The 72,089-nt window shown below is 42.2% G+C and overlaps 1 protein-coding gene and 1 pseudogene across 1 annotated transcript; both read left to right on the forward strand.

The window, feature by feature from the left end:
* Positions 1-25,524: 25,524 nt before the first annotated feature.
* Positions 25,525-42,512, forward strand: LOC127411101 (uncharacterized). The gene is made up of 4 exons (XM_051646466.1): positions 25,525-25,871; positions 26,108-26,167; positions 41,520-41,559; positions 41,658-42,512. The coding sequence occupies exons 1-4, from the start codon at positions 25,525-25,527 to the stop codon at positions 42,510-42,512; spliced, it is 1,302 nt and encodes a 433-aa protein (XP_051502426.1).
* A 2,755-nt stretch (positions 42,513-45,267) lies between these two features.
* Positions 45,268-53,116, forward strand: LOC127411102 (putative nuclease HARBI1; annotated as a pseudogene).
* The last annotated feature ends 18,973 nt before the right edge of the window (positions 53,117-72,089 follow it).

Genomic DNA, 72,089 nt, shown 5'->3' on the forward strand with positions numbered 1-72,089 from the left:
CGCATCATTTGAAAACACATTTTAGTGCTTGTATTACAGACCCACCTACATTTACACACTTATTCTAATGTGATTAGCTTCCACGGTATAGGTCATCTGATTGAGTGTTTGACCAGTCAAACACGCAAGCTGATACATGAGACAAAAGTGTCATAGAAGCGGCACGAAATGCCATGGTTGCTTCAGAAAATGTTTTTGGACAATATCGGTTAGGTTAGGTTAGGTTAGGTTAGGTTTAGGTGCTGGTTTAGGGTAAGGATGTCTGTTTTATGTCTACCTCTCATTTTCTCAATTAGATCACTATTGCTTAGGTTTAAGTTTTAGATTAGGGATGTACGTTTTACTCATTAAAACCTCCATATAATATTCACCTTAAAAAACATCCACACCACATTACCACACCACATTTCACTCGCTTTTGACACCCCCTGCTGGACCTTTCACTGGGTAGCTGCAGCAAACTATGTTGAAGCACGTAATTTCGTTTTGCAAAAATGTTTCCATGGTCACGTAAAATTCATGAGATGAGGCTGTGATATTTTTATCTTAATGATCTATTTCTACTTGATCTAACCCTTAAATGTACTTTTGCTGGTGTAACCTAATGTATTCAGGTTGATGTAATCATGTTATATAATATTTTGGACTTGAGTGAAACCAGTTAAAGTAGATGTTACCACATGAAGCTCATTTATGTGTATGTTGGCGAAGCTACTTGCACAAAATGTACAGATTCCACCAGAAAACAAGGTTTACATTTGACACATTTATTTCTAAATAAAAATTTTTCATTTTTTCATTTAAAAAAACGTCATGGTTACTGGTGTAACCTCCGTTCCCTGATGGAGGGAACGAGACGTTGGTGTCGATGTAGTGACACTAGGGGTCACTCTTGGGAGCCCGAGACACCTCTGGTCTTTGATAAAAGGTCAATGAAAATTGGCGAGTGGTATTTGCATGCCACTCCCCCGAACATACGGGTATAAAAGGAGCTGGTATGCAACCACTCATTCAGGTTTTACGCTGAGGAGCCGATATAAGGTCCGGCCATTTCAGCGGGTAGTTCAGCGTTGTGGCAGGAGGGACCAACGTCTCGTTCCCTCCATCAGGGAACGGAGGTTACACCAGTAACCATGACGTTCCCTATCTGTCACTCACTCGACGTTGGTGTCGATGTAGTGACACTAGGGGTCCCTATACAAAACGCCACAAGGCTGAACTGTGTTACGTGAACTGGCAGTGTGTGGTGGGCAGACTTGCTGTGTGCCTCATAGCCAGCACACCAGGTCGACACGTAACCTCCCCCAACACAGTTATGAGTGTCGAACGGCCCTTTTTGGGGACAAGTCGACTACCCAGAGATAGAGACAGGCTTAACCCAGTCATGGCCTCTTTCCCCTTCTCTTTTTCCACTCCCTAAAAAGAAGGGGGATTATCCGACTGGGCCGCCAGGTCTAGTCGGGGGGTGTCCCTCCCAAGGGGAGGACACCGCGGAGACCACACCTCGCCCCAAGAGAGGGGGGATATTTAAGTGGAAGAATACATCACATGGTCTTTCCAACCATGTGGAGAGCCTTCATGGTAGATCCTACCCAATGGGGGAGGAGTTACTACAACATGGAGACTGAGGGGCTCTGCCCAAGGAAGACGCAGTTTGCCAGTAGGGAAACGAACTAGCGGAAGATATAGATCGCATGGGGTTAGCCTTACAGGGAACCGCCACATGCGGAGCACCTACCCCAGAACCGGGCTCTTAGTTAGCGCGTGTACTGGGCCGGCAGCGAGTCTCTCCGAAAACTCGACTGCCACAGGGCTCGGAGGAAGTCAACCAGGGAACAACCTTTGTGAACACTACTGGGAATTAACAGCGCACGTCTTCAGCTCAAAAGGAGGTGGAAGGCGCTATGTGCAAGCGATACACCCGGCCGGCTATCCCGGGCTTATCCGCTTGTGTTGCGTGCCACTACCTGGGACGAAACCGGTTCCACCCGGAGGTTGTAGAACCTTGCAAAGGTGTTGGGTGTTGCCCAGCCCGCTGCTCTGCAATGTCTGTTAGAGAGGCACCTCTGGCCAGGGCCCAAGAAGCCGCTACACCACGAGTAGAATGGGCTCGTAGCCCTACCGGGGGCGGCATGTTTTGGGCGAGACATGCCATAGTTATGGCGTCAATGAGCCAGTGGGCGATCCTCTGCTTGGAGACAGCGCTTCCTTTCCGCTGTGCACCGAAGCAGACAAAGAGCTGCTCAGAGAGTCTAAAGCTCTGCGTGCGATCCAAATAGATGCGCAAAGCGCGCACCGGACACAGCAACGCCAGGGCTGGGTCTGCCTCCTCCTGGGGCAGCGCTTGCAGGTTCACCACCTGGTCTCTAAAAGGAGTGGTGGGAACCTTGGGCACATAGCCCGGTCGGGGGTCTCAGGATCACGTGAGAATAGCCCGGACCGAACTCCAGGCACGTTTCGCTGACAGAGAACGCTTGCAGGTCACCTACCCTCTTGATGGAAGTGAGCGCAGTCAGGAGGGCAGTCTTCAAGGAGAGTGCCTTAAGCCCGGCTGACTGCAAAACTCAAAGGGGGCTCTCTGTAGACCCTGAAAAACTACAGAGGTCCGATGAGGGAACAAGGCGTGGCCTGGAGGGATTCAGCCTCCTGGCGCCTCTTAGGAACCTGATGATCAGATCATGCTTCCCTAAGGACTCACCGTCGACTGCGTCATGGTGTGCTGCTATGGCAGCAACGTACACCTTCAAGGTGGAAGGGGACAGCCTCCCTTCCAACCTCTCTTGCAGGAAGGAAAGCACTGATCTGACTGCGCACCTCTGGGGGTCTTCCTGATGGGAAGAACACCACTTAGCGAACAGACACCACTTAAAGGCATACAGGCGCCTCGTAGAGGGAGCCCTAGCCTGAGTGAATGTGTCTACCAACGCAGGTGGGAGACAGCTTAGGTCTTCCGCGTCCCGTCCAGGGGCCAGACATGGAGATTCCAGAGGTCTGGGCGCGGGTGCCGGATGGTGCCCCTTCCCTGAGAAAGAAGGGCCTTTCTCAGGGGAATTTGCCCGGGGGGAGCTGTCACGAGGAGCGTGAGGTCCGAGCACCACGTCTGGGCGGGCCAGTAGGGTGCTTCTCCAGGATGACCTTCTCCTCGTCCTCCCTGACCTTGCACAGGGTCTGTGCGAGCAGGCTCACTGGGGAAAACGCATATTTGCGAATGCCAGGGGACCAGCTGTGTGCCAGCGCGTCTATGCCGAGGAAGGCCTCGGTGAGGGCGTACCAGAGCGGGCAGTGGGAGGATTCTTGGGAGGCGAACAGGTGCACCTGTGCCTGACTGAATCGACTCCAAATCAGCTGGACCACCTGAAGGTGGAGTCTCCACTCTCCCTTGAGGGTAACCTGTTGTTACGGCGCGTCCGCCGAAGTGTTGAGGTTGCCCGGGATGTGAGTGGCTTGCAGCGACTTGGTGCTGCTAACTCCGTTGGAGGAGACGGCGGGCGAGTTATGACATACAGCGGGAGCGCAGACCGCCTTGGCGGTTGACATATGCTACCGCTGCCGTGCTGTCTGTCCGAACTAGCACGTGCTTGCCCTGGATCAACGGCCGGAACCTCCGCAGGGCGAGCAGAATTGCCAGTAACTCGAGGCAGTTGATGTGCCAACGCAGCTGCGGACCCGTCTAGAGGCCGGCAGCTGCGTGCCCGTTGCCAACAGCGCCCCAGCCCATTTTGGAGGCGTCTGTCGTGACCACGACGCACCTGGAGACCAGTTCTAGCGGAACACCTGCTCGTGGAAACGAGAGGTCGGTCCAAGGGCTGAAAAGACGGTGACAGACCGACGTAATGGCCACGCGGTGTGTCCCGTGGCGCCATGCCCGTCTCGGGACTCGAGTCTGGAGCCAGTGCTGAAGCGGCCTCATATGCATCAACCCGAGCGGGGTGGCCACCGCCGAGGACGCCATATGCCCCAGGAGCCTCTGAAAATGTTTCAGTGGAACCGCTGTTTTCTGTTTGAACGCCTTCAAACAGGCCAGCACCGACTGGGCGCGCTCGTTCGTAAGGTGCGCCATCAAGGAGACTGAGTCCAACTCCAAACCGAGAAAAGAGATGCTCTGAACCGGGAGGAGCTTGCTCTTTTCCCAGCTGACCCGAAGCCCTAGTCGGCTGAGGTGTGAGAGCACCAGGTCCCTGTGTGCGCATAACCCGTCTCGAGAGTGAGCTAGGATTAGCCAGTCATCGAGATAGTTGAGAATGCGAATGCCCACCTCCCTTAACGGGGCAAGGGCAGCCTCTACGATCTTCGTAAAGACGCGAGGAGACAGGGACAGGCCGAAAGGGAGGACTTGTACCGATACGCCTGACCCTCGAACGCAAACCGCAGGAAGGGTCTGTGTCGAGGAAGGATCGAGACGTGAAAGTACGCATCCTTCGGGTCTACCGCCGCGAACCAATCTTGATGCCGGACGCTCGCTAGAATGCGTCTTTGCGTCAGCATCTTGAACGGGAGTCTGTGTAAGGCCCGGTTCAGTACTCGCAGGTCCAAGATTGGCCGCAACCCACCGCCTTTTTCCGGTACAATGAAGTAGGGGCTGTAAAACCCCCTCTTCATCTCGGCTGGAGGGACAGGTTCTATCGCGTCCTTCCATAGGAGGGTAGCGATCTCCGCGCAAGATAGCAGCGTTTCCATCTTTCACCAAGGTGAAGTGGACACCGCTGGACCTGGGCGGATGCCCAGCGAAGTGAATCGTGCAGCCGAGTCGGACGGTCCGGACCAGCCCTCGCGACGGACTGGAAAGCACAAGCCATGCACCCGAGTTCCGCGCAAGGGGGACCAAAGGGACAACGTCATCGGATGTACCGGCGGGTGGGGCCTCGCGGCGGGGCGGAGCTTGAGGTGCCACACCACATCGTGGCCGTGCTGAGTCCGAGGACATCGAAGCACTTACCTGGCTCCTTGTGACCACCCCCGGAACAGCCTGGGACGGGGGAGGAAGAGGCCTGTCCTCATGACCCGTGGAGACTGTCACATCGGGGGCGGATTTGTTCCACAGCTGGGCGCTCAGGGCGGGAGACCGCCGCTGGAGCGCCAACCTGCCAAATGGAGTGGTGGACGGTGGTCGTGATGCCAGCCGTACACACCGAATATGTGACCCAGGGAACAAGGAAACCACTCTTGCAGAGCTCTTGAGTACTGCAGCCACTTGGGCATGCAGCGCAATTAAATGCAAAAGGTAACAAAAAGATCTGCTTACCAGCTCCAGAGCAGCGGGTTTCGTTGTCCCTGGGTCGCCCGTCTCAGGGGCGCTTCGAAGACCTCCGTGGGTTCATCGGTGCCGGCTGTGAGACGGGTGGCGTCGGCTTCCTGCGGTGGGCTCCACTCCGGGGCCGGGCCGGAGGGGCGGGCTGCGGCGGAGCCGGTGCAGTCACCGCAGGGGGACGCCCTCGGCGATGAGTAGATGGGGGGATCTTGAGCCACGCCGGGGCAGGACAAGCCGGCTAGCATCCATCTACTGCTCTACCATCGAGAACTGCTGGGCAAAGTCCTCGACAGTGTCGCCGAATAGGCCCGCCTGGAAAATGGGGGCAGCAAGGAATCGTGTCCTGTCGGCCTCACCCATCTCGACCAGGTTGAGCCAAAGGTGGCGCTCCTGGACCACTAGTGTGGCCATCGTCCGCCCGGGAGACCGCGCCGTGACCTCCGTCGCTCGGAGAGCGAGGTCGGTCGCCGAGCGCAGTTCCTGCATCAATCCCGGGGCGGAACTACCCTCGTGCAGTTCCTTTAGCGCCTTGGCAGACTTGCAGGAGAGCCATGGCGTGCAGGGCGGAGGCGGCTTGTCCAGCAGCGCCGTAGGCTTTGACCGTCAGAGACGACGTAAACCTACAGGACTTGGACGGGGGCTTTGGGCACCCACGCCAGGTGGCGGCGCTCTGCGGCATAGGTGCACCGCGAGCGCCTTTATCCACCGGGAGCGCCTTTATCCACCGGGGGATTGCCGAATAACCCTTGGCCGCCCCACCATCGAGGGTAGTGAGAGCGGGGAAGCTGAAAAGATCGGGACCGGGCAGTAAAAGGTGCCTCCCGCGATCTTGTCAGCTCTTCATGCACTTCCGGGAAGAAAGGAACGGGGCGGGGCGTGGCTTTAAGCGGCGCCGCGAGCCCAGGAACCAATCACAGAGCCGCGAGGGTTCAGGGAAGAGCGGTGAAATCCACTCTAACCGACGCTCGCGGCTGTCTGGGAAAGCATGTCGTCACCTCCGCGTCAGCCTGTGACTGGGCGATCGACCCCGAAGGGAGGAGCCCAGCCGAGGCTTCCGACTGGACGAGCCCGCTCTCCGATGCTGCGCTCGAGAGCTCATCACTTTCGCGGGCTCCGAATAAGAGGTCGAACTCGCCGTGAGACGAGCCGGCGGACTCACCCGGAAGCCCGATCGGGGCAGACGAGCGTGCTGGGGAATGGGAGTTCCGCGGGGGGATACCCGGCGGAGGCGGTCCCATTGGGGTCCCCAAATCGCCCCCAGTGCTAGCCGCGCTGGCCTCAAACCCGTGGGTAAAAGGACCGAGGCGGGAGCCTCTGGGGTGGCTCGCTTCCTTACGAAGGCGAGCCGCGACCGCAACGTTGCCATGGACACATTCTCGCAATGAGAATGTGACCATCCACGAACGCTGTCTCCGCGTGAGCAGTGCCCAGACACGAAAGACAGTGATCGTGACCGTTAGAAGGCGAGAGATAACGAGCACAACCAGGAATAACACACAATCGGAAAAGCATCTTTAAAAAGACGCGTCTTTAAAAAGACGTTCCGTGTGTGCGCTCTTTTAGAGAAATATATACTCTTTTAGAGGGGAAAAATGCTCTTTCAGAAAATATACTCTCTAGTTTTTCTGCCGAAGCGCCCAGGGGCATTCTCTGCAGTGCACCAGTGCAGAGGAGGGAGAAGCCGCTGAAATGCGCCGTCAGATCCAGCAGGTGAATGAACAGTAGTATTCAGCTCAATGAGCATGACCGTTCGGCTCCGAAGAGAAAATCTGAATGAGTGGTTGCATACCAGCTCCTTTTATACCCGTATGTTCGGGGGAGTGGCATGCAAATACCACTCGCCAATTTTCATTGGCCTTTTATCAAAGACCAGAGGTGTCTCGGGCTCCCAAGAGTGACCCCTAGTGTCACTACATCGACACCAACGTCGAGTGAGTGACAGATAGGGAACACAAGTTGACCAACGTGCTGTACAATAAAAGTAATAATAAATACAATAGGATTTTTAAAAATACACACGCATGCAGAAAAGTGGGAGAAAAAGTGATGGACAAAGTTACAGCAACTTCAATGTAGCTGTACTTACAGTATAACATATGCAAGGGAGAAAAGGACAGATTTGAGCTTAGATTTGAATACATTAATAGTGGATGATGTTCTAATATATGTTCTAATATGTGGCAGTGAATTCCAGAGTCTTGGACCAGCGACCGAGAAGGCACAATCACCCTCACATTTTAAACAAGTCAGAGGAATGGCCAGACGCATATCATTTGATGACCTAAGAGGCCTGGAGGGTTGACACAGTTAAGAGATCAGAAATACAGTATAAGGAGGAGACAGTCCATGGAGCTCCTTAAAAGCAAATAACAAAGTCTTGAACTGGATTCTGTATTTGATATGAAGCCAGTGAAGAGAACCCATTACAGGTGATATTCTGTCTCTTTTCTTGGTTCCAGTCAAGAGCTTGCATTTTGGACTGACTGAAGGCACGATACAGATGATTGAGAAACTCCCATTTACAATTAATTTCAATAGTCAAGTCTAGAAGAGATGAGGATATGCACAACAGTCTCCAGATCTTCAAAAGACAGAAATGATTTCAATTTAGCAATGGCCCTGATTTGGAAGAAACTAGCTTTTTTTATGTAAAGCTTGCACAAGTGACTTCCAATGAAGTGCTGGTTGCTGGACTTTCTAAAGTTTGCAAAGTTTTTGGCATTGAATCCTTTTTGGGGGGGTCCTCGCTCTAGGTCCTCATGGTGGCGCAATGCGCTCTAGGTCCTCCTGGTGGTGTTGTAACTCGCCTCAATCCGGGTGGCGGAGGACGAATCTCAGTTGCCTCCGTGTATGAGACAGTCAATCCGTGCATCTCATCACATGGCTTGTTGTGCACGTAACCATGGAGACCTAGCGCGTGTGGAGTCTTCACACTGTTCTCTGCGGCTTCCATGCAGAACTCACCACGTGCCCCACCTAGAGCGAGAACCACATTATAGTGACCACGAGGAGGTTAACCCAACGTGACTCTACCCACCCCAGCAACCGGGCCAATTGGTTGCTTAGGAAGCCTGACTGGAGTCACTCAGCAAGCCCTGGGTTCGAACTTGCGACTCCAGGTGTGGTACAAAACTCGCTGAGCTACCCAGGCCCCTGGCACTGAATCTTTGAAAGATATTAAAGTTTCTCTTGAGGCAGTTAGTAGCAAGTAGCTAAATGAGATATCCATGACTGCAAATCTATATTCATCTTTGTTTGCAGAATTGAGTTATTGGTATAATGACTTTAAGTGATTGAAATAACTGGTACTTATTACTTTTCGATGGACCACAATTCTCACCACAAAGTCAACGCACATTTTCCACTAATTCTTTCTGTGTTGTCTGTGACTGCTAAATTGTTATTTGACTGAGCTATTACTTTGTTTTTCACCGGTCTTCTATTCACATATGCAATTTCAAATTTACCTGCCACTAAACTCATGTGTTTATCGGTTGGCAAGTTTAATATATCGAAATGCCTATTTGCTCTAGGTGTAAATAGCTCCTACCACACAGCGCCGCAATTTTCACTCCAATAGTCTGGTGGAAACAAAGAAATTTATGACAAACTGTGCCCTCAAGTGTCGCTGCAATAGTGCAGTGTGTAAATATGGTGTGGATGTGTTGTTGTTTTTTCATGCGGATGGACCCGAGTTCAATCTCCCCCTTTGTCCCACTTTTCCCCATCCTGTTTCCTGTCTCCACTCTGAATATTTCCTTTAATACTACTTATAATAATAATAAATAAACATTAATATAAAAGTTGAATGTCTCGCAGTGATTTGGTCATGGTGATGGTCTGGGACTTGAGAGAAAAATTTGAGCTGGGTAAATTTAGCCATGGTTTTACTACAGTAATATTCAAAAGTGTTATGTTTTTTGGCGGAAGCCATAGTTTTAATGCAGTTAAACATGGGCTGTGTCTCATTTGGAAGGATGCATCCTCCGGAGGTCGCATTTGTCGGCCGCATACCTCATCGAGGCTGTCTCGTTTCAGAAAAGTGAGTAGGACACTTCGAATGCGACATTCTTTCACAGGAATTCGGAGGATGCATGAGGTGTATCCTTCGTGGGCACTCATAACCCACAATTCTTTGCTTCAATGGAAATGTCTAAAAAACTGACACCGATTTGCCCATAAATATGATGTTCAAATGCAAGGAATGTTAATTCCCAAGTTGAAGTACCTCAGTAGATGGGTGCAGAGTATATAATATGTATAATTATATTAATATATAATTAAAATAAATTATTAGACTAAAAGTACACCTGTAAAATCTATTTTCTTTTCTCTTTACATCATTATTACTCTCCTAAAATTTACCTCATACATTCCCTTCTAAAGGGACTTTGTTCCCTTCTCACTCAAAGCGCTCGTGCTTGTTAAAGAGTGGCGTGCTCTCATAGCAACTATGTTACATTCCGTTTCCATTTGTCCTACCAAGGCCGTCTCATTTAAACAAGGCTTGTTTAAAGGAGGATGCTCGGTATACATATTTGTAATACTATACTCCATCTCTGCAACAAATCACATTAAAGTCAGAGAGAAAGAAACAATAATCTTGTTTTTGCTGCTGGTGTTTTCATGTAATTGCACACATCTGTAACATTTCCATTAGTCACATCTTACAACTGATTTCACATAAGCAAGTATGAAGATGTCAGACTGTTATGCATCCAGATTGATGTGTGTAACTGTCATTGATATGCATCTTTATAAAGACTTGCTAGACTATTGTAAGGTTTTCTGCTTGTTTTGTAAGCTCATTCAGCTCTGTTCATGGAAGTGGTACTGATAATCAGTGGCCTCAAAAGCTTTTTGGACAATTTTTGACACTGAATAATGTATAACTGTCATTGCATTAGATAACAAAATATCAAACCAAGTGGTACCAAGGTCATTTTTCATAAATGTATGAAATTCCGCTTAGTAGTTCACATACTGAAGATGTCTTAGTAGAGTAACCACATGTGTATTTAATTTAATTCACATGGACATGTACCACTAAGTTTGACAAAGAGAAAGTGTCAAAATACTTTTTGTCTTACACATACTTTTTGAACAATATGGGTCAGTCTATTGTTTTGTAGTTTGAAACCTCACAAACTTCTTTGATGAAATGTTTTGCTTGAAAATTGTGCTTGTGTTAAAATAAATGCTACTTGGATTGATATTTTGTTATCAAATGCAAAGACATTAACACAGTTTTACTATGAAAAATACTGTGAAATGTATTTTGAAGTGTCCAAATACTTTTTGGGGCCACTGGAAAGAGCAACAAGGTGTTGACTTTCATAAGATCTCTTAATATGCTGGTGTACAATTTTCCAACCTTGGCACACAAGGCCAACAGAATTGAATTGTAATTGTAATTCTCTCCATTACAGATGGACTTAAAGCCATTATTAAACTGAAATAGCTCAGAGCTGCCAGAGCAAGACCATGATAAATGAATAGTGGTATTCGTAAATTCCCCGGCAGGCAATGAACTGTTTCAAATACATTTGAGGCATTTCATTGAGATTATATGCACCTTACATCCCCTCTCCTCTGTGAGCCAATGTAACTGTTTTCCAATGCAACTCAGATGCCAGGCGGCTCAATTCTCACATAGTTCTTCCTGCTTTTCAAGACGCTCTCCTTGGAGCATGGCGGGAACACATCTGATGTTGATATAATCCATTACATTTGATCCCCCACACTGTGCGGTACTTCCCGACTGTATGTTAAGCCCAAAGAACATCAAAAGGAACAACCGACCAGCGAGCATATGAGTCACTGTCAGAAAACCATTTCTCGTCTCCGTGGGTACCATTTTTTGCCAACACTGCAGACATGGCAATCTCACAGTGTTTTATATTCAAATCAGGGTAGCTCTGGTTTTAACAGTATTATGTTGTGTGCGAATGCATGTTTCCAACATTAATTTGGTGCCTACATTAATCTCATCACATCTGGCACACCATAAGGCGGTGCACACCCCGACAATCTGTTTGCTTTGCTCAAGTGGCTATGGGCCCTGATTAATTGAACCTCAGTGAGTGCATCAAGACTCCACTAATGTAGTCCTCATCACCTCGGCTGTAGGGCTAGGCCCCTAATCTGAATGTCAACACACAACCATCCATCCACCCACAGCCTGATGTGCTCCCTGCCCATTAAAAAAAACATTCATTCTACCAACAGGTTGATGTGTATTAATCTAGGGGTAAAAAAGGGGTAATAAAGGATGGAAGTGATGTCCTTACTGTTGAACATACTGTATATATGTATTTATATTTATTCATATTCATATTCATATTTTCACCAAATATTTACATATTGTATTTAAAACTGCCTCCCAACAATATGATACAAAATATGGCTGGAATCATAAGGTGATACATTATGACTTCATATTACATTGTCAATTTTATGAATATTACAGGTTAATGTAACTAGTTATAATAATAATAGTGGCATCAGATAATTACTACCAACCTGGTCTCATGAGAAGTTGTAATAATATTATGAGATGGCAAAATTGTTATGAATGTTATGATTTTTCCTAAGTTTCCAATATTGTCTCTCTGGAATCCTTCATTTTGATTGGTTGTGGCATTCTACGGTCAATTGTTTTTTGACAATTGACTGGTGTCCCAGGCAACCGATTTCCTGCATAGCTGTGCTTTACAGACTTCATCTGTGTCAACCCTCCAGGCCTTCATTTCATCTCAAGTATATATTTTATGTCCATTTATTTATTGTTTTGATAATTAACCATGTAATAAGTGGAATAATGTACATTCTGCCAGTCATTATCGCAAAATACAGTAGACACCACTCTGATTTACATATTTTGTGATAATGACTGGCTGACTGTACATTGTCTAATTTGGGAGAGTGCACAGTTCCCTTTCGTAAGAACGTCTAAGATGCGTGATGATGCAATTGGGACACATCAGTGGTCACATGGTCTGAAGCCCTTATACAGTCACGCCAATTCATTGGCTGATGGCGCTTAAGCAACTCCCATAAGGAGCTATGTCATGGGCTCCTTACAGGCGCTTGCTCCGGCGCCATTTCCTCAGATTTTCTGTTCTTCATTGCATGAATTGTCAAAGCCTGTTTTGTTGTTGTGACTCACATCAAATCGAAGATTATAAATAGTATATTCTCCCTTTTGAGTGGCAATGCAGGATGTCATTTGGGAAGTGCTTACCTTCGTGTACCCGGTTCATCGTCGGCGAAGATTCTCATGACGTGTGTGAACTGTCTGGGATTTTGCTACACGGAGGCCACATTGGAGGGTTCAGACTGCCTGCAGTGTGATCCGGTGCGGACGCGGAAGAAATGGGAGGTGAAAAGCAGGCCGACCTTTTTTCTTTTTTTTTACTTTATTTACAAAAGCACATTCAAAACCACAAGAGTAGACTAAAGTGCTGAACAGAGATATACATTTACAACATTAGGTTCTAGGAAAAAAGACATAGATTAAATCAACAATACAATCATTACCATTAACAATCTTAAAGTACTTATTCAAAAGCCAGTGTGAATAAATAAGTCTTAAGGCCACTCTTAAAAGCATCAATTCAGCAGTGGCGGTTCTAGATCCCTTGTGTATGGACTATTTGACTATACTACCTCGTTTGGGCTATTTGCCTAAGGTTATCTCTACGTCCTTCCGCTTGCAGACTATTAATTTGCAGTCCTTCTCTCCCCCCCCTTTTGAGTCGGAAGAACATGAGAGGTTGCATATGCTTTTCCCAGTACGGGCTCTGCAGGTTTATATTGATTAGATTTTATAATCTAGATGAGGGTTTGACTCCTGCTTCGCAGGTTCTCTCTGTTGGAACAGGAGTACAGAAAATTCATAATGTTTATATACTTTAACTCACTTGTGCGCCACTGTAGGCTTACCACACAGGCTTAGATAGTTGGAAGCTATTGTTTGCATGGTGTTAGGGTATTCTTTCCCAATTGTGTCATTACACAGCGTAGAAGTTTCTACGAAAGGGAACGTCTTGGTTATGTCCATAAATTTGGTTCTCCGAGTGGGAACGAGATGCTGCGTAGCTGGCCATACTCACTAGTTGCTGCATAGGCTCGTGCTTCTTGCAGAAAATCTGAGGAAATGGCGCTGGAGTGAGCGCCTGTAAGCAGCCCATGACATAGCTCCTTATGGGCATCGCTTAAGCACCATCAGCCAATGAATTGTCGTAATTGTAAATTTATAAGGCCTTCAGACCACGTGACCACTGACGTGTCCCAATTGCATCATCACGCAGCGTCTCGTTCCCACTCAGGGAACCAAGATTACGAACTTAACTGAGATGTTCTCTCTGCCTCGATGTTTGTTCAGATGGCTTCATGCAAAAGGAACCAAACGCTTGAGAAAATCACCTCTCATCTCTTGCAGGCAGGTCAAGTGGAAGTCACTCTGATAATGTGTGATAAAAGATGCTTCCAGCAGTTATGGCATGTGACTGGCACTTTTGATTGACTGACCTGCACATTGACCAAGCATGCTGGGAGAGTGAGTCAGCCCTGTCTGATCTCTGAACAAGTCAGTGCACTTACACTAACATTCCAGTTCTCACATACTACCCATACTTATACTTAAGTGTACATAGATAATAATACTTAGAGTTAGGGATTTGAACAAAATAAGGGCTGGAGGGGGGTGGGGTGGATTATATCTCTTTATATTACATTTCTTTAAATTATATCTCTAATTTCACTAAACATTTTAATACATGAAAAATGCCATCCTTCAATGAACAATTCTGAATGAAGATGCCAACAAATTGGTCACATTTTTGTTTCAAGTTTTGAGTAGATTGAAATTGACAGTTTGAACTGATTCAGAGAAATGAATTGAACTAACCAAGTAACACCATTTTTGCTAATGAAGTTTATATCAGACACCCTATTAGCACAGAGGCACGTCCACACTAATCCGTTTTTATTTTCCTAATGTCATCATTTTTCAAAGCATGCGTTAATGGAGAACTTTTTCTAAATGCTCTGTTTTCAGTGTAGAAAACAGCATTCTAGTGTGGATGAGAGGTGTAAACGTACCAAAATTACTTGGCTTTAATTACTAAATTTGCATAGTTAATAGTTAATTTTATTTCGCTAGCAAAGTCATCACAAATAAATTGTGAATATTCTATATTATGCCCAGCCCTACTAGCAAGTAGCCAGAACACCCAAGCAACTTCATAGCAACATGCTTAAAACCACACAAAACACCTTTGCAACACCAGGGCAACTATCCTGTATGGAAGGAGCACCGCATTTTTTAATTATTATTATTATTTATTTATTTTTGTAAATGTAAAATATGATTTATTCATACAAGACTGTGGAAACGGATATAATGTTATGCAATGTATAATGTAATGTGATATAATGTGGTGAAAAAGTCACTCTTTTAACCAAAACAGCAATATGTAGAGTAAGCCGGCCTAATGTCCATTATGTTGTTTATACTTTGCATGGACTCTTCTTTGATGTATTCATAATGTCCATAATAAAGGCTGCATCCTTTGATTTTCATAAATGTGTGTATGTTCAGTACAGCTCTTGTGGGCAGGCAGCCTGCTTTATGAGGTGGGAAATAAAGCAGAGAGTCGTTGCAGCAGACAGTAAAAAGGGCCAGTGGCAGAGTCATAAGAGCAGAACATGTAGGCGGTGATTACGACCTCATTTGGCTGTTAGCAGGAATGGGCCTGCCATATTTAGAGAGCCATAAAACACAGGCAGCCTGACAGCTTTACAGCATGTGGTAATGCTTAATGGAAGCTCTCCTCCGCAGGCTTATTATGGTAAAAAACATACACCTCACAGGTGATGAAGCCAAATAAACACTCTTTCAACTTCTTGTTCTGTTTCTAGAAAGCTGGAAAAAAGAAATAATGCATCCACATAGCAAGTGGATCTGATACCTGGTTCAATATGTCAGAATGCTCTTGATGACATCTGAAGATTCCTTTTGTTGTTATCAAGAAAATTGGATATTTTCCAGTAACAAGAAAACAAGAAAAGTGAATATTTGATAAATTGATGAGGTTGATATAGAGCATTATTATTATTTTTGTTTAAAGGGGTGAATCTCACAAAATGTATGATGCTATGTAAATGTTGTACAAGGTAAAATATGCTAGATTGTGGTAGTCTTCTGCATCCTCCAGAACCTAGCACTCAGAAACGGTTTGCAAGATGGGGAATTGAGCCGTGCAAATTGCATTTAGCACAATATTTTTGGCTGTGTTTGTGCCATTACCGAATTTGCATAATTATTTTAGTTTCTTGGGTACTAAAACAATGCAGACAGTGCATGCAAAAAAATTACTCTTTCTGGGGCACAATGAGTTCAGTGAGTTTTATTTCTACTTTACACAGAATAAGAGTGAATCAGAGAGAATTAGAAAGGGAAAGACAATGCAGCCAAGGCTGTTGAAAGGATCATTTTTACTAAATAAAAAGACATCTAAATGTTCATGTCATTAAGCTTATATAATTTGAGTAAGCAATGAGAGAAAGGGTAAACATGTTTGGCATTCTGTCCATAAGGAATGGGATAACCCAACTCTATCTTAACCTTCCTCCCCTGGGAAAAATTAAACAATTAAATGGGAGTTGAAGTGGAGAAGGGATGTCATATGAATTGTGGAACTGAGTGTCTAGCAGTAAGATTCTGTTTGTATTGTGATTGGTGGGGTTACATGAACATACTGTATGTTCCTCCTGAACTTTTTACTGGGAACTCAATTGTAGCATTTATACAGCTCTCTCTCTATTTCTCTTTTTTTCTCTACACCCCTGACTGGGTGTCTCATTCCCTGCAGGAGCAGTCAGGGGTGAGAGTAGCTCAACTGGGTCATTACCCTTTGGCCCACAACAACACACACCAGACACAGATAAGTCTAGGGCAGTTGGAGCATGAAGTGCTGCTCAGATATCATACAAGCTACAATTCAATCGCACACTTACTATCTCCGAATGCTAGAATCAATTCAATGAAAAAGAAAAGAGATTTGAGTTTGGACAGGAAATATTTAAAAGCAAGAGTGATCAGCCTATTACAGAAGATTTTCTTCATGAATACTTTAAGTGTTTCTAACTTACTGAAACTTACTAGCAGTTCTGCTGGACACCTGAGGAATAAAACAGAGAATGTGTGGGTAGTCATACCCACACATTTAGCCAGACATTCTTTCTTTCTGAGAAAAACTAAAATGAATCTTGCAGAATATCTGAGCTGTTTTCCAAACTATGAAAGCAGTCAATGATTTTTGCTGCCAAACTCCAAAAAAAAAAAAAAAAAAAAAAAAAAAAAATATATATATATATATATATATATATATATATATATATATATATATATATATATATATATATATATATATATATATATATATATATATTTATGAAGTAGTTCATATGATTTGTGTGCTATATTCCAAGTCTTTTGAAGCCTGAATATGATAGCTTTGTGTGAGGAACAAACCATACAAACCAAACCATAAGTCTTAATTGACTGAATATCTCCTTTGCCGCAACTCTTAAATCTCATTTGACGTCATGTACATTCAAATATCCTGAATGAAGATGCGCTGCACTAGGTTTGACCTCAATGATGCTGACTAGCATTGATTCTCATGAGTCATTCGACCGATAAGGCTGGGTGATTTATATATATATATATATATATATATATATATATATATATATAATTTAATATAATACGTATATATGATTTTAGTGGCCCATTATTTGGTCACTAAGTTTAGTAACGAGCACTTAATTAGACTGATTTTGCAATCCTTCCTTCTAGGGTTGCACAATTACACAATGCAGTATGGCTTTGCGCGATTATTAAACCACATTAGGCTGCAATTTCATTAAATAAACACATGGTCTGTGCGCTTCAGAATGAACAGCTGACGCGCTTAGTGGACTCGCGGTTTGGCGGTTCATGTGCGTTGTGAAAACAAAGCACTCCAAGTTCACTTTTTCACATTCACGCTATTGCAAACATTTGTAATGACTACAAGTTGTTATGCAAATATAAAAAGCAACAACAGTATCACAGAAAATGAGATGACAGCATTTCAGCAGATTTGTAATGAGGAAAATAAATGTCAAATCACACCCAGCAACTCAAAGGCCTTCTCTCAGTTTTAAGCCAAAATAAAGCCTCCATGTGAAAGCAAAGTAAATATGTCAATGTACTACAATTGCATACAATAATTCAAATCCTCAAAATAATAACAATTCAGCAATATAATAATATTATAATAATATTCTTATATAATATTCAACTTGACTGGGTCCAAAAAAAATATGTGAGTGAGTAAAGTTGAAGTTTTTTCACATCCAGTTCATTCACAAAAAGAATCAAAAAAGGTTAATATTGTTGAATTGATATCATTACTTTAACTAAATTTTTAACTTCTTGCATTAAACCTTTTGAATCTACTGACTGTTAAAATTATGGTTCCTCAGCCCTTGTGACCCATCATGTCATGTAAAATTTTAATATGAGGAAGTGCTAATAATATTTGAGTGCTGCAGTAGAAGGGAAGATTCTTAGTGAATAATGACTTGAATTTTCCATTTGGTCCATTTCCAGGTGACAAAGTAACCAGGACTAATTTATTTTCAATGAGAGTTTCATGATTTGAGGCGACATATGTGATAGTGACCAATGGCGATGCAACAAAGTTGATCATAGTTTAGCTTTAAGCAAATAAGCACCAATGTTGCATGCTGATAACTAAAGGTAATTCAGACAGTATCACTGCAGAAGGATTAAGCAGTCGAGTAGGAACTCCAACTAGCAACCAACAGTACAGCGACTTGGTGACCTTCAGCGTTTTAATCTTTTTCATAGCGAACACCCCTTTAGCCATGACATCCACATGGTTCTCTAAAATGTGTGCTCAAAATAATTTACGCCACTCCAGCATGACCTGTTCTTCTCTGATTATCGGACTCTATAAATACCGACTGCTAATGTGCTGCATTAATATGAAACGCAGCAGTAATTGTTGACGACATACTTCAATAACTAGCATTTACAGCTTCAGCTAAAAACCCTCCATATCGTTTTTACTGATGTAGTATTGGTTAATCGGTATCAAGCTGCTGCCAGATGCTGTGACACAAATTACAGTCATTATTTATCCATGTGTTACCAGAAGAACGGCTTAAGCCCTCATCCTGAATGAGCCTGAATGAGTGGAGACGTCGGGTCACTGTGATTCTGCTGAGTATAGGACTTGCTCCTGAATCACAATATTTTGTGTTTTTCATTCTTGTGTCTTTTGTAATACTTGCCCAGAGGACTAAATTAGCTGTGGTGGCTAAACGCACATTTACAGAAATGTTTATTAATGTGTTTCATATCCCTTTAAATTATTTTTTCAATAAAGTAAAGTTAAGGCCCTGAAACAGATTTCCTGTCCAACAAACAACTGTGTGTGGTCATGCTCGCTGAGGTTGAGACTAGAGCAAGGATTCATATATTTCTTGTTTAAGTTAGATATGGACAACCGGAAGAGGTGAAACAGAACCAGCTCAGTCTGAGTCTCATAGAGCTCTCTTAGTTTATTTATCTCACTCCTTCCTTTAGTCCCACCTTGTTACTTCTGTGGGCTGATGGCTACCTCAGGGATTCAACACTCTTTTGCAGTGTGGACTCAGAAAGTCTCCTCTCTCTCTTTGTCTGTCTGATCACACACATTAACCTGAGAGATAGTGCCAGTGAGGTCAGTGCCAGCCACAGAGCTGATGGGACAGAAAGAGCCAAGCACAGACCTAAACTCTGTTTGCCAGAATCCACCCATCTGAGCTGCTGACATGTTCAGAGGACTTGATTTTGTATCTTACATATGTGGCGGTGATCCAACAGTAATTACAATAGCAGCAGTAAATCTACATATCCTCCAAACAAACAGGGATATAACATATAACACGTATTACACTTATTCACTAAACTGGAAAACACTCTGGGCTATAAATCATTAAATAAGATATGATTAATTCTAAATTAACATACCCAGTCCTGCATGTGCAAAAACGTGGTCAAACTCCACACATGCAATCCATATACATATACCTACAAAAATGATCCATAACAAACACTCAATTTTAACATACGACCCTTCTGAACACATATTTAATGCAATTTATGAGCATTCTGTGTAACATTTGATATTTTACCCAAAGAATTCTCAACCGATGAACAAAACTGGGAGCTCTCTTGTACAATGTTTGTTTTCACGTTTCTCACACAAGAGAGTGCCAGATGTCATAAAACTCTTAAAGGAGCCATGTACAATTTATGAGTTAAATTATGTGAAATTTCACCACTTAGCTACACAACTATAAACAATGAACAGTGAAGTTGAAACTAGATATTTGCATTATCTGAACAGTACATGCTGTAGAATATAATTTGTAATAAATCCCATTAGATTACCAAAGGTCAGTAACATAATCTAAATACTTTGGATTACTTATTCAGCATTGGCAGAATTGTTCATTTGTTTAGACTATAAAGTTCATAAGCTAAAAAAAATTTTTTTTTTTTAAATCTGCCAGTACAATAAGCCAAAATACACTTATGTTAGACATACTTTCTTTGAAAAAACATCCTGGTTACTTTTGTAACCTCCGTTCCCTGATGAAGGGAACGAGACGTTGTGTCGATGTAGTGACACTAGGGGTCACTCTTGGGAGCCCCAAACACCTCTGCTTTTTTGAAAAAAGGCCAATGAGAATTGGAGAGTGGAATTTGCATGCCACTCCCCGGACATACGGGTATAAAAGGAGCTGGTATGCAACCACTAATTCAGGTTTTCTGCTGAGGAGCCGAGACCAGGTCCCGCCATTTCAGCGGGTAGTTCAGCGTTATGCAAGAGGGACACAATGTCTCGTTCCCTCCATCAAGGAACGGAGGTTACGAAAGTAACCAGGATGTGCCCTATCTGTCACTCACTCGATGTTGTGTTGATGTAGTGAAACTAGGGGTCCCTATACAAAACGCCACAACTAGCTGAACTGTGTTACGTGAACTGGCGGTGTGTGATGGGCAGACTGCTGCGTGCCTTGTAATCAGCACACAAGGCCATCACGTAACCTCCCCCAATGCTCTTATGGGCATCGAACGGTCCATCAGGAACAAGTCGACTGCCCAACTACAGGGACAGGCTAGCCCAGCCGAGGCCTCTTTTCCCTCTCTTTTCTCCCCAAAATAGTGGAATTTGTTAACTGACTGGAAGCCATAAGTGTCTGCGTCGGGAGGTGTCCCTCCCAAGGGGAAGACACCGCGGAGACCACACCCCGCCCAAAAAGAGTGAGGGGTATTTTGAGTGGAATATGTCACATGGTCTTACCAGGTCTTGTCGGAAGTATGTCATGTGGAGAGGTCCCATGGTAGGTCCTACCCGAAGGGGGAGGGGTTTTTACAGAGCATGGCGACCGGGGGCAGAGGGGCCTCTGCCCAAGGAAGACGCAGTTTGCCGTCAGGGAAACAATTTTGCGGAAGATATCACATGGGGTCACCTTCGGGGAACCAGCAGATGTGGAGCACCTACCTCAGTACAGGGACTCATTAGCACATGTACTGGGCCGGTCAGCGAGTTTCTCCGCAAACTCAACTGCCAGAGGGCTAAGGAGGAAATTCATCCAGGGATCACAGTCTGTGAACACGACTGGGAGTCAAGAGCACATGTCTTCACCTCAAGGGAGGAGAAAGGTGATATGCGCAAATGGTACACCCAGCCAGTTGTTCTGGAACTTATCTGCTCATACCTGCCAATACACGGGACGAGACCGGCTCAACCCGGAGATTGTAGAACCTCGCAAAGGTGTTTGGTGTTGCCCAGCACGCTGCTCTGCAGATGTCTGCCAAAGAGGTGCCACTGGCCAAGGCCGTCACGCTCCTGGTGGAGTGGGCTCGTAATCCCGAAGGGGATGACACGTCCTGAGCCTGATATGCCATCGTGATCCAGTGGGCGTTCCTCTGTTTGGAGACAGCGCTTCCTTTCTGCTGTCCACCAAAGCAAACAAAGAGCTGCTCGGAGCTTCTAAGGCTTCTAAGGCTTTGGATAAGAATCCAAATAGATGTGTAAAGCTCGCACTGGACACAGCAACGCCAAGGCTGGGTCTGCCTCCTCCTAGGGCAGTGCTTACAGGTTCACCACCTGATCCCTAAAAGGAGTCGTGGGAACCTTGGGCACATAGCCCGGTCGTGGTCTTAGGATCACGTGAGAATAACCCGGACCGAACTCCAGGCATGATTCACTGACAGAAAACACCTGCAGGTCTCCTACCCTTTTGATGGAAGTGAGCGCAGTCAGGAGGGCAGTCTTCAAAGAGAGTGCCTTAAGCTCAGCTGACTCCAAGGGTTCAAAGGGAGCTCCCTGTAGACCCCAAAGGACTACGGAGAGGTCCCATGAGGGGACGAGGCACGGTCTGGAGGGATTCAACCTCCTAGCACCTCTCAGGAACCTGATGATCAAGTCATGCTTTCCCAAATACTTACCATCTACTGCATCATGATGAGCTGAAATAGCGGCTACATACACCTTCAGGGTAGAGGGGGACAGCTGCCCCTCCAGCCTCTCCAGCAGGAAGGAAAGCACTGATCCGACTGCACATCTCTGGAGGTGTTCGCATCAGGAAGAACACCACTTAGCGAACAGACGCCACTTCAAGGCATACAGGCACCTTGTAGAGGGAGCCCTAGCCTGAGTGATCGTGTCTACCACCGCAGGTGATAGGACACTTAGGTCTTCTGCGTCCCGTCCAGGGGCCAGAGATGGAGATTGGCCAGATGGTGCCCCGTCCCTGAGAAAGAAGGTCCTTCCTCAGGGGAATTCGCCGGGGGGGGGGGGGGCTGTCGTGAGGAGTGTGAGATCCGAGAACCTCGTCTGTGTGGGCCAGTAGGGTGCTACTAGGATGTTCTGCTCCTCGTCCTCCCTGACCTTGCACAGGGTCTGTGCAAGTAGGCTCACTAGGGGAAATGCATATTTGTGTAGTCCAGGGGGCCAGCTGTGTGCCAGCACATCTATACTAAGGGGTGCCTCAGTCAGGGCGTACCAAAGCGGGCAGTTGGAGGATTCCCGGGAAGCAGACAGGTCTACCTGTGCTCAACCGAATCGACTCCAAATCAGCTGGACCACCTGAGGATGGAGTCTCCACTCTCCCCTGAGGGTAACCTGACGTGACAGCGCATCCTCTGTGGTGTTGAAGTCGCCCGGAATGTGAGTGGCTAGTAGCGACTTGAGGCGCTGCTGACTCCAGAGGAGGAGACGGCGGGTTAGTTGTGACATGCAATGGGAGTGTAGACCGCCTTGCGGTTGATGTACGCTACCGATGCTGTGTTGTCCATCCGGACCAACACGTGCTTGCCCTGGATCAACAACCGAAACCTCCGCAGGGCGAGCAGTACTGCCAACAACTCTTGCATACGGCGTCCCAGCCTGTCTTGGAGGCGTCTGTTGTAATCATGACGCACCTGGTGACCTACTCTAGGGGAACCCCTGCCTGTAGAAATGCAAGGTCGGTCCAAGGGCTGAAGAGGTGGCGACAGATCAGCATGATGGCCATGTGATGTGTCCAGTGGCGCCATGCCCATCTCGGGACTCGAGTATGAAGCCAGTGCTGAAGCGGTCTCATATGCATCTACCCGAGCGGTGTGGCCGCCACTGAGGATGCCATATGCCCCAGGAGCTTCTGAAAATGTTTCAGTGGAACCGCTGTGCTCCGTCTGAACGCCTTCAGACAGTTCAGCCCGACTCTGCATGCTCGTTCATGAGGTGTGCTGTCATCGAGACTGAGTCCAACTCCAAACCGAGAAAAGAGATGCCCTGAACCGGAGAGAGCTTGCTCTTTTCCCAGTTGACCCGAAGCCCTAGTTGGCTGAGATGCCGGAGCACGAGGTCCCTGTGTGCGCACAGCAACTCCCGAGATTGAGCTAGGATTAACCAGTCGTCGAGATAGTTGAGGATGCGGATGCCCACTTAGCGGGGCAAGGGCAGCCTCTGCAACCTTCGTGAAGACGCAAGGGACAGGGACAGGCCGAAGGGGAGGACCTTGTACTGGTACGCCATGCCTTTGAAGGCAAGCCGCAGGAAGGGTCTGTGTCGAGGTAAGACCGAGGCGTGAAAGTACGCGTCCTTCAGGTCTACCGCCATGAACCAATCTTGATGCCGGATGCTCGCTTGAACAGGAGTCTGTGCAAAGCCCGGTTCAGTACTCGCAGGTCCAGGATTGGTCGCAACCCACCGCCTTTCTTCGGTACGATGAAGTAAGGGCTGTAGAACCCTTTCTTCATCTCGGCTAGAGGGACAGGCTCTATCGTGCCCCTGCGCAGAAAAGTAGTGGTATCCGCATGCAAGGTAGCGCAGTTCTTGCCCTTCACCGAGATGAAGCGGACACCGCTGAACCTGGGTGGGTGCCTGGCGAACTGAATCATGTAGCCGAGTCGGACGGTCCTGGTCAGCCATCGCGACGGGTTGGAAAGTGCGAGCCATGCGCCCAAACTTAGGGCGAGGGGGACCAAGGGAATGATCACGTCGGATGTACCAGCGGGTGGGGCCTCGCGGTGGGGCGGAGCTCGAGGTGCCACGTTGAGGGGACTCAAGCCCCGTAGCCGTGCTGAGCTCCTGCCGCCCACCATAAGATTGGCCGAGGAGGGGGGAGGAGGAATCTCGTCCCCGTAGTCCACTGGAACCAATCCCGTGTGGGCGTGTTTGTGCCACAGCTGGGCGCACAGGGGTGGGGGGGTCCACCGCTGGAGCGCCATACATGCCAAAATGGGACGGTGGACAGTGGTCGTGATGATGGCCGTGCACACCGGATATGTGACCCAGGAGATGAGGGAGCCATTCTTTTGTCAGGCTTTTGGGTACCGCAGCCGCCTGGGCATGCGGCGACAAAAGATTCTCCTCCCGGCCCTCCACTGGGGGATGGAGTGGTCTGTCGACCAGCCCCAGAGAAGTGGGTCTCCTCGCCCCTGGGTCGCCCGTCTCAGGGGTGCTTTGAAGCCTTCCTCGGGTTCTTAGCGGCCAGCCGCGAGACGGGTGGTGTCTGTTTCCTGCGGAGGGCTCCACGCCAGAGCCAGGCCAGAGGGGCAGGCTGCGGCGGAGCCGGTGTTGTTGCTGCAGGAGGATGCCCTTGGCGATGAGCAGACAAGGTGTGGGGTCTTAAGCCGCGCCGGGGCAGGATATGTTGTAAAACCTCCGTCTGCTTCTTCACCACCGAAAACTGCTGGGCAGTCCTCGACGGCGTTGCCAAACAGGCCAACCTGGGAAATGGGGGTATCAAGGAACCATGCCTTGTCCGCCTCTCCCATCTCGACCAAGTTGAGCCAAAGGTGGCACTCCTGGACCACCAGACCTGCCCGAGAGACCGCACCATGACCTTCATCACCCGGAGAGTGAGGGCGGTCCCGAACGCAGTTCCTGCATCAATCCCGGGTCAGAACTACCCTCGTGCAGTTCTTTTAGCACCTTGGCTTGGTGTACTTGCAGGAGAGCCATGGCGTGCAGGGCAGAGGTGGCTTCTCCAGCAGCACCGTAGGCTCTAGCCGTCAGGGACGATGTAAACCTACAGGCCCTGGACGGGAGCTTCAGGCGCCCACGCCAGGTGGCAGCGCTCTGTGGACACAAGTGCGCTGCGAGCACCTTATCCACCTGGGGGATCACCGAATACCCCATGGCCGCTCCGCCATCGAGGGTATCGAGAGTGGGGCCACCCACGATCTTTTCAGCTCCTCATGCACTTCCAGGAAGAAAGGAACGGGGGCGGGGTGTGGCCATGGGCGGCGCACCGTGCCCAGGAACCGATCGTTGAGCTGCGAGGGTTCAGGGGAGAGTGGAGGGTTCCACTCTAGCCCGACACTCGCGGCCGCCCAGGAAAGCATGTCTGTCATTTCCGCGTCGGCGTGAGACTAGGCGACCATTCCTGAAGGAGGAAGCCCAGCTGAAGCCTCTGCGTCAGACTGGACGAGCCTGCTCTCCGATGCTGTGCTAGATAATTCATCGTCTTCCAGAGCTCCGAACAAGAAGTCGAACTCGCACTGAGACGAGCCGCCGGTCTTGTGCGAGAGCCTGATCGGGGCAAGTGAGCGTGCTGGGGAATGGGAGGTCCGTGGGGGGATACGATCGAACACTTGGTGGAGCTCCGCGGAGAATGCTTGGAATGAAGCGCAACAGGGATGTCCATTGTCCCACATGACGGTTCCCCATTCACCAGCATTTCCGGTGAGGAGCCTGATGACGCATGCCACCTTCATTGTCTCCAATGGGAAAACAGAGGGCTGCAATGAGGAGTACAAGGAACATTGTGAAAGGAAGGTGCGGCAAGAACACGCCTCACCTGAGAACAGGGCTGGAGGATTGAGACGAGGCCCGGAGCGTCCAGAAATGTGGGGAACCACCGGAGCCGGCGAGGGTGCTTCCTGGGTGGGACTTGTATCGGGAGGCTGGCGGAGCTGTTGGAAGACAGAGGTGAGCTCAGCAAGCTGCGATGATCTCCAGAGCCTGGTTAGGAGTGGAGATCTGATCCTGCTGATGTCCCAGTAAAGCTCCCTGCTGAGAAAGGGTGGAGTGAAGGGTGGATTCCTCCACTGGGTCCATCCTGGCTAGATTGTTCTCTCAGAAAGCAAGAGACCCAAGAGCAGAGGAACAATTCACAGGATTTACTGACAATAAATTAGAACACAGCAGGGCTGGCGAAGCGTGGGGAACCCAGCACCAACTGCAGCAGGAAGGCAGTGAGTGTGTTTGTAGATGTGTGTGCGTCGTGGTTGTGTAGAGAGCAGATCCGTGAGGAATCCTCCATGAAGAGTGTGATCATAGGCGTGTATGCGTCATGGTAGTAGGGAGCAAATCTGTGAGAAATCCTCCGTTGAAGAATGTGTGGGCAGAAGGACAAGCGCAGCAGCAAACTGGAAGGTAACCACACTCCAGACACATGGGCAGAGATGGGCAATCAATTCAGATACACGAGACAGGACCAACTGAGGCAGAGAGAACGAGATGAGTTACTTGAACACAAAACAACAATCTAGCAAAGTTAATGACACAACGAAGGGATAAAATAGGCAGAGAATCAACGCTGAACAGGTGCTGTCAGCATGCTAATTAGTGGCATGATCAGTGTTCACATGGAAACAATCAGTGTTGCCATGGAAACACTGATCACGCATGCCGGCAGCACCTGAGACACATGAGGGAGAGAAAAACAAAACAAACAGAACAAACCGGCTAATTCACCGGGACCGTGACAGGCGCATATATAAAATATAATTGCGCCTTGTAAGTCGCTTTTGATAAAAGCGTCTGCTAAATAACTAAATTTAAATGTAACAGATATAACAATTTAGCATTATATCCACCTTTTCACACATAACAATGTAAAAGTGCCCTCTGTCTGCTCGTATAAATGTAACACATCATAAGAAAGTGTTTATTCACTGTTCAAATGCTCCTCAGATCACATCATTTAAATGAATGCATCTTTTCCAATTAAATTAACAACATATTAAATGAAACAAATGACAATAAAATGAATGACAAATAAATTAAACAAATGACAAAATACTTTTTTAATGTAACTTTGTTCTCATTACCACCTGTTTCAATTGTAACTGTAATGGAATACAGTTGCATATATTTTGTATTATAAATATGTAACACTGTCACGTGTATTCTGGTACTCCCCAACCCTGGTGGTTGCTTACCGGCCCAAGTCAAAAGAGCCCAGATGCCTTAGCAAGCATTACTAATAATGGATGCAAGGAAATAAAAATTTGTCAAATTTACTGCATGGTCTGTAGCCTTGAATTGATGCTTGACCTTGTTGCAAAGGGCAAAAGGTAGAAACTGAAAGATACAATAGACATCATAAAATGATGTGGCGATACAGTTATTAGGTTTGGCTGGGCTTTTGACGTGGACAGGGTGGTCTAAGAAAGCGTGAAATATTACATATATTCAAAGATCAAAGCTTTGTTCATACTTCATAAGCAGCCAGTCATAAATCAATCTTTAAGAACTTTCACACCAGATGGCCAGCTCTGTTTTGATGTTGTTTCCTTTGAGGTGGAAAAAGCAGAATTAAAGCGCTGACTGACTTTTGGGAAACCATTGGGAAATGAAAATGAAAAATGCTTGAATCAGAAGATTATGGAGCAGTTATTAAAGGGTCCGTCAGGATAATTACATTTGCAAATTAATTGTGAATCCTCCATTCTCAGACAATGTGATTAAGGCTGTTACTGCACCACTGATTGAACAGGTTCAAAAGCTGATTTAATGAATCACTTATCTGGTAAATCTGAATCCACTAAGACCAATTACTTGAGCTGCTGGTTCACATGGAGTTTAGGTCATCTGACTTCATCCAGTGAGATTCCTTATACCTGTTACATGTCCTGAGGTGTTTGAACTCCATGGGTGCACTTCTATCATCAGGACGAACAGTTCTGAGCACCGAGAGTAATGGTCTAAGAAGCATTTCTATTAGATTATGGTTTGGTATAGTGTGATTAGAAACCGTTCCCCACACTGACCATGTTAACCGGCCAAAACCTGACACCTTAGTTTTACCGAATACTCACTCTGTCTTCAATTAGTCAGGCAAACAGATAGTTCCACCCAAAACTCATGGCATTGTTTCAGGCAATGTTGCTACATAGGGCTGGTTGGGATGCTCAAACAAATAGAGCAATGTTTTGGAAGCACCACAAAACTACACAGTGTTCAAACTTTTTAGGGGAAACAACATACTATATGAATGGCTTGCTTTTAGTTATATAACTATATAACTAAGAATAGTACAAAAATTTTAACATAAAAAAAAAAACATACATTTAACACCTTTTACAATTTCCCACCAGTCATTTTTAAAGTAAAACTTGTTCAAGGGCTCATTTTGTCATATCCAATCATTCCTTTATGGTTTGATCATCAGCCAAAACACTCTAAATCACACATATATTTCTGTTATATCGTACTGATTCAGTTTATCACTGAACAGTTCAGACAAAAGCATACATATTTATGAGTGTGTAGACTAAATATCTGCATGCACACTGGGTTTAATTTTGTTTGCTATTGCGGTGGTCACAGCATTGTCCATTGAGAAGTGCTCTGGGCACTGTGAGCTCCATCTCTCATGAGACCAGCCCACTGTAATGAGCTCATTTAAGTCATGAAATCTGGTTATGAGGCATGACCAAGTCGAAATTGAAGAACATCTCTCTCAGTTTCTTGGCAAGCTCTCAAAAAAGCAAGCAGATTCAAATTCCGTTTTTTAGCGAGTGACCCAGTCAAAAGTTTCGAAAAGATGTTTGCCCCAGAGCTGTTATGATGTGAAGCTTGAGAAAACTTGTGCATAAACAGCTCTGATTGGCCCTTGCTTTTTCTAGGCATCTGTGCTGGTAATCCTCTGTTAGCAGAAAATGAGGAAGACACATTAGAGTGAGTGACTGGAAATGTGGAAGGATACGCTATGCTTTAAAGCAGGAAAAACAACCAATTTTAGCTTTAAAGAGGACATATCATAGAAAACAGGAAACCTTGGTCTTTTACATATTTTGATCATTTAGCAGATGCTTCTATCCAAAGCAACTTACAAACGAGGAAGACTAACACAATTCAACCTTAGGAGACGGTAACATGAGAAGTTCTGCAAAACAAAGATTACAAAATGAAAAATACCTACATTAATCAAAAAAGTTCAAGATAGGACAGAGATGTACATTAGCGACACCATAATAAATAGCAAAAATAAAGTGCCAAACCTGCTCTCAAACCCCCATCTGCTATTGGATAGACATACAGATGTTTCACCCAACTCACAGCGTTGATTTAGCCTATGTTGTTGTGTCGGGTTGGTAAGGATTCTCCAGAGGTTGCAGTAGAATTTTATTTTTTTACATCACTCTGATGGCCTGAGTTGTAAACTTTCCGACATGGTCTATTTTAATCCGTCATACTTGTATTAATTTTGAAAATACTACATTCAGGGGTGTAGTATCCATTATAATGGCATAAACATGACAATGGAGAGGTGTAAATAATATATTTATTGACTCCCCAAGTGCAAGTCTGGTGAAACCAAGAAGTTCTTGGGTGAATGTTCTACCTGTCAAACAACCGCTGTGCTAAAACAAGATTTTTAAACTTTTCCGGTTATGTGCCGCTTTTAAAGGAAATAAACGTATACAATTGCACATACATAACATGCACAATTTCACAATTCAGCATGCCTGATATAACAATAAAGATCACAGGTGTGAAGCACACACATCTCTGAAGCTCTAAACCATCTTTACACTGCAAAAGTGGCATATAAGTGCATTTACAGAGACCGTTTAATGCTGCTCAGAGCAGGCACAGCAATAACAACTGCATAAATGTGTAGCACCCACAAAATTCAAATGCTTAATTTGTATCACAATATTTTCATGTCTTAATCTTTATAATTCTATTACTCATTTACTATAATTTGTTTCTTTTATTTTATAAGATAATTTGTGTCAGATCACTTGAGCTCTTATTCCATGTTCATTTACCTTTAAAGGGGTCATGACATACTCTTTTTTTATTATTCTATTATCTTCCCTGAGGTCCACTTATAATGTCAGTAAAATTGTTTTGCACCAAAAGAGTCAGAATTAAATGATATATGATCTTTTTCCACCCTGTCTCTTGCTTTCTGTCTGAAAAGCTTGGTTTAAAGCTATCTGGCTCTTTAAGACTTCAAAGACGCCCACTGTTCTGATTGGCTAACTTCGTGCAGTCCCTCAAATACAGCCATATTTCAAATTCAATCGAAAGAAAATGAACAAACTTTACATTATAATTTATAAAACTACATTTCAGGGTTAACACAATGTATACCCAACATATTTAATCTGAATGTACAACCCCAATTCCGAAAAAGATGGGACAGTATGAAAAATGCTAATAAAAACAAAAAGGAGTGATTTGTAAATTATATTCACTCTTTGCTATATTGAAAACACCACAACTACACATAATATGATGTTTTACCTTGTGAATAGTATTGTTGTTTTTTTTTTTTTTTTAATGTACAGTAATTTCAAATCAGATGATTGCAACATGCTCCAAAAAAGTTGAGACGGGGCAATTTAAGACTAATAACAATTTGACAAGTAGAAATAACAAGGCGATGTGAAACAAGAGATGTTAAACTGGTGAGGCAATCGTGTTATAGTATATAAGGAGTCTCCAAAAACAGCCTAGTCCTTCAAGAGCAAGGATCGTTCGAGACTTGACAATTTGCCAACAGATGCTTTAGCAAATAATCCAGCACTTTGAGAACAATGTTCCCCAAAGACAAATTGGAAGGATTTTGGGCATTTCACCCTCTACAGTGCACAATATAGTTTCCAGATTCAAGGAAACTGGTCAAATCTCGTTGCGTAAAGGGCAAGACGAAAACCACTTCTGATTGCGTGTGATCTCTGATCCCTCAGACATCACTGTTTTAAAAAATGTCATTCATCTGTAATGGATATCATGAACATGGGCTTGGGATAACTTTATTAAACCTTTGTTAGTCAACACCACTCGCTGCTGCATCCACAGATACAAGTTAAGATTTTACTATGCAAAGCAGAAGCCATACATCAACACTGTTAGAAGCGCTGCTGACTTCTCTGGGCTCGGTCTCATCTTAGATGGAAAGTAGAACAGTGGAACTGTGTTTTTTGGTACGAAGAGTCCACATTTAAAAAAGTTTTTGAAAAACACAGTAATCATGTTATCTGGGCCAAAGAGGAAAAGGACCATCCAAGCTGTTATTAGCATCAGGTCCAGAAGCCAGTGTCTGTATCTTCATCCAGCATAACGATGAGTCTGCATACAGAAGGGAGGTTGAACAGCTGGCCGTCTGGTGCAGTCAAAACAACCTAGAGCTGAACACGCTCAAAACAGTGGAGATGACTGTGGACTTTAGGAGAAACACCCCAACATTGACCCCGCTCACCATTCTGAACAGCACTGTGTCAGCAGTGGAGTCATTCAGGTTCCTGGGCACTACCATCTCACAGGACCTGAAGTGGGAGACCCACATAGACTCAATTTTAAAAAAGGCCCAGCAGAGGTTGTATGTACTTCACCAGCTGAGGAAGTTCAGTCTGCCACAGGCGCTGCTGATACAGTTCTACTCAGCTGTCATTGAGTCTGTCCTCTGCACTTCTGTAACTGTCTGGTTTGGTTCAGCTACCAAGTCAGACATCAGAAGACTTCAAAAGATAGTTCGGACTGCTGAGAGGATTATTGGCGCTCCCCTACCCACCCTGCTAGAACTGTGCACATCCAGAGTGACAAAAAGGGCTGGTAAAATCACTCTTCACCCCATTCACCCAGCACACTTACTTTTCGAACTGTTGCTCTCTGGCCGGCGCTACAGAGCACTGAGCACCAGAACAGCCAGGCACAGGAACAGTTTTTTCCCTCAGGCCATCACCTCATGAACAGTTAAACTGCCCCCAAATACTTTCCTTTTATCAATACAACCATATGCAATATTCAATCCATCCGTTCCTACTTATATGTATATTTCATTTATATTCTTTAATATATCCTACCTCTTCTTCAATACATTACATCACCTGCACAAAATTTGTATATAAATTATTCTAACAACATTATTGCACTATTGTATATTTCTCTTTTTTCATCTGTTATATCTCATTTTTTTATTTTTATGTTTAAATGTATATGTTTGTATGTATGTATGTATGTATATACGGTTACATTTGCACTGGAAGCTTCTGTGTCCATGGCAAATTCCTTGTGTGTGTAAGCATACTTGGCAATAAAGCCCATTCTGATTCTGTATGGGCCAGGGGTGTGTCAGTGCCCATGGCATGGGTAACTCGCACATCTGTGAGAACACTATGAATGGAGACAGATATGTAAAAATTTTGGAGCAACATATACTGCCATCCAGTGTTGTCTTTTCCAGGGACGTCCTTGCATTTTCCAGCAGGACAACTTCAAACCACATACTGCCCAGATTACAAGTGCATGGCTGTGTAAGCAGTAGGGATGTGCGAGACTAGTCGACTAGTCGACTAAATGGTTCTGATGCTGCTAGTCGACATTGGAAATACTAGTCGGTTAATATTTCCCCCATTAAACTGATAATAATTTTTACACATTTACGTTTGGCTTTATATTTTTACAGAGGCTGCACTTAAATTACTGTCATATTAATGTTACATATTTTAAATAGAATTAATAATACAAATATTATTTAAAAAAGAGGATATCTAGAGCAGATACATAGTTTAATTTCCCCTCAGGCTGCGCGTGCTTCTTCGCTCTCTCACTCACGGCGCGCGCAGGAAAATGTCCTCTCACTAGACAAGCAAACTCAGCAATGTAGTAATGAAATCACTTCGGTGGTGCGGGAATCGGCTTTCCAAATTTTTGAAAGTCCCTATGGATGTTTTCACATTTGAGTCTTCTTTAAATCTGTGTGTGCTTGTATGTAATTTTTCCGCTATGCAGGCTTTTTCAAGCGCAGGATAGCCACCTCAGGTGAGTTAAGTCCCGTCTTTCACCGGACCATGTCGACGGGTTAATTTTATTCATCAAAAAATGTATGCTTTTGAGTAAGTAGCCTAGAACATAACTGTTTTAGACTAGGTATGCAATTTTTTAATCTGCTGATTAAGAAGGCTATTTTCAACGAGGTGCCGACTGCTTAACATGTTAAACTATCTTTTATTCTGTGTGCACGTCATGTTTAGAATACATTAGGTTTATTGTAGGCTACATCACAGGCCTATTTTTTCTATCCTATAGCTACTTTTTTTTTTTTTTTTTACATCATAACTGTTATTGGTTGACTGTCATATTAGATCAGTGGTTAATGCACGACTGCACGTCGTGAAATACGCACAACTTTTCAGCGCTTTTTTTTCTCTCTCATAGATTTGGCTTAGCCTACCTGTTAATTATTTTTAACAAAGTCCTGACTGTTTTAATATGTTAAGTAACTTTTACTTGGTGATTTCCATTTAGAACAGGCTTTTAGGGTTGTTCCATTGATCCTGCACAATTCATTCAATTGTTTTCAATAAATATGTCAGTTAAATATTCGCTAACGTTGATTCAGTGAATGCGTGTCATGTTCTATATTTAATGTACAATGATCATAATTCAAGGTGAGCACGTTGCAGATAAATGCCCCTTTTCAGTAGAATTTAGCATCGGATTTGGAATAGATTAAGTATTTTAAATAGGTCGCTTAAAAAAATGTTTTTTTTACTGTTTTCTGAATGTTGGTTTCTCTTTAGACTAGTCGATTACAAAACTTCAGTTTAAACAACAGTCAAATTAGTCGTAGCGCACATCCCTAGTAAGCAGAGAGTGTGGGTGCTAGATTGGCCTGCCTGCAGTCTTGACCATCTCCAACTGAGAATGTGTGGCACATTATAAAGCACACCATCCGGCAACTAATACCCTGTACAATTGTGCAGCTAAAGACCTACATAATGGATGAATGGGGGGAAATTCCACTTTCTAAACTTAACAAACTTGTGTCTTCAGTGCCCAAATGCTTAAAGGTGCAATATGTAATATATTTACTGTACTAAAGCATAAAATTATCATAATATGTTATCAGAAATTTAGGAAACATGCTAAGCTGAAATACTGGCTTTTCCAAAAACAATGCTACAACCAGTATATTCTACTTTGAAATATCCGTTCTAGGCCGGAATTTCTTTTTGTGTTTTGGCCTGTGTGATCCCACCCACTGCCCATTTCCAAATAGTATTTCGACACCCCAGGTTGCCAGATTTGAAACAAGTTAGTGGGCAAACACAGGGCGCTGCAGCCATGGAAGCCAGCAATACAACTAGCTAACATTGACAGAGTTATAAAAAATCCACATGAGCTGGTTTATAATTTGCAAACAATAAAAACATTGCAAACGTATACATTAGTTGATCAACTTACAGTGAAAGTCTCGTCGCTTGCCATTGTCAGTTTGCTCGTTCCTGTTGCGTGTCCTTAACCTGGCAACCCGCGTATGCTTCGAGTCAGGGGAGGAAGGGGTGGGGGAGACAACTCTCTCCAATATTTTGAATTTGGACTGCAGTACCCATTTTAAACGCTTGATGTCAATGATACATATTGCTCCTTAAACAAGTGTTATTAGAAGAATTGGTGAAGTTTCACAATGGTAAACACTCGACTGTCACGTTTTTGGAGCGTGTTGCAATCATCTGATTTGAAATTACTATCATTTAAAAAAAAATTGAAATTCACAGGGTAAAACATCATATAATGTGTAGTTGTAGAGCTTTCAAAGGGTGATTATAATTTACAAATCACTCTTTTGTTTTTATTAGCATTTTTCATACTGTCCCAACTTTTTCAGAATTGGAGTTGTATCAAAATGTTCACTCAAGCACAGCAACTATCAAACAGTCATGACATTTGAAACATTTGTAAATTAAACTGTGTACTCACGGGTCCGGTAGTGTTTAACTGCTGCATCTTTCAGTTCCTTTGCAAAGCTTGAATCATATTGTGACTGGTTCACAAGCAATCCACGCTGATATGAGCCAAAAAAAATACAGTCCACGCTGAAATGTTCTGAATACGCAAATGTTATACAGTCCTGGTAATGTTAAGTGCTTCAACCGGATTCAACAGGCCAAAGCAGAGATGCTGGTCTTCACAGGAGCGACAACTCTTGTCTTCTGTGTTTGTTTGCACACAGAACAGCATGTGTGTCTCCCAGAAAGCGGCGGCAGCTCAATGAGATTCGTTTTTACAAGTTGCGCTTGTACCGCTATCGAAACGATTAAAGATGTCAATCTAGTCCATGTTTGCAAAAGACCAACAATTAAATATAGCACATATGGGTGCAAATATGGTCCAGGATGCCTTTAAAACAACCGGAAACAGCTTAGCTGAATGAAACACAATGGAGGTCTCATTTCTGGAGTAATAACTTTATATCACAGCCGCAAGATGCATGATAAAAGTCAAAGCCAATCATCTAGTGTAGAAAAACATTTAAATCCAGATAGGTACATGAAGGTGTCCTGTGTAAGTCCACTTTGTTGTAGAGGGATCTCCCATGACAGTCCCATCTCTCTCCTCTTCACCTGTGTGACTGACTGTGAGCAGCAGTGGGCGGGGCCAAAGGTGCAATGACTGAAAAATAGGCATTGATGTATTGCTGGAGGCAGTCATTATGCAGATGTATTTGGTTTGTGACGTCACAAGCTCCATAAATTCCAAACAGCCTGTTTCTAGAGGCTGGTTTAAATAAATGCTATTTTTTCTATTAAGGAGGAAGTTTTCAGTTCTGATACAGTATATTTTTATAGTGCAATGACCTCTTATATGTCAAAAGATCAAGGAAAATGTGATTCCTCATGTCATGACCCCTTTAAGAAGCCCAAGTCCAGAGAGAAAAAAAAGGGCACTGTTTTACAACAGAGCAGAAGTAGAGTGTGTGTTGAAGAACACATGCATGTTGTATCGATATGGGGTTAGAATTTTTTGTAATTAACATACAAATTGAAAAAGATTCATAAATAAATGGAATAAAATCCACAAATAAATGTAAGGAGTTTTGCAAAAATGAAATGAATTCACAAATAAAAAAATGAGATTTACAAATATATGTTAGGAGTGTCACATAAATAAAGTTAATTCACAAATAAATAAAATGAGATTTGCAAATAAAAAAAGATTTACAAATATATGTTTTAACTCACAAACACAACTCTGTCCAGAATTCATTTGTGGATAGCTTGCTGTGCATTTGTGACTTTTGAAACATTTCTTGCAGGAGAGCTGCAGGCAATCCACAAATAGGTGGACTCCACCCATCGTCTACTCATGCCAGTCAGATAATGGCCACATTATTCAGACCACTCGTAGCATATTCTATCTTCAACCAATCACACTTAGTTTTACTATCAGGCAGGACCAGAGTCACAGCGTTCTCATGAGCATGGAATCAAGCACATACAGATAAGCTCCAAGGCTGCAAACTCTAAGAAACGGACGTCATCAGAGGAATAATGTGACATAAGGGTCATATAATTTTCTCTCAGTTATAAACATGTGGTGTCTTGTTAAATGTCGACAGCCGAAAATTGCCCATTTGTAGAGTGTCCTGATCATTAGCTTTATAGCTAACCTGGTATGAGTCTGCTGTTTTAATTCTAGCCAAGTTTCTTGCCTGAAACTCCTAGCTTCTTAATGGATATGTATGTATGTGTCGTCAAAACCTTTACTCTTAGTGTTACATAGCAGATCCAAACAGACACACTACTAGACACTACAAAAGATCAGTAGTACAGATAGTGCCTTTATAAAACATCGAATCATATTATAAAAAATATTAATCATATTAGATGATCTTAGGAGCACAAACCATAAATTAATATCCTATATTACACAGTGTACAAGATCTGCTATGGCAGTAATTTGGTTTCACATTATGTTAATGTATTTAATAAAAGCAGTTGTAAGGTAATATTTATTAGAATTGTGCATTTGAGCACTTGATAATGATACCAAAAAAATGGCATTATTTTATCTTACAGAAAATAAAGGCTTAATACTTTTCCTCACAATTAAATCACTTTATTTCAGTAGTGACCCAGTGTCAGAAATTAACTTTTACATTTATGGTCAGTATTTGCCCCCTCTATTTGATTTTCAGGGGCATTTTTTACCTTTATGAGGGATACATTTTTTCTAACAATTTAAAACATAAACTGTGTCTAATCCGTTTATGTCAAAATTTTAATGTAATCAACTCATTAATACAAATTCATAAGTCTGAGAATGTATTACATCTTACCCAAAGAAAATTACATCAGCATCAACTCTATCAGAGGTTACAAATAAAAAACAGAAGAATTCATTACGAGGGCATTTTTTTGCTTCCACATTTTACATTTTGGGAGCATTTTATGATTTTTAATGCCATTTTTGCCACAAGCTCCCCTTAATTTGAGACCATGTAGTGGCCACGCAGCAAGTTTGCAGCTGTATCAAAAGGTTTGAGCGTGTTTGACTCGTGACAAGAGCGCTATTGCAAGCTGATCTATTCAGACATAATGTGCTTGAAAGACTCTGAAAGCTGCTCAGAAAGTTTCAGTGAGAGTTATGGATGGAACGGAGAGCAGGCACGATCATGTGAAAGGTGATGGAAGAGTGCAGAGTGCATCTGATAGGGGAGAGCTGTGAGGGCGCGCACTCCGGGACGCAGTGGTTCCCAAACTTTTTACAGTGGCGTACCTCTCCAAACATTCAACATCCTTTCATGTACCCCCTCTCTAACGCATAGATAACATTCACAAAAGGTATTTTGAAAATATTTATATTCAACACAATTATCTTGTTGTAAAACAACTCCCTTATATTAAACACGTTATATTTGTACATGTTTTGTACATGTTATATTAATCATATACATATAGAATAAATGGCTTAGCCATAGGTGTATTACAGACCGGGCCAGTGGGGCCAGTGCCCAGGGGCCCTGGGCTGTAAGGTCTGCCAGTTTGTATATGCTTGAATTTGTGGCCCCCACAGCTGTCAGCTTATACAAGACCCCCTCAGTAGGGCCATGTGACTATGAGGGCCCCCATCCTGCTTATAGGACCCTTTTGCCTTCCTGTTTCTAATTTTTAAAAAAATCTGAGCCACTCTTTAACATTTATACATTTGCTTTGGATTTACATTTCTGACTATTATTTCATACTTTAGGCTTTATAGGGTTAAGTTTTATGCTTTGTATGAAAAGTGCTGTCGAAAAAAAAAATTATACTATTCATTGCTATAACTGCATTTCTCCCCAATATTACAAAAAATAACTGGGCTTAGGTGGTTGGGAAAAAGAAGATATTGATATTTTATTTAGTGTAGTACAAAAGCACTGACCTAGAAATGTAAATTTTGTTGAGACAAACTATTATGTTGGTTTGACAAAACCTTGTCTGAAAGTTTAAAGTAATTATAATGCTTGAAGTTAGACATTTTAACAGGTCTTACCATAAGAGAGGAGAAAGAAAGAAAGAAAGCATCTTAAAGCAGATTAAAGGTGTTGTGTGTAAGTTTTGACCACTGAAGTTTGAAATCATGAACATTCAAAAATAGACTCTTAGATCATTTAAAATTCAGTTAAAATAATCTACTCTAAGGGATTTTAGCTTACATGATGCCTTCACAGGGATTTTCGATGGGAGAATAATAATGGTAGCCAAACTGTAGGGTCACTGCAAACAGAATTGACAATAAAATGACCAAATGACCACTATTTTTGAGCCCCACACCTTTCAGCCCATCGAAGCTCTCACAAGGGAGGGTAAAGTCTTTAAAGGGAATAGGGATGATCACTTCTGAATGGAACGCACCCCATCATTCAGATGAGTTACAAAATATATAGCAGCGCGAGCCAGAACTGCCTGAAGTCTTTGCCAAGTTTCACCAAACCCATATGTACTTGATGTAGGAGTCTTTGATGAAGTTAAAATATGTCATAATGTATTATAGTCCCTTTAAATATATGCATGTTTACACATTTATTGCACATTTTGATACATTCTTGTTTTTTGTATGCATAATTTGTAGTATTTACAAGTATTTACATTGAGTTTTCATCACTAATACGTACATAACAAACACTAAAATGGCACTGTCTCTTTAAGAACAGTGGCTGTTCGTGTTTTGGTTAAGTGGTTTCTTTATCACGACCATGCTGTATGTTTGAGTTAATCTGACTGTAAATAACAGAACGGGTAATAAAAGAGACTTAAATCAATGAAAATTGACTGCGTGGATCTCAACTTTGAAAGATAATTGGACCGTGGCGGCCTAAAAGAAAATTGGCCCGGGGCCCTTGCTAGTCATAATCTGCCCCTGGGCTTACCAGTTGAGATGGAAATGCTAGATATGATGTAACTACATACAGGGATGGGAAGGTTACTTTTGAAATGTATTCCACTACAGATTACAGAATACATGCTGTAAAATGTAATTTGTAACGTATTCCATTAGATTACTCAAGGTCAGTTTTTTCACTTGTTTTGAGTATAAAAACTCTGCCAGTACAGTAAGACAAAATACACATGTTAAAAATACAGTCTCTGTAAAACCTAAATATCTTATGCAGTGTTGTTTCTAAAACAAGATATATCAAATTGATCTTTTTTTAAGGATTTTTCTATATTTTTACAGGAAAACGATACAAAACTTATTATCAAGAATATGATTTTTGCCCTAATATCAAAGGTCTTACTAGAAAAAAAGAAATTATGATCCAACATGTATTTTCTTGATAAAAACATATGATCATGCCTGGTAACGTGCATGTAAAATGGCTAGAAATAGCATTTTAGCTTAGCATAAAGCTGACAATTTACACAAGGCTTATTTCTATTTCTACTGCTCCAAACTTATTAACTTACTTCTCTGTCTGCTCGTATGAATGTAACACATCATAAGTGTTTCACTGCTGTTCAAATGCACTTTGGATTGCATCATTTATATGTATAAATGTTTTCTATCTGAAAGAACTAAATTAATTTCCTAAACGTAAGTTCGGGAGGAGAGAGTCCATCTAATCTTTCAATTAACAGCCAGAGTATATAAGCAGCTGTTTACCTCTCTTCAGTCTCAGCTGTTTCCAGCATTCGGCTGCGACAGATCCACAACTGCGGCATCTTTCGGGTCATGCAACAACTACCACAACACCACAAAGCAGCGCAAAGGTGCTGTACAGGTGCCACAACTGCGGCGTCTTTCAGACCCGTGCGTCAAACTCCCACGACACTGCAAAGCAGCACAAATGTGCTGTTCAGGCCGTGCCACTAAATCTCCCAAAACACCACAACGATGTTTCCTGTTTCCTCTTATGCTTCCTCTTATAAAAGTCAAGGGGCATAGTTCATAAATATACACCCATCGCAAACCGCAATTCGGCAAGGTTCTTTACTCAGCACCACCCGCTATTCGAATTCAGTGTGGGCTCTTGCGTTGGGATACAGTGTGAGCCTTTGCATTTTGGCCACAGGTTCTCCTGTTTGAATCACTGTGTGGGCCTTCCCATTCGAATGCAGTGTGAGCCTCAGCACATTGGTCGCAGGCTCTGAAGTTCGAATCGCAGTGTGGGCCCTCCCATTTGAATGCAGTGTGAGGATTCACGTCATTCACTACATGGGCTCTCCCATCCGAAACGCAGTATAAGCTCTCCCTTTCAAGTGCAGTGATGGTGCAGTAATCTTAGGAGCCTTTAGCATTCCCCGTTAGCCTGCGTATTGGCATTTATTTTGCTCATGGTTAAAATGAGCCCAACATATAATAAAAAGAGCCTGATATAACCTCCAAAATAACCTTGTGCTTTCCTTACATGCGTGTGTAAACATAATAAAGCCATGTGTGCCTCACTTGATTGTGCCACAGCAGCGCCCCACTTGGTACCGCCACAGTAGTGCCCCATTCGATACTGTGCCACAGCACCCGACCACGCTCGATACTGCCGCAGCAGCTCCTGCCTATGTTCGATACCGCCACAGCAGTACTCCTTTTGCTTTTGATACTGCTGCAGTAGTGCCCCGACATGTTTTCCTAACTAATCTTTTGGTTCCCTTGCAGGTGTGTATAAATGAAATGGTTATATTTTCTTAACTAACCTTTTGCTTCCCTTACAGGTACATACACTGAGTTACTTCTATCCTCTCCACAGGCACTTTCAATGTCTAAGTTCCATTCTTTTATAGCAGTGCATCTACAGCAATGGAAACACAGCAGCACTCCCACAGGAGCACCTTCACTATGCCCCCAAATACTCAATCCACTGCTGCAGCAGTTGTTTAAACTCCGCTCCCGCAGGAGCGCCCCCCCCCCTTTTTTTACTATTCCATCTCCTCTACTTCACTGCCACAGCACTGCCTTAACTCTGCTCCCGCAGAAGGCCCACTTTACTCTACTGCCGCAGCAGTATTTTACCATGCTTCCGCTAAAGACCTTTGTCTTCACTTCACAGCAGCTGTAACGAGCATTACGGCTGTGGTCACCATCTCCTCTGTTCATTTCAAACACCATATTTCCCTGTCTCTAGGTAGACCATTGAATGAGCTACTGCTGCAAGCGAGTTGATCTGACAGTATACCTATGGTACAACCCCCTATTGTTGTACACAGGTCCTTTAATCTAAACCTTCCACCCGGATTGGGCCCTTACGTGAGGCTGCCTCCGTAAACTGGCTGATTAGATGCAATCTATCAATGGTACAGCCCCTATAGCTGCATAAATATCCTTCGTCTAAACCTTCCACCCAGAGCAGGCCCTTCCGTGAGGCTGCCTCCGAAACCGGCTGCTTCAATGCAGTTTACCAAAATCTAGCTCCTGCAGACCACCCTGTTAGACAACTCCACACCCTATCTATGGGTTCAATACTACAAGCCGTCTCTCCCAGAACAGTCCAAACTTACTGGACAGCTTGGAGTTCCTTCAAAAACTTCCACAGAGCATACAACTTCGTTTTTCCAGATTTTACCCTCCTCTCCATATCCCCTTTCATATCTCACCTCCATAATACCAAATCAATTCAGCCAGGAACAATCAAAGTCTACCTCAGCGGTGTACATTTCTTCTTTAAACTCATCCATGGCCAACAATGCCCTTCCATTACAAACCCCCAGATAGCTCTCTTTATCAAGGGTTTACACAAAATGAATCCCACCCGTCCAGACACCAGACAACCACTAACCATCGACATCCTAACCAAATGCCTCGTTACTCTTCGCTCCGGTATATTTTCCCCCAACAATACAAGAACCCTAGACGCCATGTTCAATTTAGCTTTCTTCGGCTTCCTCAGAATCTCAGAACTCACCATCAACTCCACCTTCAACCCAGCCATCCACCCCACCTTCCCTGACCTTCAATTCTCAACCCATGACACAATCCGTTTCAATATCAAACAGAGTAAAACCGATCAATTGAAACACGGACATTCAGTTTTCATTTTCAGTCTGGCAACCCCCATTCAGCCATACCAGTCCCTGGCTTTTTTTCTTTTTTTTCTACTCCAGAGAAACTCTGAAATCACCTCTCCGCTCGACCCTCTATTTGCTAATGACAAAAACCTCCCCGTATCTAGACATTGGTTTCAAAAGAATCTAAAAATTTGACTGACACAAAAGCAGTGATTTACAAACAGTTACATGAAGAGATGAGTCACTTAGGTGCAGACAGAATGGTATTGTTTGCCAGAGAGTGCTTCGTTTGGCCAAAAATGAGAGAGGAAATTGAACATTATGTCATTATGTGACAAAAGTGTACAGATGCTTGAAACAAAGAAAACCAAACAGAATGACAAAGACACCAATTCAGAGCATAGAAACATCTGCACCATTTGAAATTACCTCAACTGATTACTTGCACCTTGAGAGAAGCAAGAGGGGAGTGGAGCATATATTAGTAATTGTGGACCACATCACAAAATTTGCACATGCATATGCAACATCAAATAAATCTGGCAAAACAGCAGCTAGTAAGATCTTTGAAGAATTCATACCCCGCTTTGGATATCCAGCCAAAATTCACCATGACCAAGGAAGGGAATTTGAAAATGAACTGTTCAAAAAGCTGCAGAGTTACAGTGGAATCCAGCACTCTAGAACTACTCCCTACCACCCCCATGCAAATCCAGCTAAACGTTTCAATAGAACCTTGTTGAGCATGCTGAGAACTCTGGAGGAAACACAAGCCAAACTGGAGAGACTACTAAAACAAAGTTGTCCATGCTTACAACTCAACAGTACATGAAGCCACTGGGTGAAAACCAATCCTGCCCATTGATCTGGTGTTCCCAAAAGAAAGAATTGATGACACCCCAGTATCTCATCGAGGATATGCTGAAAAGTGGAAAGCATCAATGCAAGAAGCACACAATATTGTGATCAAAAACCACAAGAGAACAGAAATATTACAATCAAAAAGCATGAAGTTCAGTCCTTAAGCCTGGTGATCAAGTATTAGTGAGGAACTTATCAGAAAGAGGAGAAACTGGTAAAATACGGGCCTACTGGAAAAATAAAATCCATGTTGTCAAAGAGACAGCCTCTTGATGAAGATGGATGAGAAAGAGTTCTACACAGGAATCTTTTCTTACCCTGTCCTTACCTTGTCGAATGAGAACACTCAAAAAATGTGAATGAGAAAGACAAAAGAGCAGACAAACAGCCAAAAGCAACAGTTAAAAAGAAACAACCTGAAACGTATTCATATCATGTAAGATCTGACGATTAAAGTGATGGAGAATACATTCTGTGGATTGCTAGACAGAAAGTCCAAAGCAATCTAAATCCTCAAGCACCCACCTTCATACACACAGTGAAGCATCCAGAGGAAGTAGAGATATCAGCTGAAAAGGATGTAGATGAGGACTGTGCTCAGGATGATAATTCAGCTGAGGAGTACAGATCTGAGGATGAACATTCTGTGAGAGTATGTCAACCTAAAGCCATCTACACATATGATGAACTGGTAAAGACTAGTTACAGTGCATTGAAATAATGCTGTTGCAAATGAATAGTTTTAGTGAAGGAGCATCATCCAAAGAAAAAGAACTGTTTTAGTTCGAGTTCAAAAGAGTATTCAAAAACTTACCAGAGATTTTAATGTGTAAAATGACTTTGAGTAGTTTCTGATTCAAACAAAAGAAAAGAAAACACAAGAGTACACATCTAAAGAAGGAAATTAGTGTAGTGGCAGAAGTGAATTATAGTCGACAAAAGACTTCTGTAATAGATATATTACTACAACAAAGCATTGATAGTGTAGAAGTACAGTTAGTATGGTGGAATGGTAGTTGTCCATTTTTGACTGGACTTGGGGCGTCACCAGTGTAGAGTACCATTTTACAAGTGTATACACCTCTACAGGAAAAGTATAACTGAAATTGTATATCCTGTAAATGCAGTTGTAGTCAGAAAGTGATGTGTCAGTGCTTGTAGTGATGTAACCCAGTCGAGAAACCGATCGTTACATATTGGTGGCCCATACGGGTTTGTGTTGTTTATACTGGGTGAAGTCACAGCCTGATCTCACAGTTAAATCGGAAAGAGTAGACCGACCTTTCTTTCGTCAAAACCGGTATACTTTGACCAAAATCTCGAAACACTGCCCCCAGTGGCCAAAGCAGTAAGTGTTGTAGGGCATATGGGCACGTGTGAGCTCTATTTATGTCCAGGAGAGGTCGCCGAAAGCTAGTAGTGAAGCAAGTTGTTTTTAGCTTTACAGGACATTATACAATGAAGAGAAAACATATATTTATAGATTCTATCCCCAAACCCAAACCTTACCTTAACCATTTATGGAGTAAAAAAGTAATGTTAGAGGGAAAAGTGAAACCTCCGAATGCTCATCATTGATTATTCAAACGTGGTTACTGCCTGGCTTAAAACCCTAGTCTCTCACGCAGCTGATGCAATGCACTACCAGTCGCGCCAAGTGGAAAAGTAAATACATTGAAACCACTGCAAACATGTCTGATAAGAATGCTGCATGTCAGCGCGTCAGCATACAGTCACCGATCCTAGGGTACCGAAACTATCGGAAACATCATGCCGACTTCACATGTGATCATGTTGGAAGTGAGTGTGAAAAGAGAAGAAAATGGAGACAAAAAGCTTTGCTGGTTACAATGAAGAAAAGAAAGTTAATAATTATGTGAGACAGTCAACTTCTTTATTGCAACAATTATATCCAGATCATGTTGAATCGGACTTTGTTAATAACACCAAACAATGTCAATGTTAACTTTTAAGATCTGAGGTAAAGGCCTTGAAATAATATGTTTTAAAATTAGAAAATGATTTTAAAGATTCTGTCAATAGTTCTGTGAATCTGGAGATTAGTTTTTGAGAGGCTGTGGATTTAAAAATGGCCCAAATGGAGGATTTTATACACCAGGAGAGAGAGGTGATGGACTGTTTCCTCCACAGAGATCAGCAGTGGAGAAAAAATCTGGGGATAAAAGTTCAAGCTCCTGCCCTAAATGAACACCAACCCATCTCATCCACTACTTCCACCAGTTCTAATCCTCTGAGTAACATCCACAGTGCTGCTAATCCTACTACTCCAGACTCTTTACCACCTCTTCCGATCCCATCAAAGATTCACAGATGCCCTCAGTTATGGAGTAGAGAGCAAAGGGAAAGGGAGAGAAGAACATCTCACACCACCATAACATTAACAGGGCTCTTGGAGAACGACGGAGGAAAGATGACGTATTTGCCAGTTTTCCCTTCTCCAGGTAAGAAATTCTTTCTGCCCAAGAAGAGGACTTCACCATTATCCAGCTCAAGAGAACCCACTCTACCACCACGACTCAGACCACCGGGATCTGATTTGAGGTCCAACAAGGCATCCTGTGTAGGAGGGCACCTCGATGGGATAAAATACAGGTTGTTATTCCCAAAGGGATGGAGGCTGATCATTACATATTCCACCAATATGTAAAAATCGGCCTCTCGACCGGGTTACACAGACTTAAATAAGGATCCTGACTGAACTGAGTGAGTGTGCTTATGTGAAAATAAAAGAGAGACAAAAAAGAAATACCAGTTCAAGGTGTATTTACAAAAGTATTAACAACAGACAACGAACATTTCACAATATTAAAACATATCCACAGACTGTTAAAATGAACAGAGCATATATACAGGTTTTAAGTATATACGAAGAACAGTCTTTTGTGTTGTTTTAGTGTCTGAAGTCCCAAAGTTAGCTCACCAGTGTATTTACAATCCGATAGTGTTTGTGAAGGAGGTGAGCATAATCCACAGTGCGAATAGTCTTGGCAAAGGTTACCGATCGTTACAGTGTAAGTACACGTGTCAGATACTATGTGTTTAAATGTTTAATCTTCAGTTAGATAGTTCTCAGAGATGCTGAAGCTTTAAAAAAAAAAATTATGTTAACATATTTATTTTTTTTGTGGGGGAGGGTGTAGCACCCACAAAATTCAAATGCTTGATTTGTATCACAATATTTTCATGTCTTCATCATTATAATTCTATTACTCATTTACTATTGTCCATTTATTTTATTGTCTAAGGTAATTTGTGTCAGATCACTTGAGCTCTTATTCCATGTTAATTTACCTTTAAGAAGACCTATTTCAGAGAGAAAAAAAGGGCACTGTTTTAAGACAGAGCGAAAGTAGAGTGTGTTGAAGAAAGAGCACGCAACATGCATGTTGTATCGAACTGGACTTTATTAAAGTTGCACAAAAAGAAGATTTGCTGTCGTTGAGTGTGTAATTTCAAGGGTGCAACAAATGTTATGAGATTAATGTTTTAAACATAAAATTATGAAAACAGAAACACGAAACGACTGAAAATATTAAGTTATAATTTCAAATATGAAACTAAATTATGAAATAGGCTATATGCTCTATCATTAACAACAAAGTTTAAGGCTGCTCTGATGTTGCATTTCATTTACATAGAAATTAAGCAGTCTCAGTACTGACTTTGATTCTAGGGGCTGAGGTGGGTCAGAGCAGGCTTAATTTAGTCTGGCTTGTGTGTCTTTACACAGAATTTTGAGCAGGCTCAGAGCAGGCTTAACTCTGCTCGTTAAAGACACCTTAATACAGATACTCCTCTAAAATAACTGACAATTCCCCTCTAAATGTTTGTGCTTAGATTAAATGCAAGCAGTGATAGATAAGGCATTAGGGACCCCCCATAAGAAATAAAAAAGTTATTTGGGTCCCCAAATATTTTTATTTTAATAAAGATAATAATGACAAGTAAAAATGTAAATGCCCCAACTGAATGCAAGTAATTGGCAGAAATGATGCACTGCTTTTTTCACACTTTCATTTTTTCGCTTTATTATAATAAAGTAACATATTAATCATGCAGTAACACACTAATGTAATGACTGATGTACTGTAAGCTGTCATTAATTCAGAGACTCTCTGTCCTGGCAATCCAAACACAACTGGTCAAAAGAGACACATATTACCAGGTGTTTATTGTGATGCTGCCTGTTAATACACATTTTAATACTATCAGGCAATAAACAGGGCACACACACACAGCGGGACTGTGTGTAAGAGAGACAGTGGAGTCAAAAGTGATGCACTTGGTCTTTCTTATTTTTTTATATTTCACAATGAAGGACAGCATTTAAATGTTTTGTCAATGATTAATAAAATTGGTAAATGACGGAGAATTTTCAGTTATCGCAACTCCTGGGATGCTCAGACAAAAAGACCAATGTTTTAATAGTGCCACAGGGCCACGGTGTTTACACTTTTCAGGGAAAACAACCAACAAACGGCTTACTTAAAGAGTTCTTTCTGCTTCATTGTGGGGGAGTAACTGACTAAAAGTAGCGACACAACATGATCACACGGGAGGTCGGCATGCTGTTTCCGATAGTTCCGATACACTAGGATCGGCAACATTACGGGCGAATTCCAAACGCCGTTTTTGCGCCCTTTAAGGGCATTGCAGGGGTGTTCCAAACGAAAGTGAGCAACTCAAGCCCTCCACGAAGGGCCCTTCCTCAAGGCCATTAGCAAAGGGTACATGTGATGGTCACTTAGAGGAAGTAATTTTACCATTTACGATCATGTGACCCTGGGTGGCGTGTCCTCGGGATGTATTTTAAAGCAAGGTTGTCGATCAGAACATATTAGATGTTCAAACGCTCGGGCAAGCACTATAGCCCTTTTATAACAGATACTTCTCCTCCTCCAGTGTTTACATTCGTCCTCATACATAAGATAGTAGACAGCCATAAGCAGAGAGATACTCCAAAAACATGTCAAATTTTTTTCCTGTAGGCTAGCCTAAACCCAGTGGTTTATTATTATTTATTTATTATTAAGACCTCTCATGCACCAAATAACTTTTGGCGGGAAACGTTCATTCGTGTATTTTATATACATTTATGTATAGATATATTACTATTATTATTATTAAAACAGCAATAGTAAGCAATTTTAAATGACACAAAAGGCAATGTTTGAAAAAAAAAAATACTATTACAAAAAGTATATTTATTTGCAACAACAAATTAACAGCAATAAATTAGAGATTCCTGTTGTTTGAACAGCTGCGCTGCGTCATCATGGTAACGTTTCGGGTGATAATAAAGTGGAAGTGACGTATGTCACTTGACACAAACCTTTGTTGGTGCAAAAAGCCTCAAATAACATTATAAATGGTAAAAATGGGGAAAAGATGCTAAACAGGACTATACTATTCCACTCCTGGAAGGCTTTCATCCTGCAGAGTTTAATTCCAACCCTGATTTTGCACTCCTTTTCTAATTTTCAAGTAATGACATGAGAGACACGAGAGGTGTGTTCGACTCCATGCAGTGTCGCACAGACCGATCAGCACCTGGCTTGATGCAGTGCATGCCAGTTAGAGATTTTGTCTGCTTTAGTTGCCCCAAAGCAGCTGCAAAAGCTCTGATGATGACCCAGCTCATTGGTAATTGGCTAGACTCTCCAATGACAATGATGACATGTGTTTCATGTTTATTCTGACACCTTCAGTTCCGCTAGGTCCCACAAATCTGTGTTTTTATAGCAGTAGAAATCTCTTTTCATGTAATCTTAATCTTGTATTTCCTAGTTATTAAAGGAATATTCAGTACAATTTAAGATCAGTGGAGGGCATTTGTGACATAATGTTGGTTACCACAAAAACAATTTTGACTGGTCCCCCCCCCCTTTTTTTTTTTTACCCAATTTGAAATGCCCAATTCCCAGTGCGCTTTTAAGTCCTCGTGATCGTGGTTCGCCTCAATCTGGGTGGCAGAGGATGAATCCCATCAACCTATGCATCTTATCACGTGGCTTGTTGAGCACGTTGCCACGGAGACATAGCGCGTGTGGAAGTTTCACGCCATCCACCGCGGCATTCGCGCTCAACTCACCATGCGCCCCACTGGAACGAACCACATTACAGCGACCACGAGGAGGTTACCCCATGTGACTCTACCCTCCCTAGCAACCGGGCCAATTTGGTTGCTTAGGAGACCTGGCTGGAGTCACTCAGCACGCCCTGGGATTCGAACTAGCGGACTAGCGTACTAGCGATCTCCAGGGGTGGTAGCTAGCGTATTTTACCACTGAGCTACCCAGGCCCCCTGGTCCCTCCTTTTCTTAAAAAAAAAAGAAGAAAAAAAAAAGATGGGGCCCTGGGTAGCTCAGCGAGTAAAGACGCTGACTACCACCCCTGGAGTCGCGAGTTTGAATCCAGGGGTGCTGAGTGACAGCTAGGTCTCTTAAGCAACCAAATTGGCCCTGTTGCTAGGGAAGGTAGAGTCACATGGGGTAACCTCCTCGTGGTCGCTATAATGTGGTTCGCTCTCGGTGGGGAGCGTGGTGAGTTGTGCGTGGATGCCGCAGAGAATAGCGTGAAGCCTCCACACGTGCTTTGTCTCCGTGGTAACACACTCAACAAGCCACGTGACAAGATGCACGGATTGATGATCTTAGACGCGGAGGCAACTGAGATTCGTCCTCCGCCACCTGGATTGAGGCGAGTCACTACGCCACCACGAGGACTTAGAGCACATTGGGAATTGGGCATTCCAAATTGGGGAATGTCCAAAAAAAAAGAAGCAAAAATCGAGGTTACAGTGAGGCACTTACAATGGAAGTAAATGGGGTCCATTTTTGCAGGGTTTAAAGGAAGATATGTGAAGTTATAATTTTATAAAAGCACTTAAATAAAATCTTCTGTAACAGCTTACTTGTATATTATTTGAGATGTAAAGTTGTTTAAATCGCAATTTTTACAGTCATTTAGGGTTTACAGCGTTATGTCATTGCAACAAAGTTCTAAAATTGGATATAACTTTACACAGAAAAGGTTAGTAAGTAATTGTATCACACTTGTATCAGACTTTTTTGACAAGGCTGGTCCATGTGAGCCACAGACTCATTCAGTGTGGCATGAAGCCTAACTCAATGTCCCTGATAATAATAATAATAATAGTAATAATAGTAATAATAATAATAATAATTCCTTTTCAGGAATTTCAGTTGTCGAATGTTATTTAGTTAAATAATTGATTAAATGTTTTTCAATGTTAATACTCCAAAACACAGAGGACTCAAAATAGTATGTATTTTTATTTTTGTATTTTTTTCAGTATACTTTTTATGTATGTACTGTAGTGTCTTAAAATGGCATAAATGTTATGGATACTGCTTTATGGTGACTATATTGTAACTGTCTATTTAAGAACAGATCATCACGTAACATTAAACACACTGTAGTTCTGTGCAGTTTTGAGAGATGAAGCTATGGAGGTAATATCAAGTAGGCAATCATTATTTGAGACAATAAAGGAGATATTAGATATTCCTAATCTTATCATAAGCCTACGCATAAGGAATGTGCATGGATTTCAGTTTTGTGTACACAATATAGCCATATATTGGGACTGCAAAGGGAAATTTGATTATTTAATTAAACATTGCTTTAAAAAAATGAAAATTATTTAAACTTAATTTGATATTAAAACTGTTCTCCTGATCTCCAAAAAATAATGATAATAGTAATTTTACTTATTTTCTTAAGGGATATACTAGACCAGATCATTTAAGACTGAATGCTTTACATTATGAAAGGAAATAAATATAGGCAATATAAAGAAGCAAATTTCTGCATATGAAATTTTTTTTATAGGCCTATTAACTGTGTTTACTCCAAAACATGATTATGAACCTACCAAAGTTTACAAGTGTAATGATGGGTCATCAGAGTTGAGATCCATGTGCAGCTTTAATAATGATAAACGTCATAATACAGACAGGCAGGGTCAATTAACAGCAACAGTAATAACAAAGGCAATCCAGAGTGGTAGAAAATAAACAGGTAAGAGGTCAGGGCAGGCGGCAGACATTCACAGGTTATTTCCAGGTAAACAAGGCAGTAGTAGTAAGCAGGCAGCAATGGGTCAAAACAGGGTAAACAATCCAGGATCATACACAGATAATGCAAAACCTAAGAGAATGCTTAGAAATGTCAGCCAGGGCAAAACAAGACTTTGTAATGATAGAGAGTGAGAGTGAGATTTAAATAGCCGAGTAAATGTGAAACAGCTGAGCAGATAATCAATGACAGGTACAGGGATTATGGGAAATGGAGTCCAGAGAGTTAAAGTCAATCCCCAGGTGATGAAGCCCTCTGGTGGTGAGCGGGAGGAACAACAAAGGCGGGATTCATGACGGAGGCAGGTTATGTTCTGGATTCGAGATCTCAGACTGAAATTTTACCAATCAGCTGTGAGCAAAGTCACATCTAGGTGATGTAACTAATTCCCAGTGTCTGTTGCAGTGGCTTCAGCTTTTCTTCCAAATCCTGTGGACATCCCCACGCAAATTGTTAGACGAGCACTTCGCAGAGAAAGAGTTTTTAGGGACAGACAAAATCCCCTTACCTTTCCTGATACTTACTTGTGTGAAAGATACCGATTTTCCGTGGAAGGAATCTCGTATCTTTGCAAACTTCTTGAGCTGCACATAAAAAATGTGACACGTCGAAGCCATTCCCTTACTGTACCGCAAATGGTATGTATTGTGTTAGCGTTTTTTTGCAAGTGGCACATACATGTATGCGGTCTGTGATGCAGAGAACCTAGGGAAAAACACATTTTGTCGAACCATTCGCAAGGTGGTCCTCGCACTGCAGGGGTACATAAATAGATTCATTGTGTTCCCCGGACATTTATCGACCATGTCCATAAAAGAGTGCTTTTATCAAATTGCCGTAAGATATATTGATAGGGTGACATCACATGAGCTAATTTAACCTTTTACATTCACTTTTTTTTTCTTTTTCAAAAAGCAGATTTCACTTAGAGCACTTAAATGTATTATACAATACATGTTAAGAATTATTTGTTAAAATCTAAAAAAATAAAAATAAAAAAAAACATTTAAATCTTATGATAGGATTCCCTCATAGGAGCAACAGACTGCACACATGTTGCAATCTCCAAAGCTCTAGGAGAACATGAGGCAGATTATGTGAATAGAAAGTCCTTTCACAGCCTTACTGTTCAGGTAGGCCTACTATACATGTGAGCTGATTTTTAGTTTCAGTGAGATGAATCTTTCAATGAATAGTAATATTAACAGATATGACAATGATCTACTGTGCATTTCATCTGCAGATTACTTGTGATCATGAATGTATGATCACAAGCTTGGATGCCAAATGGCCTGGATCAGTACATGACTCATGAATTTTCCATGAGTCAGCACTTTGAGGAAGGTAAGTTAAATTTGGTACAGTACAAAACACTTTAAAATGTTAATTTTAATTGTGACACAGCAAAACGTACACAATTTTCCCTTTTCTGTTCTATGACAGAGCTTTTTGATGGCCTGTTGGTAGGAGACAGGGGTTATGCATGCCAGAGGTTTTTGCTAACCCCCTATCCTGACCCTCAGACAGGGCCACAAAACCGCTTCAATGTGGCCCTCAGTAAAACCAGGGTCGAGATCGAGATGACCTTTGGCATCCTAAAGGCATGCTTCAACTGCCTTCGGCGCTTAAGAGTGTCACTAGAGCGGGCATCACAGATAGTGGCTGCATTTGCCATTCTGCACAATATAGCCACTATCAGAAAGGAGCAAGTACCACCACAAAACCAGCTTTTCCACGATTAAATTGACCCCATCACACTTGACCACCCAGCTGGTGCAGCTGTCAGAGATGCAATCACCATGCAATATTTTACTTAATAAAAGCACACTGAAACTGCAAATAGGTCTCAAAATGTGGCTAGAGAGGGAGAAAGAGCAAGAGAATGTTGCATTAATAAATATTCATAGTGTTCATACTAAAGCGTTACTTGGTTAAATAAGTTCACGTACTGAGATCTGTTTTTCCAGCTGTTTGATCTCCAATTTATTTTTTTTTAATTTGGAGCCTCCTCAGCTCACAGTCCAGCTCCTTTATTGTGCAGTCTAGTCGTAGGCTCCTTTTATAAAGGGCCCTGACTGAGTCTGTTTCCACCTGAACAAACATAATCATTACAAGTTTTCTGGAGGTTAATCAAATCACAAAAAGTGGCATGACTTTCTACATACACAGGACAGACTGTCATTAATGTCAAGGGTTTAAAGCATTACCTTGTTCACATTCCTTCTGAAGCCCATTGAGGTAGAGGCCTCAGTTTCTGGGGCAGGTTGTGAAAAATCCTACAATAAAAGAGATAAGTGTAAGAGTCAGTCACTTTTTTTTATGCCACACATTCAAATGTGTGCCATAATAAAAAGCCCAGTGCATTCACCTCAGCAACTGTCTCAGAACACACAGAGTGTCTTCATCATTTGCTTCACCCTAATAAATAAAAGTAGGCCAATGTAAAGCATAACTGTTGTAAAGCAAGTTATGTTCACAGTGTTCTGTCTGCTGCATACTGACCTCTGTTTGGGAGACTGTGTGTATGTGTGCTGGCTTCAACAGGGACACTGTATTTCCCTCTACTGCAGAACATACAGTCAGCCATATTTAAAACTTTTAAAAAAGTAGTAATGCATTGCACACATACACAGTGTCACTTGCTTAGAGGAGCCAGCACCAGGGTCAGATTGTACAGCACCTGTAATCCCATCCATAATCGGCCGCCCCTTATTGCTACTCAGAGCCAACTCCTCCGTCACAGTGTATTCTGGAGGAGGTGGCCCTCCCCCAGTTTTCTGAATTTCACACTTTTTTCTGTTAGCTGCAAACAAGTGTTTGTGATAAAATGTTCACACAAAACTAATAAAAGGTTGTGGTAAATACTCACCACTTTGAATTATATTTTTATATTTTGTCTTGATCTGCTGCCAAGAACGTTTGGAGTTGGGGTTGCATCTAAAAATCAGTGAATATTAATCTTTCTTAGGATGTAATATAATTTCACATTTTTTATATATAAATATATTTTTATATATTTACACACACACACACACACACACACACACACACACACACACACACACTATATATATATATATATATATATATATATATATATATATATATATATATATATATATTAATCTTCATGTTAATTTCAGCATTTAATAATACATTTTTAAAATCAAAAATTGTAAATGTTAAGCTAGACAAGTCTGGCAACGCTCCAGCTCATTGCCCATGGCGGGTGTGGCCGTTGGCTCGTTGGCCGTGGCGGGCGTGGGCATTGGCTCATTGGCCGTGGCATGTGTGGCTGTTGGCTCGTTGGCCGTGGTGGGCATGGGCGTTGGCTCGTTGGCGTGGCGGGCGTGGGCGTCGGCTCGTGGCCGTCGGCTCATTGGCCGTTGGCTCGTTGGCCGTGGCAGGCATGGGCGTCGGCTCGTTGACCATGGCAGGCATGGGCGTCGGCTCGCTGGCCGTGGCAGGCGTGGGAGTCGGCTTGGTGGCCATGGCAGACAAGGTCACTGACAATTTGTGGGAAAGGGTCTTCGTGGCCCTACGCACCGATATCAGTGGTGGATAAGTCAACCTGGAGACAAGGGCCATGAAGGCCTTTGAGCAATGAGTCATGGAAGGCTGGACTGTGGCATGGCATGGAACCGACTCAAATTTGACTGTGACAGGGCGTGGAACAGACTCAGACGTGGCTGTGACATGACGTGGAGCAGACTCAGAAGTGGCTGTGACATGGCATGGAGCAGACTGGGGCATGGCTGTGACATGGCATGGAGCAGGCTGAGGCATGGCTGTGACATGGCATGGAACAGGCTCAGACATGGCTGTGACATGCATGGAGCAGGCTCAGACATGGCTGTGACATGGCATGGAGCAGGCTGAGGTGTGGCTGTGACACGGCATGGAGCAGGCTTTGGCGTGGATGTGACATGGCATGGAGCAGGCTGAGGCGTGGCTGTGACATGGCATGGAGCAGACTCAGACGTGGCTGTGACATGGCATGGAGCAGGCTGAGGTTTGACTGTGACATGGTATGGAGCAGGTGTAGGCGCTGCTGTGACATGACTTGGAGCAGGCTGAGGTTTGACTGTGACATGGTATGGAGCAGGCTGAGGTGTGGCTGTGACATGTTGTGGAGCATACTCAGTCGTGGCTGACTTGGAAGTTGGAACCGGGATTGTGAGAGGAGGATCCTCTGTGGCGAGTGTGTCGAGTACTAGACTCACATACGTATACCTCCCACGTGTAGTCTCCAGAGTCCGGCAATTCCCTCCACTGCTGTGCTGCGAGTCAGATCCGATATATGGATTTCAGAGCAGCAGCATCAAAACCAGTGTGGGCGGCAACGGTGGAAAAGAAATGGGAGTACTCCCTTATTGATAAGTTCACCTGGCTTAGCTGAACAAAGAATACTGCTAGATCCATGGTGCGGTGAATTGTTCTAGATGAGGCCAGGTGTGCCACTGGGTTCGATGAAGGAGTTAAGACCTTGGTGGTTAGTTGCAAAAAGCCGCTGGATCGGTTTGTGGCGAAGTCTTCTGTAATGATGAGTCATCAGAGTTGAGATCCATGTGCAGCTTTAATAATGATAAACGTTGTAATACAGACAGGCAGGTCAATCACCAGCAACAGTAATAACAAAAGCAATCCAGAGTGATAGAAATTAAACAGGCAAAAGGTCATGGCAGGCGGCAGACAATCTGGTTATTTAAAAGGTTATTTCCAGGTAAACAAGGAAGTAGTAGTAGGCAGGCAGCCAGAGAGTTAAAGTCAATCCCCAGGTGATGGAGCCCTCTGGTGGTGAGCGGGAGGAACGACAAAGGCGGGATTCATGACAACAAGGTTCATGGCATCATATCTTTTAAATATATTTAAAAACTTTGTTTGAGGCAAATAGTTGCAAGTAAATAAGAAATTACAGCAAGTTTGACACTACTTATGATGCACACCGTTGTAATGCACACCCGATGTTATGAGCACGTTCAAGCCATACTTCATTTCAGATGACTGTACGCAGTGTTCCCCATGAGTCCACACGATTATTTGTAATTTCTTGACACTGCTTCCCGCTCCAATTTAAACCAATATAGTTCTAGCTGGTTTTATTGAAGACCCATCTTCGACTTGGGAAATTAACAATCATAATTTAGAATTTGAGGTGGCACACCAGGCCACCCATCTGGACATGACCATGATTTTAAAGTTTACAGATTTATTTAAATTGTAAGTGCCTCACTGTAACCCTTTTTTTAAAGAAAAGGAGGGAGAAGTAATTTTAGCTGCAATCAATTTTATGCCACAAATGCTGTCAATTGAGCTTAACTTGTATTGAACCTGCAATATTCCTTTGAAAACAATTTTAAAAAATTGTTTCCTTTATTGGAATTAAAATTATATAGGCTCAGACAGTGTTGGGGGTAACGTGATAAAAGTAATCAGATTACTTTTTTGAGTAACGAGTAAAGTAATGCAATGATTTTTATTTTAGACCATAATATCAGAGTTACTTTTAAATAAAGCAATGCTTTGCTTTTGTACACCTCTACTCTCCCTATATTGTGAGAAATCAGAAGCAAACTTGTGCAAACTTTGGGGAGGAGACGTAGTGCATGATTGGCATTGTAGTTCTATAGCGTATGTTTAGCAGAGACGAGTCACTTCTATTTAAATGTATGGGAGAAATTGGAACGCCCAACCAAGTAGCTCTAGCACCCAACAGTCAATGGCTATAGAAAAGAAGTCCCACCTTGCAGGTAAAACTGCCAATCACCTTTTAGATACAGACATCGCCTGTCAATCAACTCACAAATGCACATGCGCATTTCGTGTTTTAGCGTAATATGAGGGCAACAACATTCGGTTGAGTGAAATGCGATTGATTCATGTGTTAATACACACAGCATTATAAAAATCAGTAAACGCATTAAGGCAGAGGGATTATAAGACTTGTCTTCCACTGGCCATGACATGATACACAGGGTGAAATACTCGCTCAATTCACTGACATATGCAGCCGAACTGCTCTGTGTTAGATCTCCCTTTAACAGGGAGAATGGGATGAAAAAAGCTGAATCTGAATCAGTGACTCCAAGCAACGTTCTACATGGTTTGTGTATGCAGAGAAAATATCTTAGTTTCTAAAAATATTCTAAATTTTTTTTTATTATAAACAAGTAGTTTGGTTCATGAAACAAACCATTTTTATAACATTTTGGTAGCATTAAAAACGATTCTATTCAAGTTGCATCAACATGCGTCTTTGAAGTTGTGGCGTCTAACCCAAAACAAGCTAAGTCGCTAAGATGACTTTAGTGAAAAATATTCTTTTATTATCAGAAACATTCCTTGAACATGTTAGGTTGGCGTTCCCCTCTGAATTTTATCCTGACTTTTTAAAAACATCTTAAGTTGACTCTGACATTGTTGATGGGCACAGCACATAATGACATATATGATGCAGGTTCAAGTGTTGGACTTTGCTGCTTTAGGTAAGACAGTGGTTATTCGTCATTATTCATATTGGCTGCCATGTTGATGGTAAAATAAATCATGCATATTCATGTTATTGATTCTGTATTATAAATATGATGTGAAGACCTACTTTCTAAATATCTGTTTGTTTACTATGTTGTTTTGACATGAGTGTTGTACAGTAGCTTGCATGACCTGTAATGTCTCTTGTATGCAATGCATGTCTTATTTGTATGGAATGCATAGCATAGTAGAAGAGAAAATGGCTGTTAGAAAAAAGTAACACAAAAGTAACATAATGCTTTACTTTCCATAAAAAATGACTTTTTAATTAATTAAGTTACTTTTTTAAGGAGTAACGCATTTGAAGAATTTGAAGTTTCTGGTCCCTGGTTATTACATTTAAAATGTAAACGTCTGTCTATTTGAATTACTATCACATCCACGTCGTCTGCAATAAAGAAAGCAAACACAGCATGAACTGCTATGACTGATGTGGGTTCAGCACACTACACGAAGCATAAATTGTCCTACGTGATGGCTCTCTTTTAAAGTACTTCCTCAAAATGCAAACGTCAAATCACTCCATTTGCGAGAAGATGGCTAAAATCGTACACAGTCTTGATTAGTTGGTTCGGGTGTGTTTGATTAGGGTTGATACAAAACTCTGCAGGACCATTGCCCTGAGGAATGGAACTGAATTCCCCTGATGTAGAATATGGCCCCATTAAAGTCTGTTATTGGCCTAGTCCTCTTAAAAGAGAGAGAAGTTGTCTTGATTTGGATGCATGTCTAATTAAGGTTAACTGCTGGCCAGAGTGTGTAATTTCATTTAAATGAAGAGAGTTGTTTGGTTATTGTGTTGTGCAATGCAGACTGAAACACAGACTGCAGACTGTGTGCTAGCTCAATAGCTTAACAAACACAAACACACTCATGAGCTATGCTTTAAATCTAAGAAAAATAGTAGGTTGTTTGGCTTATAATCAATGCCTTTTTATTTCTATTACGTGTCAAATTACAGTGGAAGAATAATTTTGTGAGCATGAATCCCACAGACAAAAATCTGACTGCAATAATAACAATAACTGCAATAAACATGGTTTTGTGTGTTGCCATGCTAGAAATACAGTCTTACACGTGTCATTTCCATTGTTTGACCTCAGAACTAAATAGCACTAATCCCTAAAATCAGTGTCACAAAAAGCTCCAAGGTCGTGTTTCTTATGCATTTATCACGCCACAGCTTGGAGCTCAATTATTTACAGCATTTGTATTTGTTAAATCTCATCAGAGAAATTTGTTGAATGCTAGTGTGCACTTATGGATAGATCCACTAATGTTTGTCAGTATGCAACTGAGGCTTTTCTAAAGACCAATTTTCACAGGTCTTATAGTGGAAAAACATCTGTTACTTTAAGGCCATTTTCTGTTACTGTTCACCCCAGCCTGGTTATCTGGTAGGTTCAGGCTGCTTTGACTTTTTAAAATTTTAAGCCATTATGTTGATCTACGAGATGTTATTTCAGCATTCAGACTTCAGCATTGAGAGGTTTTCCTGGAGTTAAGCCAGAGTTAGAGTAGACTCTTCTGTGAAAACATCCGTTATGCAAAAATGTTCAAGAGGCAATCACATCAAACAAATGCAGTGAGTAATGTTAATCAGATTCAATCACAGACACCAATTATGACATGGCCTTAAAACATTTCTTCCACTCAGCAGACAAGGGCCTTTTTCACAGAAGAACAAGGCTCCAGTCAGTGTTGCGGGGGCCCATTATTTGAAACTCCATACTGCTTATGCTTTTGTTAAGTGTCTAATTAGCGTGACAGAAGGGCTTATACTGTCAATTCCTGCACTAATTTCAAATATTGAATTTAATTAAGCTGAGAGGTAGTGGGAAGGGACCGTACCAACTATGCCTGCATTGAAAATTGCTTTTTGGGCTGGAAAATATATTGTAAGAAAACTCTTTTTACCCTAAAAAGGTTTTTGTATCCTGGGGTATACAAACATTTATGGGGCTGGGGAGAATTTACTTTTTTGGGAGGGTTACTTTTGAAACGTATTCCACTACAGATTACAGAATACATGCTGTAAAATGTAATTTGTAACATATTCCTTTAGATTACTCAAGGTCAGCAACATATTCTAAATACTTTGGATTACTTCTTCAGCACTGGTAGATTTTTTCACTTGTTTTGACTATAAAACTCTGCCAGTACAGTAAGACAAAATACACATGTTAAAAATATATTCTCTGAAAAACCTAAATATCTTAAGCAGTGTTGTTTCTATTTTTAATTTGTGATCAAATAATCATAATCACTTTGTGGAGTTGCATTATGTCAAATGGATTTTTAAATTTTCTGAAGAATAACTTGCTGTCCCTATGCTAGGGTGTTGTGGGTGGTTGCAGGTAGATTATATTTACTGGTCCAAGTCAAAAAAGCCCACCCACAATTCTTATATTCTTGTTCCTAAATATAGCTCCTTCAATGTAAGTCATTATGTGATTTTTCACCTAGACAGCTTCGAAAAGTATTGGCATGCACACCTCTCCTCAACAAGGCCATTTGATTTCTGGGAACATTTGGGTCCATAACACAAATGGGAAGTTACTGTATAACTTATAATATTAGAACTTTTTATAACTCATTATAAGACTGAAAAATTCCTAACTCTACATAATGTATGAACAATTGTTTGTCACTTATTCCCATATCAGAGAGTGTCACAGGTTGAAACAGAGGTAGGACCCAAATGCAGAGTTAAAAAACAAAAGGATTTATTTATTAAAAAAAAAGAAAAAAAAGAAAAGAAAAAAGAAAAACTACCCTGTAGGGAAAAAAACACAGTCCAGGGCAACAAATTAGTTGACAGGCTGGGGGCAGATGAACTGTGTCCAGGACCAACCAGAACCGACAGTCTGGAAAGCAAACAGGACCGACATGAACATGAAACGAGCACAAAACAAACTGGCACTGGACAGCACACACGAGGTGACTAAAATAGGGCAGGTGTGACTAATGAACTAATAATGAGCTAACAAGGAGGCAGGGTATGACGCAAGACAGGGAGACACCAGGCAAAACAGAAACAAAACAATGCCATTTGCTCTCACAAAAACGCAGACACTCAAATGACACGAGCGCATATCGCCAAGACAATAGGCAACATGTGCTCATGCCAACCGACAGATAAGATGAAAGAATGCACAGCAGCGCTAACAAAGCAATGCCATGCATTCTCACACTAGACAAAGTCTGAGCATACATCGCAAGGCAAACACCACACGATGCACGCAAAAGGTGAAAAAACGAGACAGGACACTTGTTCGAGAGTTCGGCCACACACAAACCTGACACCTCAGACCGAAGTGACCGAACCTCAGCACAACGTGAAAACAGCTCACGACCCGGGCACAGAACGCAAAGCGAGCGCAACACACGTCCATGGTCACAAGAGACAGACACAGATTATTGCCGTGAGTGCATCCCACCAAGGTGACATAAGCGCAATGCACTCATGCCAATTCAAGACAAGACATGGAACATGAGTGTCCGGATCCTGACACCAAAATGGAAACTGAACCAGACAGGGAAGTCAGGATCCAGACACCATCCTCCGGAAATGAGACACGAGACCGACCGAAGAGTGCACTGCAGGGAAACCACAATTGAAGTCGTGCACTTGCACAAAGACAGAAAACAAAATACAAGACAGACCAGAACAATGATGTCATGACCCTGTCACACAAAAGCCAGACTGACCGAGTGACAGGATCGTGACAAGAGAGTTTACAGTATTCAGACAACATGAGTAGAAAGAAGGGAGGAGATACCAAGGGGTTCACAGTTCCCAAAAAGTGTGAGCTTGTATCGCAGCAGCAAACTAGAGTTTGTTTGGGATATCAGGGGCCAATTAAAATGTTATAACAGGCTTTCAATAAAGAGTGTAATTACTCCACTGTTTCTGAAGTGTTGGGTTTGCATCTGTGGCATTAAATGTGTGAAATTGTCCATAGTGAGGAAAAATGGAGGTCCCGAGTGGTCAGACAAAAAGGAGCAGACAGGGTGTTTCAAATAAACATCACATACTTGATTTACTCACTGTCCATTCTTACTGTTATCAAAAACAGTTCTCTGTCTATGAAATCCCTGTTGAAAAGACCAGCATTGCTACTCACCTTTGGGTTTTGAATGCTGGGGACATCCTAGAATTCCATTTTTATCTGTTTAGAACTTGAACCTGTGAGATCTTAAATGAAGAATTAAGGTTGGATGTTTCTGTTATATGGCCCTTGGTCACCAGCATGGGATACTGATGTACCAGTGGTACCAAGCTTCTTAAAGGAATATTTTCTTTAAAAAACTTTTTTAAAAAAAGCAAAAATCAAGGTTACAGAAAGGCACTTACAATGGAAGTAAATAGTGCCAATTTTGAAGGGTTTAAAAGGCAGAAATATTCAGCTTATGATTTTATAAAAGCACTTACACTAAGTCTTCTGTTTAAATTCATCTTTTTTTAGGCTGTAAATTTGTTTAAATCAACGTTTTTGCTGCAGACTAGTACATTACCAGGATTACAGGGTTTACAGCATTAAGTTGTCATGGCAAATAAGTTGTAAAATTGGATATAACTTTACACAGAAAAGGTTAGCAAGTGATTTTATCACTCTAAAGTCATGTTAACATGCATACTGTTCACATCTTGTGAGGCTGAGGCTGTCATTGTGCCTAACATCTCCTTATGTGTTCCACAGAAGAAAGTCATACAGGTTTGGAACACATGTGGGTGTGTAAATGATGACAGTATTTCAATTTCTAGGTGACTCTTTAATTAGCTTAACCAGCAAAACATCTTTGTTAAAAGATGATTATGGCTATGCTGATCCAGCGTTAACCAGCCTAATCCAGCCCAAAACAGCATGGAATTTCATTCTGGTCCATGCTGGTCTTTTCAGCATGTATGGCACAACTGCAATGCAGTTTGTCAAGATGGATAGAAACATAGTCAGAAATACATTTGCATACATTTTCAGCTTGAGAGAGGCAGAGAGTGATGGAGAGACACAATTGCTTAGAAACTGACAACGCAATGATCCTGTGGCACATCCACTGTCCCCCTTTGTGCCACTCACAGCTTTACCTGCAGGGCCACAGCCCCCTGTCTATTCCCCATACATCATACCTTCACACACTTATGCATATACTCCCTTAGGGCAGTGCCATCAACATGGTCAGTCAGGGTTCACTGCATCCCCTGACTGCACCGTCTGTCTGGCCCTGCTGGAGATATACACAAGCACACACACTCTTATAAACTTCAGAGCTTTTCTTCAAAATGCATCATGCAGAGAACTTTAAGAAACATACACCAGGCATGAGCCGTGGACTTTGAGACTGGGCAAGCATCAAAGATCTTTAATACATATTATTAAATGCTGTGCCCAAAACACATTATAGAGGTGAGTGTAATGCCGTGGAAATCTCATTGACGTAAATTGTTGCCTTACAAACCACAAGTCAATGGAAACAATTATGTCACAGTGGCGAACTTCATGACCAAATTGTTTTCAATTCAGGACAGTAATATTGCGCATATCACACAGATTAAAGATTGTCATATATTGAGCGAGCACGTTTTTGTCCATTAAATCATACAATGAACCATAGTGCCAGAAGAGCTTGTTTGACATAAAAGAAAAAGGAAATATTGCCAGTTACTAGTTTCAACATCATACTGTAGTAGGGTGACCATACATCCTCTTTTTCCCAGACATTTCCTCTTTTTTTCGGATCTTAAGAAAGCATCCGGCCGGGATTTATAAATTTGCGAAAATGTCCGGGATTCGGCTTTAGTTGCATTATGATGTGCATCTGGTCTAACACTTCACTGTATGTTTATGCATATTTGCATTGCTTTAACCCCTCTTTGTAAGTCCCGCCTTCTCGCACACCAATTGGTCGATTATAAGAGGCTTGCAGCAACTATTGGCCAAATTCCTGCCTGTCAGTCTCTCCGTGAACGCGCGAAACGCTGTTGTGATCAGCATCAAACAGTTGCTTGACAGTAGCAGCAAATGACAGCTGAGTGGAAACAATGCCCAAACGAAAGTACAAATTTACAGAAGATTTGCACAAAAAATTCCCATGCTTTTGTCCAGGTCGAGATCCGTGGGAAGCAGAATGTATGACATGTAAAGCTGACACTTATGAAGCACACATTAGCTCTGCCAAGCATAAAGGATCAGCAAAAGGTGAAAGTTCATCAGGTAAATTAACGGACTACTTTTTGTGACCAGGTAAAATTATCACATTGCTTCATTTTACATGGCCATATAAAATAATAGTAATAGTAAATGAAGGTACACTCATGGCATCAAATATTTTATTTTAGTACATGGACATTCAAAAGAATGTTGGAAATTGTTATTTATTTATATATATTTATGTTACGCTAATAGTGTCTTTTTCACTGTATTAAAGTTTGCATTCATAGTAACACTGTTTTGAACCCTATTATTCCACCCCACCACCATCACCAACGAGCCCACTCGTTGAAGTTTCGATAGCCTCTCTTTCGCAATTTTAAATTTAAATTAACTTTGCCAAATCCGCGTTGGTCTTCAATGCTTACACTGCATATATCCCATTTTAGCTCTTAATAATGCATTAGTTATTTGAATTTGAACGTGTTGGCACAAAATTGAAATCTAGCCTATCAGATAGCATGACTGAAGGAAGGAGCTTCTGATTGGCTTACTCATTTTGGTAAGCATGATTACCTTGGTCATTCTTAGTAGGGGGCCTGATTCAATTTGAATGAAAGTACAGTGTTGAATGAAAGGGCAGTAAACAATGGAATCAGTGAAAGCATAACATAAAGTGCTTATACCTGAGGGTGGAGCCAAAGTGAATATGCTCAGCTGAGGTGAAAGATGACGAATTTGAAAGAAACTATTTTATTCCGCATTTAAGTGTTTATGGCAACATATTTTCTTTTACTTTATTGCTATTCAGAGAAAATTATTACAAATTGCATTTTTGGAATTAGAATGGAATTCTTTAAATAAACCACATTTTTACAAGAGTCACCTTTAAGGTTCCAATACACTAACAGCTAAGTTCTTATTAATTCTTCACTTTGAGTTAGAAAGATGGTTGAAACACATGAGCAACGGAATACCATTTGCGAACATTTGGACACCCCCCACAAAGCTGGCGCCGGTGTTTACAGGACCATGTAAATACAAGACGCATGTTGCCCTAACAACATGCTACATATAAAACATTAACAAATGTATTATCAATGACTACATGCCTCATTCTATTAATCAAATCCACAGGAGATCAGCACTTGGCCATACTATGCACCGGTTAACATCTGTTATTGTATTTTAAAGACTTCATCTAAAAAATCACATGACATGATCTTGGAAAATGTCTCTATACAAACGATCATACAGATGTAGGTGAGTCTGCACCAGCTCGGCAACTCTGCACGCCTGTGTTCATGTTGACTGATCTGGCGGTTGAGTGAAAAAATGAACACTGGTAAAAAAAATGTAGGCATCAAAGCAGGTGGAGCACCGGTTCACACCCTACGATGACGTGGACCAAAAGCTGTTTCGAACCACGGCAACAAACTGATTTGGTTTGAAATGACATCACGCCCGTTTGTTATTTGGTTTAACTTCACAAGTACATAAATTGCCTTCTTAGCGTAGAAGACACATGCATGAAATGCTCCTCAAATTGCACTTTGAAACATATTTGTATACATTTATTTTGCAGAACATCTTTATCTAACATAGTTTTACCAAAAATTTAGTAAATATAGCCTTGTTGCCGTTTTGCAATTCTGTACTACAAAGGAATTACAGTAATATTATCATCAATGGGAATTTTTATGGTTAGTGGCATTAATTAGTTATTTCTTTCTTGGAAAGTGTTTATTTAAGCATATTTGCACATGAGCAAGAGTGCTGTTGTTCGGAAGTTCACCACGGCTGTGGTTCAACTGTAGGCATGAGGCCATAGGTAATCACAACAACAGCACAATTACAAGAATGATATTGCTTTTATTTAACAGTTCAACAAACAATTAAATAATACTGAATAACTAACATTCTGACAAACATTGGCCAGTTAGTTTGAGCATTTCTTCTCTGCCAGTGGAAATAGTTTCAGAAGCATAACTCGCTCTCTGCGCTGCACTCATACTCTGTTTTGAACTAGTGGTGTTTCATTCATAATGTGTTTTTGAATAAATCATTTTCATTCACTTCTGTTGTTTTGTTCGTGAATCAGTTGAGTCAATGACTCACTTAAACTTAAAGCAGTTATTCCTAACCAGGGGTACGCGATAACTGGCAACTTCATCTTTTAATTTTATACAGGTACATCTCAATAAATTAGAATGTCGTGGAAAAGTTCATTTATTTCAGTAATTCAACTCAAATTGTGAAACTCATGTATTAAATAAATTCAATGCACACAGACTGAAGTAGTTTAAGTCTTTGGTTCTTTTAATTGTGATGATTTTGGCTCACATTTAACAAAAACCCACCAATTCACTATCTCAAAAAATTAGAATATGGTGACATGCCAATCAGCTAATCAACTCAAAACACCTGCAAAGGTTTCCTGAGCCTTCAAAATGGTCTCTCAGTTTGGTTCTCTAGGCTACACAATCATGGGGAAGACTGCTGATCTGACAGTTGTCCAGAAGACAATCATTGACACGTTCACAAGGAGGGTAAGCCACAAACATTCATTGCCAAAGAAACTGGCTGTTCACAGAGTGCTGTATCCAAGCATGTTAACAGAAAGTTGAGTGGAAGGAAAAAGTGTGGAAGAAAAAGATGCACAACCAACCGAGAGAACCGCAGCCTTATGATTGTCAAGCAAAATCGATTCAAGAATTTGGGTGAACTTCACAAGGAATGGACTGAGGCTGGGGTCAAGGCATCAGGAGCCACCACACACAGACGTGTCAAGGAATTTGGCTACAGTTGTCGTATTCCTCTTGTTAAGCCACTCCTGAACCACAAACAATGTCAGAGGCGTCTTACCTGGGCTGTTGCCCAGTGTTCCAAAGTCCTCTTTTCAGATGAGAGCAAGTTTTGTATTTCATTTGGAAACCAAGGTCCTAGAGTCTGGAGGAAGGGTGGGGAAGCTCATAGCCCAAGTTGCTTGAAGTCCAGTGTTAAGTTTCCACAGTCTGTGATGATTTGTGGTGCAATGTCATCTGCTGGTGTTGGTCCATTGTGTTTTTTGAAAACCAAATCACTGCACCCATTTACCAAGAAATTTTGGAGCACTTCTTGCTTCCTTCTGCTGACCAGCTTTTTAAAGATGCTGATTTCATTTTCCAGCAGGATTTGGCACCTGCCCACACTGCCAAAAGCACCAAAAGTTGGTTAAATGACCATGGTGTTGGTGTGCTTGACTGGCCAGCAAACTCACCAGACCTGAACCCCATAGAGAATCTATGGGGTATTGTCAAGAGGAAAATGAGAAACAAGAGACCAAAAAATGCAGATGAGCTGAAGGCCACTGTCAAAGAAACCTGGGCTTCCATACCACCTCAGCAGTGCCGCAAACTGATCACCTCCATGCCACGCCGAATTGAGGCAGTAATTAAAGCAAAAGGAGCCCCTACCAAGTATTGAGTACATATACAGTAAATGAACATACTTTCCAGAAGGCCAACAATTCACTAAAAATGTTTTTTTTATTGGTCTTATGATGTATTCTAATTTTTTGAGATAGTGAATTGGTGGGTTTTTGTTAAATGTGAGCCAAAATCATCACAATTAAAAGAACCAAAGACTTAAACTACTTCAGTCTGTGTGCATTGAATTTATTTAATACACGAGTTTCACAATTTGAGTTGAATTACTGAAATAAATGAACTTTTCCACGACATTCTAATTTATTGAGATGCACCTGTACATATTACAATATTAATGATGACATTAAATTATATTTAGCCTTTGGTACACATCTTTGGCTTTATGTCAATGAAGGGGTGCTTGAGCCTTAATGATGGTGCTGTGGGGGCAGTGTCGGAACTACGGGGGGCCTTGACCACTGCCCAAACCCCCACCACCTCACCCCCAATCTGACCACATTTCGACCACTGACATTTTAGCACAGTGGGTGAACTTTCCAGACAGTCTCTTACACACCATAGACGAATACACAACGAACTTCAAATCTAAATCTACCCCACTTAGAATGAACAGTCTGCCCATGAAAAAGTCTCTTTAATAGAAGCCAAATAAGGAGAACAGATGGTAATGGTGCCATACAGTACAGGTCAAGATAATCAAATCACAAATAAGATGTGCCCCATGTGCCTTTAGTCTACATACACTGACATACAGTTTCATAAAACATTGTTCCTAAAAACAAGAAAAAATTATGCCCATTGAATGTATGAACTTGAGCTCTTCATTACTCTGTTGCAAGGTTCACAACAGCAGATGTCATATAAGTAAATTATATTTGTTTATTATATTAAGCCTAAAATTTACAAACTATCAATCCTCGTTGTCTTTGATCTTTCCAGATTTTTAGTTTAAGTTGCATTATTGCAGTTGAAATTCCCCTAGTATGTGACAGTACTCTGTGCTAAGGATGGGTAATATATCAGTTGCAGTGTTTCCAGAGTTTACAAGAGAGGCATCAAGGCACCTGTTTAAAAAAACAAAACAAAAAACAAGCTCAAAATAAGGGACTTACCTCACCCAAAATGAGCAAAAATAAGCAACAATCTTTTTTCCCATTTAGGAGAATTTTCAGGATAGAAATCATAACAAGCATAGTTCACAGTAGCCTATATAAAGTAATGTCATTTCAATAAATCAATTCTTGTTACTAAATATATTCTCAAAAATATTTCAAATATTCATTTGACCACCTAAAATCAATTAATAGCCTAAATCTCTCTCTCCTGCATGCACATACACTCTGCTTGGGTGTGTTTGGACTAAATGCATGATTTAAATAATTATTGAATAATAATGAATGATTTTTAAAAAAATTACATTGGTTTTTAAACTAGTAGTGTCCTTCAGAATAAAAGTGGATGCTTATGTTCTACTAAAAAGAGGGGGCAGCAGCTAGGGGGAAAGTTCTGTACAGGCTGGGAGCTGCGCGGAGAAATTACGGCTGATTTTGACTGCGGAAATGAATGATTCTCTCATTACTCATCGCTTGATTCTCACGACAGAAGCAGCACAAAGCACAGCTTTGTCAATTAAAAAAAAATAATTTAAGCTAAGTGACAAAATCGTGATAGTCCCGGTTTTATCGGGACATGTGGTCACGGCGATTAAAGCATATCGTAGTTTAGATGCTTATAATTATTTCCTTGGCAGAAAGGGCTGAAATATTTGATTGCCCAACCCTAGCGCCACTGTCACACGTAACAATTAAAAGGGGTTGTCAGGCAATGTCTGAATCTAAAAGGTGAACAAGTGAATGGTGACCAAAACTTTGAATCTCCAAAAAGCACATAAAGGTAGCAAAAAAGTAATCCATATGACTCCAGTGTATACGAATCCATGTTTTCTGAAGCGATCTTATCAGTTTTGTATGAGAACAGACCAAAATATAACTCCTTTTTCACTATAAATCCCGACATCAGCAGTCTCCTTGACGATCATGATTTCAAGCTCGATTACACTTCCTAGTGCCATCTAGCGCTCTGCGAATGCGTCAAGATATAAGAAGTGTAATCGAGCTTTAAATCGTGATCGTGCCAAGAGAATGCAATGGTAATGATTTAACCATTGGAGTCGTATGGATTACCCAGATCTCAAAATTATTGAGTCAGTTTGGGATTAAATGAAGAGACAGAAGGAATTGAGACAGCCTAAATATATAGAATTGTGGCAAGTTCTCCAAGATGCTTGGAACAACCTATCTGCCACCAACCTTTGCGCAAGTGTACCTAGGAGAATTGGTGCAGTGTTAAAGGCATAAATATTGGGTGGTCACACCAAATGTTGATTTAGATCTTTTTATGTTTACTGCACTTTGTATGAAGTTTACTGATAAATACAAATTGTTCATGGAATTATTTTTGAAAACATCCTCACTATGCAAAAGTTTTCATAACTGCCTAAAACTTTGCACAGTATACTGTACACTTCAAATATGTTCCGATTGGCTGTGATTTTGTCCCACCCCACAGCATTTTCTCTTTTTAGTGCACAGACAAAATATTTGTTGCTAGAAATTTTTCCTATCATACTTGGTTTGAACAAAGTGGTACAAATTACATACAGGTACATCTCAATAAATTAGAATGTCGTGGAAAAGTTCATTTATTTCAGTAATTCAACTCAAATTGTGAAACTCATGTATTAAATAAATTCAATGCACACAGACTGAAGTAGTTTAAGTCTTTGGTTCTTTTAATTGTGATGATTTTGGCTCACATTTAACAAAAACCCACCAATTCACTATCTCAAAAAATTAGAATATGGTGACATGCCAATCAGCTAATCAACTCAAAACACCTGCAAAGGTTTCCTGAGCCTTCAAAATGGTCTCTCAGTTTGGTTCTCTAGGCTACACAATCATGGGGAAGACTGCTGATCTGACAGTTGTCCAGAAGACAATCATTGACACGTTCACAAGGAGGGTAAGCCACAAACATTCATTGCCAAAGAAACTGGCTGTTCACAGAGTGCTGTATCCAAGCATGTTAACAGAAAGTTGAGTGGAAGGAAAAAGTGTGGAAGAAAAAGATGCACAACCAACCGAGAGAACCGCAGCCTTATGATTGTCAAGCAAAATCGATTCAAGAATTTGGGTGAACTTCACAAGGAATGGACTGAGGCTGGGGTCAAGGCATCAGGAGCCACCACACACAGACGTGTCAAGGAATTTGGCTACAGTTGTCGTATTCCTCTTGTTAAGCCACTCCTGAACCACAAACAATGTCAGAGGCGTCTTACCTGGGCTGTTGCCCAGTGTTCCAAAGTCCTCTTTTCAGATGAGAGCAAGTTTTGTATTTCATTTGGAAACCAAGGTCCTAGAGTCTGGAGGAAGGGTGGGGAAGCTCATAGCCCAAGTTGCTTGAAGTCCAGTGTTAAGTTTCCACAGTCTGTGATGATTTGTGGTGCAATGTCATCTGCTGGTGTTGGTCCATTGTGTTTTTGAAAACCAAATCACTGCACCCATTTACCAAGAAATTTTGGAGCACTTCTTGCTTCCTTCTGCTGACCAGCTTTTTAAAGATGCTGATTTCATTTTCCAGCAGGATTTGGCACCTGCCCACACTGCCAAAAGCACCAAAAGTTGGTTAAATGACCATGGTGTTGGTGTGCTTGACTGGCCAGCAAACTCACCAGACCTGAACCCCATAGAGAATCTATGGGGTATTGTCAAGAGGAAAATGAGAAACAAGAGACCAAAAAATGCAGATGAGCTGAAGGCCACTGTCAAAGAAACCTGGGCTTCCATACCACCTCAGCAGTGCCGCAAACTGATCACCTCCATGCCACGCCGAATTGAGGCAGTAATTAAAGCAAAAGGAGCCCCTACCAAGTATTGAGTACATATACAGTAAATGAACATACTTTCCAGAAGGCCAACAATTCACTAAAAATGTTTTTTTTATTGGTCTTATGATGTATTCTAATTTTTTGAGATAGTGAATTGGTGGGTTTTTGTTAAATGTGAGCCAAAATCATCACAATTAAAAGAACCAAAGACTTAAACTACTTCAGTCTGTGTGCATTGAATTTATTTAATACACGAGTTTCACAATTTGAGTTGAATTACTGAAATAAATGAACTTTTCCACGACATTCTAATTTATTGAGATGCACCTGTAGTCTCACACCCATAGACTGCCCACAGTCAATTTACTTACCATCTGATTCATACTGCATGCAAAACTGACAAGATCTGGCTGAAAATCACTAGTTCCGATCTTATTGGCTGGCTTTATGCAACTTTCGAAAAGTCAGGATTTTTATCAGTCCCCCTTAGTCGTTTTCACCTTCCTTTCCTTCTCTGTCGGTTTAGCCTTCCCAGGTGATGGGGGTTTTCGTCGCCACCCTCGGTCGTTACTGTTATTTATTGTTTTTAATATTCCCTTTCGGGCGGCCGTCACTGGACAGCACCCCACCCCCACCCCCCACCCCCATCCTGGGCCCTTGTGTTACACAACTGGTCGCAGACACTGTTGGGTCTTGGTAAGGACAGGCTGCAAAGTGGAACAGACTTTACGCCAATAGTCAAAAGTCTGTCTATGCAAAATTACACATTATGTAACCCCCCATTGTTGCTTGC

This window comes from Myxocyprinus asiaticus, chromosome 20, assembly GCF_019703515.2.
Source record: "Myxocyprinus asiaticus isolate MX2 ecotype Aquarium Trade chromosome 20, UBuf_Myxa_2, whole genome shotgun sequence".
Lineage (NCBI taxonomy): Eukaryota > Metazoa > Chordata > Actinopteri > Cypriniformes > Catostomidae > Myxocyprinus > Myxocyprinus asiaticus.

Coding starts and splice junctions, on each gene's coding strand:
- LOC127411101 (XM_051646466.1), top strand. CDS start 25,525: ATGACGGTTCCCCATTCACCAGCATTTCCGGTGAGGAGCCTGATGACG. Junction 26,168..41,519: donor ATAGGCGTGTATGCGTCATG/GTAGTAGGGAGC, acceptor TGTTGTACACAG/GTCCTTTAATCTAAACCTTC. Junction 41,560..41,657: donor CACCCGGATTGGGCCCTTAC/GTGAGGCTGCCT, acceptor CCTTCCACCCAG/AGCAGGCCCTTCCGTGAGGC.